Source organism: Cyprinodon tularosa, unplaced genomic scaffold, assembly GCF_016077235.1.
Source record: "Cyprinodon tularosa strain WSP-4 unplaced genomic scaffold, ASM1607723v1 ctg106, whole genome shotgun sequence".
Classification (NCBI taxonomy): Eukaryota; Metazoa; Chordata; class Actinopteri; order Cyprinodontiformes; family Cyprinodontidae; genus Cyprinodon; species Cyprinodon tularosa.
Window position 1 is genome coordinate 673519 of NW_024037849.1, and position 65754 is coordinate 739272.

General features: G+C 36.7%; 2 protein-coding genes and 2 long non-coding RNA genes across 4 annotated transcripts; 1 reads left to right on the forward strand and 3 right to left on the reverse strand.

Annotated features, from left to right (window-relative positions):
- Window positions 1-19015: 19015 nt before the first annotated feature.
- On the forward strand, window positions 19016-44627 carry ptprc (protein tyrosine phosphatase receptor type C). The gene is made up of 31 exons (XM_038286160.1): window positions 19016-19420; window positions 24188-24202; window positions 26319-26501; window positions 26656-26784; window positions 26963-27010; window positions 27153-27242; window positions 27476-27739; window positions 27818-27931; window positions 28145-28276; window positions 28382-28525; window positions 28920-29081; window positions 29970-30169; window positions 30276-30336; window positions 30444-30552; window positions 30859-30896; window positions 31396-31505; window positions 31644-31734; window positions 34328-34404; window positions 34934-34970; window positions 35046-35143; window positions 35348-35473; window positions 35611-35768; window positions 36064-36199; window positions 38354-38503; window positions 38746-38836; window positions 39839-39975; window positions 40121-40246; window positions 40334-40456; window positions 40545-40702; window positions 42716-42851; window positions 43623-44627. Exons 1-31 carry the CDS (start codon window positions 19357-19359, stop codon window positions 43953-43955), a joined length of 3840 nt encoding a protein of 1279 aa, XP_038142088.1. The 5' UTR covers window positions 19016-19356; the 3' UTR covers window positions 43956-44627.
- A 2378-nt stretch (window positions 44628-47005) lies between these two features.
- Window positions 47006-48594, reverse strand: LOC119784147. Its single transcript, XR_005280896.1, has 3 exons — window positions 48440-48594; window positions 47151-47249; window positions 47006-47083 (listed from the first exon to the last, which is right to left on the reverse strand). It is a non-coding gene; the product is annotated as an uncharacterized LOC119784147 (long non-coding RNA).
- Window positions 48595-49830: 1236 nt separating this feature from the next.
- LOC119784154 lies at window positions 49831-51713 on the reverse strand. The gene is made up of 4 exons (XR_005280897.1): window positions 51670-51713; window positions 51428-51506; window positions 51202-51344; window positions 49831-50678 (listed from the first exon to the last, which is right to left on the reverse strand). It is a non-coding gene; the product is annotated as an uncharacterized LOC119784154 (long non-coding RNA).
- Window positions 51714-53294: 1581 nt separating this feature from the next.
- On the reverse strand, window positions 53295-56061 carry LOC119784220 (glutamic acid-rich protein-like). The gene is made up of 3 exons (XM_038286173.1): window positions 55920-56061; window positions 53411-53934; window positions 53295-53318 (listed from the first exon to the last, which is right to left on the reverse strand). Exons 1-3 carry the CDS (start codon window positions 56059-56061, stop codon window positions 53295-53297), a joined length of 690 nt encoding a protein of 229 aa, XP_038142101.1.
- Window positions 56062-65754: the final 9693 nt, after the last annotated feature.

The following is a 65754-nucleotide window of genomic DNA, read 5'->3' on the forward strand; positions in this document are numbered from 1 at the left end:
AATTACGGACGGGGGTGGGGTGGGGGGGGGGGCTGAATCACTTGAGGGAGGCGTTATATAGGTTGATGACCACAGGTAGGAATGATTTCCTGTGGCGCTCTGTGGAGCATCTGGGTAGGAGGAGTCTTCTGCTGAAGGAGCTCGTCTGCTGGACCAGTGTGTTGTGGAGAGGATGTGAGTCATTGTCTAAGATAGACTGAAACCTGGACAGCATCCTCCTCTCTGCCACGGTGGTCAGGGTGTCCAGCTGCTCCCCCACAACATCACCGGCCCTCTTGATCAGTTTGTTCAGTCTGTTGTTTTCAGCGACCCTCAGCCCACTGCCCCAGCATGTGACAGCAAAGAAGAGCGTGCTAGCAACAACAGACTCATAAAACATCCTCAGCATTGTCCCACAGATGTTAAAGGACTTCAGCCTCCTCAGGAAGATATAATGATCCCTGTGCATTTTAAATTCTCCAGGATTACAATCAATATATAGATTTTTGACTATATTATTTCAAGGTCTTAATCTAAATTCAGTACTATATTCTACCTTCACAAATTACTGCAGTTTCAAACGTTCTCATCCTTAGACATACTGGTTATAACCACTCAACAGCAACTCAATCATTATTGACTGAATTATTTGTGCTTGAGACAGAATAATATATATACAGTATATACTGAAGGGGTCACTGGTCTAACACTTAAAACACTACTCACCTAAAAGCACAATAGATTTCATCCCTAATTTCTTTATACAATTAAGAATCTATGGTTTTGTTCATTGTCATGATTAATCCAGAACAGCAACTTCTTAGATCAATACCTCAGATTTTTGTCTGAAGGTCGAAGAATGAATCACATGTTGAAAACACACACCACAGGAAAGCATGGAGATGGCTCAGTGATGCTTTAGGAATGCTCTGCTTCTCCTGACACTAAAAAATTTGGACAATGTGGAGGGCAAGATAAGTCTTTTTAAATATGAGGAACTTTTTGAAGAGAATATCATGCAGTGTTTGAGTAAGCTAATGCAATGGCCATCACTTGACCTTAAAATCAGACACTGAAATTAATCCTGCCCCTTTGGCTACATTCACACTGCAGGCCTTGATGTTAAATTTTTTTTTTGCGAAATCTGATTTTTTTTATGTTGCCGTTCATATTTCAAAACATATGTGAGTTGTATGTGATCTCCTGTGTGTGAACTGCAGTCAACGCAAGTGTCCTGCACGCGCAGTAGAGGACGCAATGATGTCACAGGCCAGCATGCTTTTTTTTTTTTTCCCGGAAGTAAATATGGATGGTAGTGCCGGCGAGCATCTAGCTGCCTTTTCCAACCATAAAAACACAATCTTTTCCAAGATGGTTAAACATATATACTACTCTCCACATCATCATCTACCATGGTTGTTTTTTTTTCTTGCAGCTTCTGCGTAGCAAGACACATAATAGTGACCTTTGTCGGATATTAATGACGTTCAGACACAGGTCGCATTTGAAAAGATCAGATTCGTATCGGATTCAGGACCACATAGCCAAGTGGCCTGGGTCGGATTGGAAAAAATCTGATCTGTGTTGTTCAGATTGTCATGAAAAGATCAGATCCAGGTCGGCAAAAAAATCAGATTTGGGTCACTTCAGGCTGCAGTGTGAACGTAGCCTTTGTTTTGTTTTTGGGCTGAATGGCTGTTTGCCTTTCCCTTCTCTGTTCTGCTGGGCTAATTAGAGTAAACTGATACACCTTGCCACTCTGCCAATCATCCTCATGCATCCCAGCTGTAACTCAACTTATTTTGAGAAACAACTATCTTTCTCTATTCTCCCACTCTGCAGAATTTGTTAATGTTAGCTAATGTTATGCTCTTACTGCTTCTTCTTCGAGTCAACGAGTCGATACAATCAACTGGTTTTCCATAGATAGAAATCTATGAATCAATTTGACTGTATGATCTGGTCTAATTGTCTCTGTAAAGCGCCTTGAGATGACATTTGTTGTGAATCAGCACTATATAAATGAACTGAATTGAATTTATATCTGCCTCTCTCATTTATTTCCTGCTAGTAAGTCACCTCCTCCTTTCCCATATGAGGGCAATTCCAAATTTCAGTTTGTCCCGCCAACCTTTCTGAGTCCCTGTGTTCCCGTGCTCGGCCTGCCCTCACTGGATTCTCATCGGCTTTTTACATTGGTCAATTTCTGTGATTGTTCTGTTTCAGCCTGCTGGCTATCATCCAGTCTGCGAAAACCCTGCTTCTAGCCCGTCAGCCACCATCCACCTGCTAAAAGCATGCTTCCTGCCTGTTATCCACCATCCACCAGCTATAACCCTGCATCTACTTGTTGCCAACTCATTCTACCCTGATCTGCTGCCTTAAAACTACCATTACTCTACCTGTTTGCATTCCTCAGCATTTAACAAGCTTTCAATATATCTATTAACTGCATTCAGTGTCTGTTTGAAAATCAGGTTCTCATGTTTCTCATTAAAAACTGAATTTTAAACCTCATACTTAAGCTTAATTTCATTAATCATAGTTATCAGAAGTGTGGACTTGAGCAAAAGTCACATTCTAGTCATGAATGTAATGACTTACACTTGTCTTGGAAAAAAGTACCAGAGATTTGTGACTTGACAAGGACTTGTACACTAATGACTTTGGACTTGAATTTGAATTGAGCCTGTTTCCTTGAAGAGACCTCGCATTTTAGCCAAAATGGAAAGTTTGAAACACCTTTTATTTAGAAAGTGCGCACCATAAATATTTCACTCATCCCATATAAATAAACTCAGACCATCTCTCTGTTTTTCCACACACTGTATGTACATGATTGAGAGGTACAGCACAGTCTATGGGCTCTCTGACCTCAGTAACCAGCCAGACACACCTGGATTAATCAGTCCATCCAGTTATGAAAGGCTGGATGGTTCGGGAAGTAGAGGAATTGTGCATAGAGCCCATTATATTAACCAGTTTTAATTTTCTTATAATAATAAAAGACAAATATTTATCTAAGACTTGACTCTGGATTTATGGATAGAGAATTTAGGGTTACTATAAACTTGGTTCCCACACCGACTTTAGATCCTTCTTCTTGTAACGTGGGCTAACACTGCCAAGAGGTGAAATTCTGGCATTAATAATGTTATTATGTTATATGTTAATAATTTTAGCTGTGAAAAGATTGATTTTATTATGAACAGTCTGTAGATATAGGAGAACATTCATCACGTAAATCTCTTGCTCCACCACAACAAATTCATTTGGATTTAGATCTGGTGACTGCGGACACCACCGGAGCACAGTTATGTGCCAGGAACCAGTTTGAGATTATCTGGACTTCATAAAATGACCAGCATTAAAATAGAGGCATTTAAACGATGCTCAGTTGATCATTAGCAGCACAAAGTGCGGTTATACAAAAATAGCTAATACCATTGTGCTACCACCATAGCCTCAGCTGTTGAAATGAGACAGTAAGGATTTCTTATATGTTGATTTGAACCCTACCATCTGGTTGTGACAGCTGATATCTAATCTTATGAGTTCAGGAAAGGCTTTTCCAACCTGCTGTTACCTAATTATAGGAGGCCTGTTTGAATTACACTCTGGTGGTTTCCTGTTCTTGGCTAAGCAGGGTTGGACCTGCCCAGTGAGGTCTTCTAATAATATTGTTGTCTATACAAGGTTTGACGTGCTGTGTGTGTTCAGATATGGTATCCCTTTTACATTTACTGTAACCAATGGCTACCGTTAAAACTGTTCCCCGGCTTGTGTCACAAACCTCTCTGTGATTAGAGTCACTCTGTGACTTTAACAAGACATTGCCTCCACACACTGGCTGTTCAATCTTACCTCCTTTGGACCATTCTAAGTAAATCCCAGAGATGGCTGTGAATGAGATCCCTATTAGATTAGTGTTTTCTAAAATGCTCAAAACAACACATTTTAGGGGTATGCATCATTAGATGACTTTTACACCCCCTTCTTTGCCATTCTGATGCTTGGTTTCACTCTTTGCAAGTTATCCCCACTGTCTTTAGACAACTAAATGGATTGATTCATTTGACTTACTCAAGTCTCAAATCTAAGTCAGTTATACTTTCTTAATGTATTAAATCCCTTTATTTGAGCTTCCCCTCACTTAAATGACACAATTAGCCAATGGAATAAGATTTTTTTCTGATTGAAATAAGAAAAAGGAAACCCCATTGACTTATTTCAAGTGTTTAATATGTAATTACCTTATTTTAAGAGCAACAATGTTCATTCCACTGGCGGAGCATCTGATTGACCTGCTCAAACTGAGCACAAACACACTTATTTTAAGAAATGTTGGCTAAAATGTAAGAATAAAATCTTTCCCAAGACTGACTTATTTAACATAGAGTTTATTTATTCTTTTTTTTAGTGTGTCTGAATCCGTCAGCAGATTTTAAAACTCTGCAGCAGTTATGAAACTCACTGGTGCAATATAAAAAATGCATTGCATCAGCAAACGTAATGTAATGGTATAATTATTTGTTTTGACTATCTATTCATCAGGAGAAATCATCGATATACCAGCTTTGGAAGATAACCACTGGCTTTTATTTTACACAAATCTGATAACATGTGCATCATCTTCCAGCAGCATCCCTTATACCCAACAAAGTTATCTGTCAGTGACATTTCAAGAAGTAGGAACAACAGGCAGAGCTAGCTCTGACGTTTGAAAGTCTTAACCCACTTTAAAAGTGTGGGTGCACCTTGCAAGGAGAGGAGGAAAATCTTAAGTGCATCAGTGTGCAGTGCACACACACATGCATTGCATGCAATCTTTTTTTATCTCACCACCGTGTGGTCGCAGCTGTGACTACAGAGAGGAACATACAGAACAAGTTTCAATAGGTAGTCTCTGGGCTTCTTCCTCCAAAGATTTAAGGCTGTTTATTGGACGAAAAAATAAATCTAAGACAGGAAGAGGGGAAAAGAGAGAGGACATTAGAGAATAAGCTTTGAGAGAGAGGAAGTCTGATTTAAAAAAGTCTTTAGTCAACCATGCAAGATGATAAAAACTGGAGTAAAAAAAAAAAAAAATTGGGGAAGCTGTGACACCATTTCTCATCTAAACCACGCCTTCCTTCTCAACCCCTACATAAACATCCAGAGCTTAGAATAGAAAACAGAGGCAACTTTTAATGTTAACACCAACAATCATGTTGATTCCCGCTTTACTGAGCCCAGTAAAACCCTGCTGAGTGTTGCTGGTTTCCATTCTGCATGTGTCCAATTTACTGGCTGATTAAAAGAAATTCAATTTGAGAAATTTAGTCCATTTTAACACACTCAGCACCTGTAATCCCCTAGGACTGAATTTGATCAAGATCAGTGTTTCCCCCTGAAAACTCTTCAAACAAAGTGACTGTTGAGTGGGAGGTACAACAACTTCAAGTTCCTTTTCATTTTGCAGCTGTGCAGGTTTCCCTCTGATGTGCATGAGCATAGAGGCTTATGTTTACTGGGCATATCCAATTATGTTAAACATAAAAAAGACTAAATATGTTAGTAAATCAAAAAGGAAAAATATTTGGGTAATTTATGTTCATTAAAAAAAATGTTGGAGCTCAAGAATTTACATGATGAAAACACATAAGATGGCTACAATATCCACACCCTTTTATGTTCCTGCTTTGGTTAAAAAAATAAAAGTAAATGACAAAAAAGAAAATTGTTCAGTTTTTTTAATATAAGTACTGCATTAATGCAGAGTGAACAAAGACTGAGCATTTTAAATATAGCATCTGGTCAAATTTGTGGTCTGGTTTGCTGGGTTACAGACGAGCTTAAACAGGGATTACATCATAGAGTTTTAAAGCTCTTCTTCGGAAGAACCTTGTTGCTCCACTTGGTTCTCAGGCTTTTCATTGTTGCTTTGCTGTTGGATAAGATTGATCTTGATAACTCTATCAAATTAAAGAAAAAGATAAATGCTTTGATAAAACCAGGTTTTTACAAATCAGAAAACATGTTAAGGAGAAGATGCAGTTCTTAGAAAAGGTTATCAAGGCTTTTATCATGCGTTGTCTAGACTAATGTTAATATCTGTATGTTGTCTAGAAAAAGTTCTGCATCTTTTACATTTGATGTGATCCTAATACTGTAACTCCAGTCATGTCACATAATGATTTGATATTTTAAAGCTTTTAATATTCAGGTTATGTGATTCTTATCTTTCCAACATCCCCACTCTACCTAGGGTACTTACTCAGCGAGCTAATTTCTCTTTATCATTATACAATAAATTCTAAAAATAAAGGTGTTTATTATTCTGTATAACTGCCACAAATCGCATCATACACTTTTGCACCACATATCTTTATTTGGTCTAATTTGTAATATTCCATAAGGTGTTAATGCCCCGAATTTGGAAAACAATTTAAAATGAATGGAAATTAAACTCATAACATAATTTTTGGATTAAATATTTTAAATTTGAAACATATTGAGAAATATTAAATATTTTTCTGATTATTTGATTATATGATTTATGTATCCACAAGACAGAGCAACACTATAAGTTTTAAATATTAGCTTAAATTAATATACAGTAAATTAAATTATACTCACTGAAATCCACTTAAAAATAAAAAAAAAGCCCTAAAATGTTATTAGGCAATCAAACAGATATGACACTAACCCCATCAGACATATTTTTATTCTAGAGGGGTGAATATGGCCTTGTCTTTACAAGTACCTCCATTACATGTCAGCTGTTGGTCCAAAGTAGTCTGCTATCAGATTCCAAAACACTAAGGGAGGCTGTTTCATTTTGCAGCAGTGCAGTGTTGCCAGTGGCCTTCAGGGATGCTAAACATGGAAGTTACATGTCTGTTGCCTTCAGTGGCTAAAAGTTACACAGTGTTGGTTTAAGCACATGGATACCAAGGGATTTGCTTCCTTCCAGAGCTTAATCACATGTTTATTTAAAGCACTGTCAGGATAAAACAATGAAAATGAAAAAAAATATATACATGTATAAAAATATGAATAAGCATTACACCCCACTGAGTTAAGTTTACATGAAAAGCTTGTACATTCGTAAGGTTTAATTTATACCTACATTAATTGTTTAAAATGTCCAGAATATAATATTAGATTTTCTACAGTGGTACTAAAAATCTTTACCCAATACCCAAAGCTTTTTATTCACTTGTTAACTACTATAAGCAGCATAACAGGAAGTGGGAAACCCAGAAAGCAAAGCCAGGGTGTGAACTGATCTTAACTGGGATTCACAATGTGCCACCACTGGGTTAGCAGGTAGATAGGCCTCTTAACTGAGCTTTGCCATGTTGTAACAGCATAATTAAAAGTAGGATCATCATCTTGATGAGCTGACTATATATATGAAGTTATGATGTGTGCTTTATATCAACAACATAAATATAAGAAAATGACAGACATTTAGGGTGCCGTTGAAAAGGAAATTGAACTGAGCACCCCCGCTTAGCAGGCTCCCAGAGAGGCTTGACTCTGCAGCTCTGACACAGAGTTCATAATAAACTGATTACACATGTGAAGTTTTAAGTTGTCAAAGCTTATTTTTGTGTCCGATTGAAGGTATCAAGTTGACATTGTACACTCATGTTTCTCAAATCCTGCTGCTCCTGGTAGAACAAAGAACTGCAGGATATCTTGCAGAATTCACCCCGGCCCCTTCAACAAGCCTTAGACATCTTCAGTTGCCATACCTTGAGTGACCGAAGCCCCAGGAAAGTAAAATCACTCAGGTAAATTTGTATGGAAACTAGGTTTGAAAAAAAAATTGTCTGATTGATCATGATTTATCAATTATTTAAATAATAGTCAAGTAATTTAGTAATCGATTTATCGCTAGCTGGAGTATAGAGACTCTACAGTAAAACATGCCTTTTACTTGTCAGAACAACCTACTTAGAGAAGTAACTATGCCAAAATTGTAATTTGCATTCAACATAAAAACACTTTTTCATCTTTCAATATGCTCTACCAAGAACTCCTCAAGTAGATTAATTTAATTTTGTAAAATTAATAGATTAATAAAAAAAAAAAAGACAGATCAATGATAAGAAAAATACAGAACACTCTGGTAAAAGTTGAAGTATCAACTTCAGCTATTTACTCAAGTAAAAGTGAAAAAGTATGTGCTCCAAAAACTACTGAAAGTATAAAAGTATAAAGTAACCTTTAAAAACAAAAACAGCCAGATGCCACTATATGAATTGAAAGCTCAATTTTTCGATTATTTCGAAAAATTCTTTGAGATAGGGCCAAGGATGAGGGAGGTCTTGTTGGTCTCCGTCTCCTTCTCCTGATACGCCTGTCTCCGACCTTCCATACATTTCAACATCTTTTTCTGAATCCAACATTGTAGCATGACATAGACAATATACGTTTAAAGGTTGAAGAACATCTGCTTGCTTCTGATGATTTCATTTGGCGTCAGCAACAAATTTGACAAATAGCAAACCAATGAGTGTTTGCGTTATACGCAATTACACTAGTTTTCACTAGATGTGGATGGTGCCAATGGTCTGCATTGGAATAGCGCATATGATGTGAAATAAATATTTATAAACATTAAACCAAAGCCTAGTTTAAGTAAGGTTTGTTTTAAAATTGTAAAGAATAGAAAGTACAGATACTTGTGTGAAAATCTAATGAGTCAGTGTATTCTCATTATGAGTTTGTATGAAATCGTACGAAAAGTTATGCACCGTAATTCCGTACGTTTTGGACGTTTTTTTCGTCTTATGCGCATGCGCATCTGACGCACCATTCAAGAATATAGAATTTAAAAAACAGTTAGCCCTAACCCTGACCCTAACCCTAAGATATACAACAGCAAGCAACATAGTTAGAGTCCTGAGTGATTATTGCACTGTTTCTCCCAGTTTTACATCCGTCCGCGGATCTGCTTTTTTTTTTCTGTCTGCCAGCGCATGCGCACTGATCGGGTTTTTTGAGGAAAAACGTCCAAAACGTACGAAATACTGTGCATAACTTTTCGTACGATTTCATGCGAACTGATAATGAGAATATGTTGAATGAGTAGAAGTCAGAAGTAGGAAGAAAAGTAAGTAATGGAGTAAAATATAGATACCTAAAAAGTGTACTTAAGTACAAAGTATTTGTACTTGACACTTCTTGGAAAATTAATGGTTAGTTGCAGCCCTAATGGAAACACTGCCCAGTCTTTGAAAAGTCTCTGGCTTTTGAAGGGCAATGGTAAAAGGTAAATCTTACTCTCTAAATTGGACTTAAGTAACTATAGTTAACATGCCAGAACAGCAAAAACCCGTCCATCCCCCCCACATACACACATCCATCCATCCTTTTATATAGCTATATATAATCTGTTATAAGGGGAGTTTATCTGATAGACCTACACGGATGTTTTGAAGAGCATTACTCAGCATTAAACTGCATATTTTGCCTTCCCACAGGAACTTTCATTCAAGAAAAAAGTGTTTGCGGGGAACATGTGACGCAGATGAGGACTATCGATTAACTGGGTCATTTTTACTATTTCTTAATCCTCTTTTGCATTTTTTTTTTTTTAAGATCGAGAAAAATTAAACTGGAAAACAGGAAAATGGGTCGATGGGTGAATTCATTTGGGGAACTTTTTCATGCTAAGTATGTGTTTGAGATGCTAATGAAGGAAGTCTTGTGTCAGTAACATCTATTTCTGTGATAATAAGAAGCTTACGCGGAAGTATGATGCATCGGTATTGTAGGAGGGAGATGTGGGTGGAAGGACTGGTTCTTATTTATACTTTTTCAGTTTTGTGTATTTAAAACACAAAGAAAGACATTGTTTTCACTAAAAGGTGATAATGTGGAAATGCATACATTTCAGTCCAAACTGCGTCAATAGGTGATGATCGCTTTCTTTTTCTAGTGGCTGTTCTACTGATATCCTGACTAAGAATCTAAACAAGACAATTATGCGACAGAAAGCCGAGCATCGACACTGACATATTTTGCAATTATACAGTTTAGCTTGTATGGAAATTTTTAACAAGGTTAACAACAATGTCTCTAAAATAAAAATGAAAAAGAATGAATAAAAGAAATAAAGGGTATGCAAGGTGAAAATACAAAAAAAGTTTTTTGGTTTCTGTAGAATGTCTTCCAAAAGTGTTTATATGTTGTAAATGTGTCAGTTCTTGGTACCTTACAAAGCCCAGTATATTTTACTGGGGTTTTATATACAGTAATGGACCAACACTATAACATGTGATTGTGAAGTGATTGTGTGCAGGTTTACTAGTGGTTCCTAGAATTTCTAAAAGTAGAATGGGAGGCAGATCTTTTAGTTATCAGGCTCCTCTCCTGTGGAACCAACTACCAGTTTTAGTCCGTGAGGCAGACACCCTGTCTACTTTTAAGGCTAGGCTTAAAACTTTCCTTTTTGATAAAGCTTATAGTTAGGGTGGCTCAGGTTATCCTGAGCTATCTCTATAGTTATGCTGCTATAGGCTTAGACTTTTGGAGGACATAGGGACCCCCATTTCATCATTCTGCTTCATTCTCTCTCTGTTCTCCTATTCTGCAGAATCTGTTAGTTCAATCTCTAACCTTCTGCTCTCTCTGCTTTTCCTCAGAGTAGCTTTGCCTCGTCTGTTCCTGTTTGGCTGTGACGTCATCCTGGAAAGAAACATCAGCTGTGCTGCTTCTATCAACACCCTTGTTTATAGATTTTGGAGATCGGCCTGTTTTCCAGTGTGGTCCTGTTTCTCTGACCGTGACTGAGTGGATGTGCTCTCTTCGTCCTCTGGCATGGGAGCTGCCTTGGAGCTCGTCTGCCTGGCTGTGTGTTTCCTGGACGGGGCCGCCTTTTACAGCTGCTTTTTGTATCTCTGCTTCTGTCTCCTTGAACCCCAGTCGGCCTCGGCAGATGGCCGCTCACACTGAGCCTGGTTCTGCTGGAGGTTTCTTCCTGTTAAAAGGGAGTTTTTCCTCTCCACTGTCGCTACAAGCATGCTTAGTGTGGGGGATTGTATTTGAGTCAATGCAATCAACTGGTTTTCCTTAGATAGAAAACTTTGTATCAATTTGACTGTATGATCTGGTTGAACTGTAAAGTGCCTTGAGATGACATGTGTTGTGAATTTGGCGCTATATAAATAAACTGAATTGAATTGAATTGAATTGAATTGAAGTGGAAAAAGAAAGAAAAGGGAAAAGGTTTGCAACAGTCTTTTCAAGGAAAGATTTGAACGATGAGTTTACTTTTTTCTTCTTTTTTTTCTCCTTAGTGGAATTTAATGAGAGCAGCCATAGCAAAAATTTTATATTTAGGATTAGAATAAACGTTAGTGTTAGAAAGAACCTTACTTACAATAATTTCTAAGTCCTACAAATTGCTTCTAGGTGCTCTCTACCCATGCAGTTAAAAAAGGGTTAATTAGGCCCAAAAAGAAACAGAAAGCATTTCAGCTTCCAGACCAGACATAACTGTGACGAATCAGAGTACTTCTGCAAAGTACTGTAAATGTACAATTTTCTCACTAAATACAGAAGAAACTTTTGCTGCTGTTGTTTAAAGCTTACAGAAACTGGGGAATGGAGAAACTTTTTAATCAGTCTGGCATGTATCAGTTTACAAACTATATATTTTTTTAGATTTGAAGTAGCTTTGTTTCAGAGAAGAAAGGAATGCCTCTAATATTAAAGTAATAAATAAGTGTTGGAGAAAATGTATATACCTTTCCAAAACTAGTCAACGATTTCTTTATGTGAGTGATTAGATTCAAAATAACTAGAAAACTAAATTTCTATCATATAACTGATTTATGTTATTGCACAACAATTTAGAATAGATTGCTTGATGATCTCTTGTTTAGAATAGCAAAATTAGATTTTTAAATGTTAGTTTTTCTTTTGTATTATATCATCACACTAGCAACAGGCTCTGTGAATAAGGTTTGCCGCTGGTAAGCGGTATGATAAACTTAATCGACTTTCATTTCCACTGGTCAGGTTTATTAAGAATGTTAATGTGCCCCATGGATGTTTGAGCTGTATACACAGTTTATAAACGCAGTCTGTTTCATTGTATCATAAAGACTTGTTAGGTCCTTTTTTAAATCTGCAAGATTATGTTTGCAAGAGAAACTGGGAAGCGAATAAAAGTATAAACTGTCATTAAAAGACGTGATGCAAGGAAGAGCATGGGTGAAAAAAATCTAGATACAAAATACTGAGAACAATATAATATAAAACTGGAAACAAGGGAAAAAACAAAACAATGTATTATCTCTGAGCCCACAGCTCCACCTCTGCACCACCAGAAAACCACAAGCAACCCAAAAGCTCAGTGCAAAGGCTGGTGAACGGTTATGCTGCACTCACACTTAGCTCACATTGAGCAACAAAGAAGCGTCTGCTGCTTCATCTTTGATGCTTGTCCACATTAAGGTCAAAGGCATCAGCAAAGTGCGTCGTAAAGGGTCTGATGCATGTTGGGTGGAGCAACCCTCTTTTCTTTACCCGTATATTGTACAATAGTAGTAGAGCAGATTGAAAGAGTGGCTTGGCTTTATTTACTAGATAAAGCTAGAGAACGCTGGCAGACCCTCTCTCGAATTGGTTGTTGTGGTGCGTCAAGCAGCAAAAGTTCAGATTTTACGATAAAGCACTTAAAGTGTTTCATCACTCTGAAGTGTTTCTTAACCAAGAACTAGTGTTATTATTCAAAAACTAAAAGCATGCTGAGGTCACCATCAGACTGAAATAATCCACTGTAATGTGTTTCATCTGACATGGACCATAACAAACAATGAATGTTATCAGTAAAAAGCTAAAACAGTTGTTCTAACACAGCAGAAGAAAGTTAAATACATTACCAGACATGTTGGTTGAAGAGTTTGACTGAATTGATTGAATCTGAAGGTGGTAGATGGAGATGTGAGTGCAAGAAAGAGGGAGCTTCTGAGGTCACAGTAGAAAAAACTGCTGAGGTGCTTGGAGGTTGTGTGGCAGCAGGTTGTGTAGAAGCTGTCCCAGTGAGTGGAGGTGAGGTGGTGGAAAAATATAAACATCACTAGAGATGATTTTATTGGTTAAGGCATCTTTATCTGTATTGCTAAATACAACAATTACAGTTGGATTGAGTTTGTTAGAATGTCGATAATAATGTGTTTCATTGATAGAAAATAGGTTAAAGTCATAATATATATCTTTACCTGACCAAAAACGTTTTTCACTGGTAACAAACCAACCTGTCATCTGTTTCTAACCATCCCAGCCCAAACTAAAGGTTAACCTACACAACCTTATTTCTAAAAACTGAGGCAGGTTTATCTACAATGCATCATTTATACACAAGGCAGCTTAAGTAGCTTATCGGGATGTCAAAGGACACCCAGAGAGAAAATAATAAAGCATTGACACTGATGCTTTGCATCAACAAAGGTTTCATTCTTTTCAAAATTAGTTTATTTGATCAAAACCAACTGTTTATTTAGTCCTGATTTAAATTAAATGACACATCTACACATTTCACGTTTCTACCAATCTCAGGTTTTCTGTTTCTCCTCTTTTAGCTCTGTTCCTGGAGAGAAGAAGTCGGCAGATCTCTGAAGACCTGAGGGGTCTGCATGGTTCATATTAGAAAAGCAATTGAGTGATGTATCTCAGTGAAAAATCATTTAGTTTTCTATGAACAAAAAGTATTCAAATACATTTTTTGACAAACTGGACACCAGAGCAGTGATCAGAACACTTGGACAAGCAGGATTTGTGGATACAATTTAAAGGCACGGCCTAATAACAGTCTCCTATTTGTAAGAAAAATCTGAATCTTTCTCTCTTTTTATATTACCCGTCTCTGTCTTAAAAAAAGGACCCCTACACTGAAGCAAACTGCTTCAATGTGAATGTCCAGCAAGTTAATTGTTCTAGAAGAGGATGCATAACGTGTCCCTAAGAACTTTAGTGCTAACTATACACACATTGAAACAGATTCTGGGCTGAAAGAGATACCATTACCCCAAAAGAAACAAAAAGAGGCACGATTATAGTGTGAACATCAGGACCATTATTACTTGTTTTGGGGGGGAAGGATTGGTACAACTATATGTACTATTTAAAAAGATCTTTAAATTACCTTGTTTTAATGAGAGTATAACACTAAGGCAGTTATACTGATTGGATATTGATTTGGTAAATTATGTAGAGGGTCAGGTGTTTTGTCTTAATAAGATTAACAACGTGTCCAGTAGCGGCATGATACTGAGACCATCCAAAAAATATTTATTTACAGCATTTTAGTTCTTATGGTATAGTAGGTACAACAGTCTCCACAGGCAGTGCTACTCCACCAGAATGACATATCAATATGTGCCTTTATCAGCTGAAATGTTCGGCTCTGGCGTCTCATTTACAGATACTGTATGATCCACTCTGAGCTGATTTGACAGATGTAAAAGAATCACTGCTGGTCTACAGAAGGATGTCATTAGAATAATTCACAGAACTGTAGAGCTACACGTTTCAGGATTAAATCCCCCACCTTTGTTTAGGCCCTCCTAAAGTGACAGTTGATCCTGGGTTGCTATAGGTGCATGATTATTTTTAACCTCATGTGGTAAGAGTATGCAAACAGTTCCTGGAGGATGAAGGAATTGATAAGATTGACTGACCTTCACAGTCTCTTGACCTGAGTCTAATAGAAAATATTTGGAAGATCATGTTTAGGACTAGCTGACGCCACCAGGTGCACCTTCGATTGCCTAAGACCTTAATGGTGCTCTAGTTATTCCATTTTAAGTTACTTCAATGAAATCTAAAGCTATGGTTAGCAATGTTGGAGACGACTACCTCACTGTCACGTCTCATTTAACTTTAAATATACTTTATTATTATTGTGGCTTTCAATATAGCATTACAGGTTTAGCAATAATAACCTAACAATTTTTAGCATGTTATTTTTAGCAATACTTACCTCACCAGTTTTGTGAAGAGGTGTAGTGAATAATTCCGGCAATGGCCAAACCTGATGAGCGTGCATGCAAAGGAGGAGGGACAGTGATGAATGCATCTGATATTTTTTTCCATGGCGGGGATCGGTCAGATTTTGTACAGGCTTGCAACTCTAACAGACATCTGATTTTTTTTTTTTTTTTTCTGGTTACATAAGGTAATAACCACTATCAGGGTGGAAAGACAATTTCCCTCAAAATAACGTAATAATAATGTTTCTGAACAGGATAGCAACTTTAGGTTTGACCTAATTGTGTCACAGTGGAGGAGGAGGTTTGGCAGGACCCATATTCATAGACTGGAGCTGAGGTGGTTTCTTGCAAGATTTTAATTAAACAAAAAGTGTAACAGAAGCAAAAATCCAAAACATAAATCTTCAAAATCCCAAAATACTGAAAACCAGGAGTACTTACCAGGGGGGCAAAGAAATGATGACAAACCAGCAAATAGTGACTGAACTGGAGGAGACTATATAGGAGAGAGAAACAAAGACCAGGCTAATCAGCAGATTGGGAGCAGGTGTGAACAGAGGCAAGAAAGGAGCTAGGGAAAAGGAGACAAGGAAAACAAGAAATATCTAAATACTCAAATACAATCAAACTAGAACACAAAAATGTAAATAAGACCAATGAAAACTCAGAGATAAAACTTGAACAGAACCAAAACCATGACAAATTGGACTAGACGTCCTTATCAGTTTTTAATTTAGAGTTTTTTAGTAACCTGATTAAACCATTTCCTGGTTAATAATTTTCATCTTTATGAAAAGCTGTGGCATCCTCCTGTTTGCAAATAATAATCCAATCTATAATAGTAATGCTCCTCACATGATTGTTTTACAGTCGTAAAACAATGTTTTAAGGTATTTCAAATGTTTTTGTAGTTTTGTTTTTGACATTTTGGGGACATTCATATAGTTGGTGAAAAAAAGCTTTGTCCTTTCTGCAGACTGGTTAGGCGACGCTAGAACCTAGATATGCTTCTCCCAGAGTCACACCTTGGTTATCCTGGCTGTGTGCTGAGGGTCATTGCCATGTTGGAAGACCCAGCCTCAACCCATCCTCAATGGTATAACTGAGGGAAGGAGGTTGTGCCCCTAAAGCTCGCAATACAAGGCCCCGGTCATCCTCTCCTTAATACAGTGCAGTTGCCCTGTCCCATGTGCAGAAAAACACCCCCAAAGCATGATGCTACCACCCCTATGCTTCACAGTAGGGATGGTGTTTTTGAGATGGTATTTATTCTTCTTCCTCAAAACACAGTGGAATTATGACCAAAAAGTTCTATTTTGGTCTCATCTGACCACATGACTTTCTCCCATGACTCCTCTGTATCATCCAAATGGTTATTGGCAAACTTAAGACGGGCCTTGACATGCGCTGGTTTAAACAGGGGAACCTTCCATGCCATGCAGGATTTCAAACCATGATGTCTTTGTGTATTACCAAGAGTAACCTTTGAAACAGCTGTCCCAGCTCTTTTCAGGTCATTGACCAGGTCCTACCATTTTATTCTGGGCTGAACTGTAACCTTTCTTAGGATCATTGAGCAGTGACGGGAGTAACGGCGTTGAAAGTAAAAGCGTTACTAAGGCCATTACCTTTTTTAGTAACGAGTAATCTAGCAAATTACTTTGACTGTAGCTATAACGCAGTTACCATTGCCGACACCCCGTTATTGAAAGTTACTCAGATCGCACAATTAATGTATAGTGAGATGTATAGAGATGTATAATGAGATTCCGTCTGTCGTTGGGTAGGTGCATGTTTCTGATGGCGGGTGTTAATGTACAGCACAAACAGAGAGATGGAGAGTGAAGAGGACTCCAGAAGCAAAACAGTGTTTTCCCGAAGGAAATACCGGTGTTACGTCGAGCTGCGTTTCCACATACGGTTTCCCCTGCAACTCCGCACAGCGCAGGCGGCACGATTCACCGCGCAAGCGATAGGAAACACGCATGCTCGCTAAAGGCGCGTAACAGCCACCCTGTGCTCGCGCCACAGGGGAAATATGGAGAGCGTAAACGATCAAATGTTAGCCTATATGGGAAAGGGAGAAATCTGGATGTAATTTAAGTTGCGTTGCAATAAATGCAAAACTCTGCAGGTACTTGTCTTTGTCATCCACTCTATTCAGCTGACTTTGAAACACACGGCAAGAAGGTGGGGGCCGGGTGGTGAGGGTTATGGGGGCGAGAAACACAAAAGTAACGCAATAGTTACTTCTACTAGTAACTAGTTACTTTAATTGTGGAGTAACTCGGTTAGTAACTCACTTACTTTTTGGGAAAAGTAACTAGTAACTATAACTAATTACTTTTTCAAAGTAATGTGCCCAACACTGTCATTAAGACCCCACAAGGTAACATCTTGCATGCAGCCCCAGTCCGAGGGAGTTTGACAGTCATGTGTAGCTCATTCCATTTTCTTCTTTTTCCACCAAGCTGCTTGACAATTTCCCTGTAGCCCTTTCCAGCTTTGAGGAGGTTTACAATTTATTCTCTACTGTAAGTATGACTGGAGGTGAACTCCATATGATACAGTAAAATAGTATAAATATTTGTGCTAAAGAGCAATAAAGCTAACTGACTATACTGAAAAGTGATTGCATCATATAGTCACATTTCCACATTGAGGTGAAGGTGCAACAATACAGCTGTAGTTGTTACACTTATTGTTAGTTTCAACCATTTAAGATCTAATAGGAACTAAAAACCAGAAGCCTTTTTTGGACTGATGGTCTAATGTTCAGAATAGGGGAGCCAGGAGGACCATAAGATGTTGCTATGAATTGCTGTGAATTTGTTCTGGGAAAACTTATCAAACACCAGCGAGATTCCTGTGAGTTCTCAGAATGAACTTGTTAAACTACAAAGTTGTGAAAACAGCTTCATTTTAGTTGCTTAAACATGATGCTGCTTGCTTAAGAGCCACTTCCTGAATACAAGTGGCTAAAGTCTCAGAGGTGGAAATAGCCAATATCATGTGCTTCATAGCTTGCAGAGGAAATCCATACTTAGATCTTCATACTAAAAATGTGATATTTCTTTTTTTCTGGCAGAAACAAGTTTTCTTTCTGTTCGCTTTGACCTGAAAGTAATTTACACTGAATCGCTGTGAAAGAAACTTTCCTCTCTAATATAAATAAAAAGAATATTAGATGTATGACAGGATATGGTTTTGATTCATGTCATCCTGCCACCATGCAGAGCCTGGTGTAAACCCACCGTGGGATCAAGAAGAACTCTGTCAGCTCAGCTCCAATTATCTAAGCTTTTAAAAGGAGTCCTGTGTATTATTGCATTAAACCGTGTGAAAAGCCTTATTTCATCTGGATGCACGTCAGCTCACCACCCGGTGTGAGAGCCTCACTCCCCAGAGAGTTTTTTACTCCTCTTCTTCCCCTTTTATCCCCCATTTTCCTGTGTATGTAAACAGAAGTAAAGCGTTTTAAGCTCCGGGATGAAGCGTGATGATCAAACAGCTTGCAGAATCAATGACTTTGAAGAGATCTAAAAGCTCACATACATGTAACTTTTTCATGCAAAATGAGCAGCAGAAATAAAGATATTCCCTCCTGCAGCCAGTAGCCATGTGTGTTTTTTTTTTTTCCTTCTTCTGTCTCTTTGGAAAAAGAGCAGGAAATCAAAACATGGGGAAAACAGTGCAAGTGGAAGGACGGCTGCTTGCACTGAGCAGTGTTGGTGCATGAACAAGCACCTACAGTATGGGCCTGCATAGGCTTTTCTGCAAGGAGGAGTCAGTGAGACCCAAGAGCTGCTCTGAGAGGTTTCACTACTTCTCGTCCCTTTATGCAGACGAAGGTCTGACATGAACCTGAAAGCCTTTATGTTTTTGCAGCATTTACATTAAATTCACCGCCTGTCATTTTAAACAACTGCAGCAACTTTAGTCTTGAAAATGTTTCAGGTAGGCATATTGGTAGCTCAACCTCTGTTATTTATTTAGTTGTTTTTGTCACAGTTTTCTTCACACTTGAGCAAAAGCAAGTGAAGATCAGACAAGAGAAGGCTTCCTGTTCTTGGTGGCGTAGCTGAAACTAAACTTCCTGCCACCAAGAGCTAAGGTGAAGGCAGGCTCTCAGTTTGCTATGTGACATCACTCCTACTTGCTTCACTTGAAACCAGAAGCAAGGTTTAGGGTTTGGCGAACAAGTCCAGGAAGCTGCGCCTTCTGATTAGACAGATAATGCGAATGTAGTTAGAAAAAAGGCAGCTATTAGGGGGATTATATTAGAAATAGAGGTTAGGTTTGGTGTCCGATCTATTCGTGGTCCTTTCTTGGACTCGACCTGACTTGAATCGTGTGTTCCCACACACGCCCTTACTCCCCGGACATGGCGGGTCTCTGTGGCCTGAAGATCTTGCTGGTCTGGATCCTGATGGTTGGTCTGGCTCACTGTAAGTACTCAAATATTACAAGTGAGGTTGTCTTTATAGGGAGGGGGGACATTGCAATGTCTTCTTGTGTCTTTTAATGTTTTTTTTCCTTCTTAAACTGGGTTTAATTTTGAGAAAGAAAACATGATGCAATGATGTCTAACTTCCTAAGTTAAATTTCTGAACTTGTAGCAGATTATTGTCTTGCGTGATGGTATTTATGGTAAAAAGATGAACCGTTTTTTGTGTGAGACATGAATCTGTCATCAGCATTTCTTTTTTTTTTTAAAAGGTGGAAAACAGCAAACAAAATGTAATCATTTAAACTGAGGGCAGAGATGACAAGCTACAGTATATCAAACCTTTGAGTTGTTTCTCTGCTTTCGTGCTGCTTTAACTCACTTAAACTTTTCTAAACCCCACGAATGGCAGACAGTAGAGCCGCATGTCTGTGAGATATGAGGAGCTGAAAAGTGACAGGTTTTATCAGCTGCCTTTGGCAAAAGAATAAACACTGATGTTCAATCAAAGGCTTCAGTTAATAAGACGATGCTCTTTAAAACACGCCGCAAAGGGAATTTTTGCAATCGTGTTTCTGTTCTGCTTTGACATTGTGCATGTGTGTGATGGTGTGACTCTGCACAGTAAGTGTGTGTCTGTGTGGTGGGTGGAAGGTGGTACATGTCTATCAAAGATGATACTTTTTTTTTTTATGAGGTGTGTCCCTGCAAGCTCTTCACTTCAACCCTTTTCATTGTTGGAATAAGATAAACATCTACGTGCATGAGTGTGTGTGTGTGCAAAAGGTGTGCAGGCTAACCTCATTGCCTGCAGCATCACTCACAGTTCTGCTACCGTTCAACACATCAAAAGTCTTTTCTCCTATTTTCAGCGGACGTCTTTGCACACGAACTGAAATTAAATGCTTCTTTTTTTATTTCCTTTTTTTCTGTAGGTACATGCTCAGGGTTTGTTGCTTGTTTTTAGAATACTGTACAGCATTTTTTAGATAGTTTTGTTGGTTGGGTCATGATGTAGAACCACATCAACAGACATAATGACTAAATAATCCCTTTTCTGCTCTCTTACCCTCTGTTTTACAGGTTAAAATAGTGTTCTAATTCATAAATGTTAGTTTTGAGATAACATTTTAATAAGTTTTATTCCTCTTTAACCAAATGTTTTCAACTAAGTCGACAAAAAAACGCAGACATATTGGTAACTGACCATTAAAAATGAATTAAGTTCAAAAATATCCTTGTACAGCCTTTATTCCTACTCTCCCCTGATCATTTGTAGTTTCCCCAGCATTTGAATGAAAAGAGCAAAGGCGTTCCATTTGCTTAATGTTAGCCGGCAAATTTGCGCTTTTTGACATGCATTTTGCAGTAGCTGCAGCGGGACAGATCTGTGACCACTTCCTTGTTCCATTCTGGGCTGTCTTGACTTCCTGGCAGGGCCGGGTCGAGCGCTAAAAGCTCAGAGATGCTTTAGCTTTCGTGCCAAAAAAAAAAAGGAAGTATCTGAAAATGAAGAAGTGAGGTCAGAAATGTTAAGAACAAGTAAAGGCTTTCAGCAAGGAGTGAAGATGGTGAAGGAAAAGCATGAAAAATAAAATCAGTTTACAAATAGTGAACTGAGAGGCTGAGACAACAGGAACATTAGAGATACATTTTATCAAAGGTTTTCCTGAATGTCAAGTAAATTTAATCCAGATATTTGGGGATTTAGCTTCTGTGATGTCTAACACTTAACGCGTGGCCTTTGCTTTTTCTTTCTTTCTTTCAATATCTAAATGTCAATTAAACAAAAAGTGTGAAAATCACACCTTCGTTTTGCACTTTGCCACTTGGAAAGTAAAATAGTTATCTAGAAAGACAACAGAAATTTTAAATTATTCTCTTTAAAATACATTTAATGAGAAAGTCTTAAACATAATGGAGTATGAAATATTTAAAGAAAGCAAAATATGGTTTATTTTATGCATTTTTATACTGTGTGTCCCTAATGTGGTTTATATTTGTCATTTGATACGTACCCAAATGGACCTTCATGTAAACAAAAAATAATTGCACAGAAACATTATAATAGTTGAAAAATTATTATATGGCGACAATAGATATACTGTACAATTAACCCAAATTACTCGAAAAACACTGAAAACTTGAACTAAAACAAGGAGAGAAATTAAATCTTGTGTCAAATTTATAGATTAACGAGTAAATGTTCAATAAAAGCTTCGTTATGAACACTTTATTACTATTCACTGTCCTTGTGCCTAAATTAAACGTTTCGATTACAAAGAATGGGTTATGATAACCAATGCTGGGTATTGGTTATTGATGAAAGACAGATTATTACAATTAATCAGATAATGAACAATCTATGAATGCCAATGGCGGTTTTTGTTAATGACCATTTTGCAATCATTTGCTCAGAGAAGTACAATGGCAATTGTAAAAGATTTGCCTAAATAATCATAACAATCAACAATACTGACCTACATCGTTTATTACCGCTGATTTGTTGGAATGTAGGTTTTAATGGATGTTGGTAAGGCATCAAACTTTTATAGAATCTTTAGCTGGTACATTTAAGATTTTGATTAGATTTTCTCCTATTAGCATGGATGTATATCAGTTTAATGGTCAATTACCAATATGTCTGCATTTTTGCCATAAGAATGGCTGTGAAAGTGTTTTTTTGTGAATGCACAACCTTTGGGGTAACAACAGGAATCACTGTAGACAGATTACTAGTCTATTGAAGGTGTTTTTTTCCTAATCTTAAACCTAAATTTAAGCCTATAGAGAAGAAATACTGGATCTTTAATATGATACGATAGCAAAAGAAAAAAACGTATGACTTCATTCCAGTACTTCACCACAACTGATATTTCAAAAAAGTTTTTTTTTAAAGTATATACGCATTTATTTATAGATTTAGATTGAGGTTTTAACTTTACAACATGGAACAAATCCTGCAGACAATGACTCAATGTAATCAGTGGGTTTTCTTAGCTAAGAACATTTTTAAGCCAATCTGACTGGATTGTCTAATCAATTATCTCTATACAGTGCCTTGAGATGAAATGTGTTGTGAATTGATGCTATATTAATAAACTGAATTGAATTTGATCTGACTGAAAGTCACATTAAAAGTGTTTGATCTATTGAGAGAGAAAAAGGTTAGTATGATAACAGGGAGGCATTTTAAACTGAATTGGAGATCGTTATGAACAACCCTCATTAATATCAATCAATAAAAAAACTAACTGAAAATATTCTCTGAACCCGATAAGCATAAATAACTCATGGTTTCACTGCAATTACATAAAAATGGTATGAATTATTTTCTACTTTCCATTTTCAAATTAAAACAGATGTAAAATGCACTTTATTTTAGGTTGCTTGAGTTACTTTTCCTCCAAATTGACACTGTTTCACATTGTTGAGTTAATTTCAAATCCAATTTTGTAAGGGATGTAATCGATTGCTGGCTCATCTTTAGAAAAGGTAAAATCAATAAGTATATACAGAATATGAAATCATTTACTGTGTAAGTGTTTTGGTAGATGGGGCCTTAAAATGGGGCCTTAAAACTTTTTAATTACAAATTTCAGTTTCTTTCCTCCAAACTCATTTATTTAGATCTCTCCATAAAGTGTATTATTTCTAAGCCAAATGGTGCTTAATTTTTTTTTTAAATGTATATTATTTTACATCTTTTTAAGTCAAAATATCAATCGCTTGTTTTTATTTGTTAAAGATAATGATAAGGAAAGTCCAAGACTTCCTAACTCAGTGGTTACTAGCTACTTTTCAGTTGCTGAATATCCATAAATGTTAGACCCCATTCATCGTGCCTTAAATGATCTAATATAGAATATATTAAAAGACAAATAATCCTAGTTATTGATTTGCTTAAAGCTATTCGAAGTTACCTTAATGTTTGCTTTCTGCTAAATAATCAAATTTTTTTCATGACTTGTTCAGTGTTTAAGTCTTTTTATCTGAAACAGTGGTTCAAACCAAACGCATCCCTCACTAACTTAAACTTTTCTCGCCAATGCTCTAATAACTGAAACAATAAGCCTGAACAGGGTGGTGAAATGTCACTGCAGAGAGCATGCATCTCTGCTCAAAACTGTGAAACAACAACGCACCAAACCACATCCTGACTCTCTTTGTTTGACAGTCCCCAATCACATCTTTGTTCATCGCTTGCTTCTTCTATCCGGGGGGGTCTGAAGGACCAAACTGGAGAAAAGAGAAATTTTATGGAAAATGATTAGAATGCTTTTTAAAATATTACTTAAATAATTTCAAAATATTTATAAATATGCATAAAGAATGAATGAATGAACCGATGTAACAACTTTAAGCAGAATCAACATACGATATATTTTGAGTAAATTTTTTTTTATTTTATCCAAAATTTTTTGTGTGTTTCAATGTTTTAACATGAGGGGTGGTTCAGAGAACAGCAAGTACTGGGTGTCTGCATGTTAGTATGAAGCAGGAAGTGGTGGTTTGCTTACTAAAATAGCAAGTGCGTTTCTGTCATGTCGTCAAAGCAACCAGGTTTTTACAGTCCTGCCTCATCCAGATAAGTCGGCCATCTTCCTCTTTCAGACTAATGATGCTTTCATTCTGTTTTTACAAAGAGATCACGATCCCATAAAAATATGAGGCAAAAGTTTCAGTGTCACTTGTTTGTAAATCTCTTTATATTCAGCTGTATGTAATTTGATAACTAAATATTTTTTTTCTTTTCATATATTTCCAGGTGACAACGGTTCAAGTAAGTATTCATTCATATCTACCCAAAATGAAATTAATCATTTAATGTAGTGGTTTTTAATTTCTTAAAGCTACTAACTTTGCTTCATGTTATCCAACACTTGTCATTCATGTCTTCATATAGAAGCACTAGATGCACAGATCTTTTGACCATTATGATACCATTCAGTTGAATCAGCAGGCAGGATGACATCGCTTGTGTTAACTCACAGAAGACATATTTTCTAATTATGTTAATTAACTTCAGCATCTCCAGACACACAGTTATTGCATTATGTGAAAATATTCAATACCGTGTTCATTTCATCATATGTGACTTTTGCAAATGACTTTACAAAATGCTAAATGAGGAAGAAGTTACAAATAAATTTTAACAAACAAAGTCACCTTTTTTTTTTTTTGCTTCATAGTTCATGTTTTTTGTCAGTTTCTCTTCATCAAAAACAGCTGAAACAAAGAATGCCATCCAAGTATGTTAGTGAAACTGTGAGGATTTTAGATATAACAGAAAGTGTTTTGGAGATCATTTATGGAAAACACTTTAGATTACAGTTATTGTTTGTTACATTGAATAGATGTAAAATTCTGAAGGTTAGTGGTCTCTATTGTAAGGGGTCTCTATTTTACAATATAGGTGAGTCAGTAAAATCATGGATAAATCCATAATTTATTTACAAATACAGTTTAGGATTATTATACAAATAGGTTCCTTTAAATTCTATCCATTGATCCTGCTCTATGATCTGGGTCCCACCCCTGTGCTCAAATCATTGCTCTGGTACCCAGATTATGAAAAAAAAGACTTTAATACTCTACTTTTGGTTTCTAAAGCACCTAATTGTCATGACTTAGAACAGAGGTACCCAGTATTCAGGCAAGACAGACAGTGAGAGAGCTCAAAAAGTGTTTTAATTAAAAGATTAGTCTGCGCTGCAGCAGCTGCAGCAGCTAGGGCATCTGAGGCAGGAAACTCTACAAGAGAGAAACACAGTTTAGTGACAACGTAAATCTAACAGAGGAAGATTATAAACGTGAGTCACTAACCTGGTTTACAAGTTCAGTCCATGCCTAGAGAATCCATCCAGTGGACTACCAACGAGTTGCGCCCAGTGTGTCCCAGATGCTGCAGCCCTGGAGAATAAGAATAAGAGAATGGAGTCTGAAGCCAGGTCAGGCAAACAGATCAGAACAGGAACAGGCAGGCTCAGTGGTTGAGAGGCAGAACAAGTCAGGATCAGTAAATCAGTAACACAGAGGAACTCTAAAAACACTCTCACCACTGGCTACAGAGAACAAGAATAATCTGGCCCTGATGACTGGATTCAAACACCTTAAATCGAGGCAGGAGCAGGTGGATCAGATGAGCAGTGATTAGGAACCGGGCAGAGTTGGACAGGAAAATAAAATGAATAATTAATCCAGTCATCAGCGCCAAGATAATGACACTAATGGTCATACCCTGACATATGTTTCTGACTCGCTTGCTTGGTATGAACCATGTTTGGTCTTAAGAGACCTGCTCATCTCTTCTCTCCAGGACCAAAACTAAACAAGGAGAGATAACATTCACTTTCTATTATCAGATCTGGAAATCCTAAAAAACCTAAGATGTGCAGAAGCAGCAGGTTCCTCTGCATCAGAAATGAAAACATTTCCGGTTGACCACAGTCTTTTATAGAATAATTTGACAAACAAAGAAAAAGAAGGAAACATTTATTTTCTGAATTGTTTCATTTTTTTTTTTTTTTTTTTTTGCCTATGCCTTAATAGTTGCATTCTGTGTGTCCTCCCTATGAAGATTTTTCAACAACATTTAGTCTGGGATAATTAGAAGCTTATTTTCTACAACTTGTCCTCAATATGTCAGGTTGGCACATTATTAGTAAAGAACTGTTCATTGAAAATGTATCATGATGACTTTAGGTTTAATACTAGAGCAGCACATTAGTTTGGACAGTATCTAGTATGTGAGTAGTGTAAATCTAGCTTTTTATCTATTTTCTATCATTTTTTCATGCATGCAAGGATGGAGAGGATTGTTTTTTTCCTGCTACATGTAGGATTCTTCTCTGTAGGAACCACTGGCATTGATGTTGAGTTGATGTTTATATTTTTAGCCATCTTACCTACACTCAGTGGCACAGGTTCTACGGAACATGTTGCCATCCAACCTGCAAGCACCTCAGCAGTTTTATCTGCTAGGACCTCAGAAACTCCTTCTTCTGTCACTCCTACACTCACCTCTCCATCCACCACCTTAACTTCAACAATTCAGTCAAACTCTTCAACCAACATGTCTGGTAATGTATTTAACTTTCTTCTGCTGTGTTAGAACAAGTGTTTTAGTTTTTCAATGATAACATTCATTGTTGGTTATGGTCCATGTAAGATGAAACACGTTACAGTGGATTATTTCAGTCTGATGGTGACCTCAGCATGCTCTTAAACCTGCAGCCATTACCTCACCTGCAAGCATCTCAAACCAATCAACCACACCCCATCAAGCAAACAATCAATCATCTCCTCAGACAGCCACCCTACCTCCAAGCACTGAACAAAACACAACCATGGCTGCCACCACAGGTTGGAACTTTAAATCTGCATTTCTGTCTTTAATAAAAGTTTGTTTACAATCAGACTTTAGAAGCAAACTTTAGGTTTGCTGAAAATGAAACTGCAGATACCAGGTAACTGTATATTTTGTTGTAAGAATATATTTAGTTTTGAATGTTTTTAATGTTCATTTCTTGTTTCCCAACAGCTGAAGACAGCAAAGAACTAAAGTGTAAGTATGAGGTTACGAATGTGTAGAACTTAACACGCCATTTTTTTCAATTAATAAAGAGGGTTTATCTGTCAGTGTTGAAAACTTACTTTATCTGTTATAATAATAATTTAACTTTAGAAAGTTGAGCTCTTTTTTTATAAAATGTGAAACTGTTATTGTTCAGGTTCTTACAGGGTTGAAGCGATCCAGTTTGGTTTCCTGATAAATATGACAGATTTTACTGAGGGCCTCTATACCATAGCTGAGAAGGAAGGTCTGTTTGAAAGGAAAGACAATGTTTCTTTCTCCAATAAAAACTCAGCTCATGAGATCAAACCCCTGAAGCCGTGCACTGACTATAAAGTAATAGTCACACTTATTGGTGTCAATGATACAAAAATCATCTGTAACAAAACTGATGATAAAAATACAACAAAAACAACTGGAATGAGTAAGTAAAATATCCTCATATCTTAATTTACATTATTTACTGAAATATGACTTGGATAAAACTGCTTTGTGTTTCAGAACCAACAGACATTAAAAACGTCTCCTGCCCTGCTGGATATCCCAACCACTTCTGTTACCAGAGTGGTTGGAACATCAGCTCTTTATCATCAAAATACGTCAAGGCTTCACCTCCAGAGTTCAACAGTGGATCATATAATTTCAAACCTGCTTATGAAGATATCTGCTCAAATTTTGTTTTAGAGTATCCTACACAAAACTGCAGAAACTACCAATCTACCGCCCCTCAATATGTTCCTGTTGGTATGTACAAAAACCTATTAGAGATAAAATCTATTTCTTTCTCATCAGTTATATCTATTTGATACTTTTGTTCTTCAGATTTCATTGATCCAAAGGACATAAATCAGACTAAACCCACTGAACTTCCTGCAAAGATCGAACCAAAGTTACCTTCAAGCTGTAATAATCTCACTGTTGAGTACAAATGTTCAGGTGAGCAGAAACTACAGCAAAAATAATGTAGAAACAGATGTTTGCATAAATACACATTATAAATTAATTAATTATTTTTAGGGAAAAGTTTTAACATGTTCTCTCTCCAAGTTGGATCTAAATATTTACTTTTACTAAACGGGTCAAAGTTCTACTTGGTGTTAATCTCAGGACAAAAAGCCCAGAAATGATTGAATGTTTGTGTCTCTTTAGGAAACGACAATAAAACAGTTGAACCATCTGATATGAAGCCGTTCACTGATTACGTCTGTACTGGAGACATCAAGAACAACAGTGTCTACATAAATAAGACAACTCTACCTGTACACTTTAACATTACCTGTGGTGGGTTAAAAACTACTGCATCAAAATTATTATATTAACAAAGTGTGGAGCGAAAAATAATAACAGGAACTGGATTTATTAGTGGTTCTTATTTTATTCCAACAGGTTTTACAATAAAAGACTTAAAGACCATTAAAAAATCCAACACTTCCATTAACCTGAGCTGGAACACAACGAGTAATAAATGTCAAGATGTTCTTCACAACCTGGATGAGCTCTCTTACAGCTGTGATTGTCAGAACAGCAAATGTGAGTAAAATTATTAGATTAGCTTTTTTCTAGTATATTAACATCCAATAATGTTCAATATATTTGCAGTAGGATCATCTAAGTTTTAGATATTTAGCTGAAATATGGAAAACTTTTCAATCAGTTTTATCTCTTCTACACAAATTATATTTGAATATTAAATATCAATGTAATAACCAGATATGATCAGTAAAGCTCTGATTCATAACTATCAATGTGTTCAAGCAGCAGTGACCTGTGGACAACTTTAATGGAAATGTTTTATTCACCTCATGTTTAATTTGACAAACAGACCAAATTCTTCTTCAGCATTTATTCAACTTTAATGTATCATTAGAATCATTATAACAATATTTCATAACAAGCTACTGTATTTAAATTAATCACAATATAGATCCTGGAAATAAAATAACAAAGGAAAAACAACCTGATGGAGGAACGTGTGACATTGGAGGACTTGAACCATTCGAGGTTTACATTTGTAAGGTCCGTCCCATTTACAACAAAGCAGGGCCCTTAAATGAAGAAGAAGTTACAATAAAGACTGAGCCTGGAAGTGAGTAACTAATGAATATATTTTGTGAAATATTTTTTCATTTTTTTTAATTCTCACTTTAAAACACACTTTAAAATGATATAGTAAAAGTTTTCAATTCATTTGTTTGGCACATCCATGTTTTCTCCTTGGAAATTCAACTCTTTTTTTTAACAATCTAAATAATACATGTAGTTTTTAGATTCCATGGGATATAATAAATCACTTATAAGGAAGCTATTATTTTTAAACATTTTGAATTTGCTAAGGGTTTAATTATTGTTGTTTTGAAAATCCTAATTCTATCATCAGGTTTTATATTAATGCAAATAGTAAATTATAGTATGTGGATTATTTAAAACAGTAAATGGATTAAAACTAGAAAATTGCTAATAATTATTTATGAATCAGTTTAACAGATGAGGGAGTCTACATTTACAGCAGATTTAGACCAAGGTGCCAGAATCATACGTATTCTGTCAGTCTATGCATCTGTTGAGAAAATAATATTAACAAGTTTATTTTGACCCAGAATTGTATCTTTATTAATTCTGTGAAACCTGCAGTGAGTGTCTTACCCCAGAGACTCACTGCAGGTTTCACATAATTAATAAAGAAATACATTCTAATAAATAACATATGTTTGGTACATAAAAAGAAAAGATAATATTGTGATAGTAAGTCTTCTTAATAATTCCCTGTTTAATGAGGGACCTGCTGATTATACAATAAACACATTAATGGCAACATTTCCAAATGAAAACCTCCTGAAGATAATAAATCTAATCTAATACATTATCAGTTTTTGTTCAAGTGTTTATAAATTACAAATCTGAAAAAGTTTTTCAGGTTTGCTTCCATCATTTTATCTATGTTTCCTCATATGTGTCTTTTCTCTTCCTCCTACAGTACCTGATAAACCTGAAGTACTGAAAATTGAATATCCAGAGAACAATAAGATCTTGGTAAAATTTTCAGCTAAGAAATTTAGAGGACCAGAAACAAAATACATTGCAATACTTGTTGGCAACCCTGACATCAAAAAGACTCAAGGAAACCCTGAATTTGAATTCGAAGATCTGAAATACTTAACATCCTACACAATAAAGGTTTGTATAAACCTAAGCTGATTTCATGGAAAAAAATATGTATTGCTTTCCTGTAACCTTTTCCTGAATGCTGTGGATCCTAATTAGAAACATTTTGTCGTTAAAGGTTCAAACTTCCAATGGAAAGCTTGAGAGCCAGGCTGTGGAAATAAAAGCTAAAACTCTCTGTAGGTGTCTCTTTATTTATAACACTTATTTCTATCTATTTATACCAACCAGATGAATTTCTACACATTGTACTAGAAATGCTACAACTTTCATTGTGCTTTTTCAGATAATGACAAAGCTCTTATTGGATTCCTGGTCTTTCTCATCATCATCACCTCTGTGGCTCTCCTTCTTGTCCTCTATAAGATCTACGTTCTTAAACGCAGAAAGTCCCAGTAAGCACGTTTTCGTTTATTTTTTTTCCAATAGTCAGGGGACTTCTGCAGTTGATTGGTTATGACTGTGGTTTGTATTTTTAAACAGGCTGTTTAAGTAACTTTTCTATATGTTTATACAGCAAACTACTTTTCTTCTTTTGTTGATGAGTTGTTATAATTACTAATTATATAATTAGGAGTTGAAAAATAATACAAATGATTTAATTTGAAAAATTGTGCTAGATATTCCTGTTCATTTTTTTAATCCAATCATAATTTATTATATTTAAAAATGTTTTGAAACATTTAACTTTTTTTTTGCAGTGATCTGACTGAAAGGTTGGAGCTAATTACCAAAGGTAGTAAGTATTGCGTTTGTCATAAGAACTATTATTTGTCTTAATGCAGCATTAAGAATTTAAACTGATTGTTTTCATAAGAAAAAAATGAAAACATGAAGGAAATCAGGTGTACTCTTGTGGCTTATGATAGAAAATCAAATTATAGATTGGTTATGTATTGTAAATGGAGAATGTTAAAATGCAGAGGCATAATGATGAGGCAAGTTACTTTTTACAAAAAAGGTCACTATCTTTGTTTTTCTTACTTACCGGTACTTAATGACCATTTTGCAATGAATGCTCTATGAGAGTCTATGAGTTCAAAAACGTTACATTTGATGAATTTATAAGTTTGTCCACCTCTTTGCTAAAAACTAATAATGTTAAATATGGTTTATTAAAGTTATCTTTAAAGTAGCATTAATGCAAAATGTACAAATGGTATCTACTGTAAGTTCCTGACTTGTGTGTTAACGTTTTGTATGTTAATGCTTATGTCGTCTCATGTTCTCTTTCATAGATGATGAAGAAAGTCTGATGCCTGTGGAGCCGATTGCAGCGGAGCTGTTGCTGGAAACCTATAAAAGGAAACTGGCCGATGAAGGAAGGCTTTTCCTGGGTGAATTTCAGGTGATCTTTCTTTTTCAATGTTATTTCTACGGTTTCTATATTATTTACTGATTTAATGAATAAAGTGTACATTTTAAAGCATTTAGTAGCTTGTTTGTTTGTTTTTTATTTGAAAGTTGTTTGTCTTGCTTTCTTCAGAGTATTCCCAGAATCTTCTCAAGATACACAGTGAAAGAAGCGAAGAAGGCCTGTAATACCCCTAAAAACCGCTACGTAGACATCCTTCCATGTGAGTAAGAGAAATAAGACAACACCAGTACTGTTACTTCACACATGATTCTTCTCAAACTCTTAAAAAAAACATAAAGGGTACTCTTAAAGTTTGGGCGTTCTGTTAAATATTTTTCAGTTAACAATATTCCAAAATTTTGACCTTTATATGAATAGTCAGAGACGCTCTCCTCATCTCCTTTAATGCAGAGAGATTTTCAAGCTGTTAGAGATATTCTCATAACTGCTCATAACTCCAGGCATTGTTGATCAATTTGGTCAGGACGGGATGGGATCTGAGCCTTGACAACAGGCTCAAACTTACATTATATATTAAAAATTCCCCCACTCAGAGGTGGAAAAAGGGAGTGTTGAACACTGATTGTCTTTTTGCCATATCAGGGTCAACAGGTTAAGAAACTCTCCTTTGACCGTAGTATCTGAACTCCACTCTACCAGTCTGTGCAACAGATTTGCTAACTTCTTCACCAATAAACCCATTAAAGTAAAAGAGCAGTCTGTACATATGTCTCAAGTCTTAGTAAAGGTTGTCTCCAACTAAAAGTGATTTTGACAGAGTTCCCTAATTTTAACCCAATTAAACCCAGAAAACTTAGCAGAAAAAACACCAATTAAGATATTCCTCCTGTTGTCTTGATGTTTTACCCGCCTTAATGTTTTATGATGTTTTATCTTCCTTAAGAAAGCTCTGCTTGTGATAACGTACCATTAAATTCCAATAATAAACATGTCCCTTTTGTCAGGTCTTTTCTCCTGTGGTTCCAAAACAACGGTTATAAAATTGCTGTTGATAACTGGGTTCATACCCGGTGACTATGAACCCATTCAAACATTGGGAAAATGTATAGAAGAGATAGACACTTAGAGGTGACAAAATTTTCTTTAGCTGAACAGAACTGGACTAATAATTTTGGGACTAAAGGAAGAGCCTTTATCGGTTAGCACTAAGGTTGAAACAATTAATAAGATGAATCGGATTAATCAGATTAACAGTGATAATCGATTATTGAAATAATCGTCAACTAATTTAGTAATCAGTTAATCGTTAACTACAGTGTAGAGACTTTAAAATATGTCTCCAGCCGACAAAGCAACCCACGTAGACCAGTAAATATAACAAAATTGTAAAAAAAAAAAAATTTATATATAAACATTTTGCATTTAAGATTAGAAAAAAGTTTTCGTCTGTCATATGCTCTGTCCAGAACTCCTCAAGAGGAAAAGTCTTAGTTTTACCTGGTTTAATTTCGTAAAAATTCTTCATTGAGGAACCTTTTGCTATCCAATTAATAATCGATTAATCCAAAAAAATAATCAATAGAATAATGAAATTGCTAAATAATCGTTCGTTGCAGATCTAGTTAGAACACAGCTTTAGTTAATACAGCTAAAAACCACTGATCGTGTTCAAAATCTGCATGTAATGATGGACTCAGACCTGAGCCTTCACAGAAGTATAAAAAAAACTGTTCTAATAAACATTTCTAGAATTAAAGGAATAATGTCTTAGGAGGATCTAGAAAAGAGATTTCATACGTTTTGCTTTAGAAGAATTGATTTCTGCAACAGTGTCTATCTAAAAAGTTGGTCAGAAAGCTACATTTGATCCAGAATACTGCTGCCCTTGTCCTCACCAACACAGAGAAAATAGAGCACATAGGCCCAGTTCTAAAACTCTAACACTGGCTCCCTGTCTCTCTAGTAATAGACTTTAAAATGCTTCAACACTGAATCTGATTTTGTGCAATCCAACAGAATTTATTTTTTTACAGAAAGTTGTGACATTTAGCACTAAAACGAAAGTCAGTGAAAATGAACACACCTGACACGATTTTCTGCAAGCGGCCTTGTGTAGCTCCAACTGAGATAGAACCCAGGTCTATTTTAGTCAGACAGTAATCCAGCGATAATTTCATTTCTGACAGGAAGAGAGTCATGGTTACAAATAAAACATTTTCGCTTTGGGGGAATTACAAAATAAAATGTGTTAATCACAAGAGAAAACAGTCAGGTTTGGAGTCACACTGCACATATATAGCAGGCAGGCAGACTTGGGAATAATCAATTAAAACATTTTAAAAAACAGAATAGCCTACTTTACCCATAATAGGAGATCAGAAGATATTCTTTGAGCCTTGGAAAAAAAAAAAACAAGGTATAGTATGGCAAAGCAAATCTTTTTTACTTATAATAATCTGTCTCAGTTGGTTGTGGAAAAGTGTTTAAATTTTCGGGGCACAGAGACAGAAGTGAAAACAAATCTGCACAGATTGGGATCTGTTACCCTATATGTAGTACAAGTCTCTATATGCACTGCACTCAGTGTGACATGGAAAAAAAAAATCTGAGCTGAGATTTAAAGAGGTATTAGGGAGTTTTTTGTCATTAATTATTGAATAACTTTTATGTCACTGCTTCTAAAATCAGTTTTAAGAATAATTTTTCAAAGCCTTTGTTCTAAATATAAAGCTTGGTATTTTCTGTAAAGATTGCATGTAGAGATATCTGTTAACTATCTTTTCTTAACTTGCAGTTGAATAAAATCTACTGATTTATGCATTTATTTATTCTTTTTTTGTGCTCTCATTTAGATGATTACAACCGCGTCCAACTGGCCACAGGGAATGGAGAAGCAGGATGTGACTATATTAATGCCAGCTTTATTGATGTATGTTTAACCTTTAAACATTGTTCAATCCAAATATATTCTTAAGCCTGATACATTTTGATTCAAGTTCTCCATTTCACTAGCATGTTTCTACTTTAATTAACTAAGTTAGGGTGCTGGTAAGGAGGTCATCCAGCCTCAATTGGACATCAGCTCTCAAAAGTGAACACTCACACTACAAGTGGAATTATGCAAAAAGTTGAGCAGCAATCATAAGGATGCTTTGATTGCTGGAATAATAGTAAAGACTTTTCTGTAGACTAAGGAGAGAGGTGTTTAAATAGTTTTAAATTATTTTTATCTTAATAAAAATTAAAAGCAGTTATTATCAAATTAATCTTTGTTTGATTAACTTTCAAAAAACAGCTTTCTCTCTTTGTGTCAGAAACAAATTTGTTGGCTGAAAATAATTAAGAATATAAACCTGTATGATCAAATTTGGGCTTAGTGATAAAGCCTAACACATATTGAAACAACCTATTATGATATTCAAACAGGTAATATCCTTTTTTTTTTTTTCTTTCTGCAGGGGTTCAAGGAACCCAAAAAATATATTGCAGCTCAAGGTACAGTAACACTTACCTTTTTTCTTAGCCAAAAAATGTCGACACGCAGTAACATGTGTTATATTTGTTTTGCAGGACCGAAAGATGAAACTGTGAGCGATTTCTGGAGGATGGTCTGGGAGCAGCAGTCCTCCATTATTGTCATGGTGACTCGCTGTGAAGAAGGGAGCCGGGTGAGAACCTTAATCTGAATTCACTATTTAACCAAGGTTTCAGCCATTATAACAAATTGTTCTAAATGGATTCTGTAAAGGTGTTCTTGATGTTTTTAAGCAAAATTATGTTCTATTTCTGCAAGATGTTTTTATTTATTTGAATAATCCATCTATTAAATATAATTTTTTTTAGTCTAAATTCTCTAACCTGCCATTTTGCAGATCAAATGTGCCCAGTACTGGCCTTCGCCTGATCGAGAGACTGAGATCTACGAGGAGTTCATTGTGAAGCTATCCTCAGAGGACATCTGCCCAGATTACACCATCCGCCATCTGACCCTGACTAATGTAAGTCTTTGTTTAGACTCCATGAGTATTTGATACAGTAGAAATTCAGTAGAGGCCATGAATGAGATGTGTAAAGGTATTCATACCGCAGTTTATGTTTGAGATTTGAGTCTATGTCTGTGTGTGACGACCTGCAGAAGAGAGAGAAGAACTCTGAGAGAGAAGTGACTCACATTCAATTCATGAGCTGGCCTGACCACGGCGTCCCAGGAGAGCCACACCTCCTGCTGAAACTGAGGCGGCGTGTCAATGCTTTCAAGAATTTCTTCAGCGGCCCCATCGTTGTTCACTGCAGGCATGTTAAAACAGCCAGATAAATGGCAATTTAAGACTTTTCGTTGTTTTAAACAAATCCCATCATTTAAACAATTTTTTTCTCTTTACCACCTGATTCAATTATTGCTCGAGAAGCTAAACTCTGCTGGTCTCACAAGGCCATATAATGGTGCTACTGTTAACAGTAAAAAATGGGTCGGATATCTCATTTCATCTCTCCTTCATTTAAAAATTCTCCAGAGCACCTTTACACAAATCAGGATATCTAAAATGAGGCAAAAATAAGCAGACAAATAACCATCTGTTTTGTGTAGTGCTGGAGTCGGCAGAACCGGAACTTATATCGGCATCGATGCCATGATGGAGGGTCTGGAGGCGGAGGGCAGAGTGGACATTTACGGATATGTTGTCAAGCTCCGAAGACAGAGATGCCTCATGGTTCAAGTGGAGGTAGGATCAGTAAATGGTACAATATAGCTTGGGGCATTAATTTTTTTTAAACGAGAATAGATGGAAGGGCTGGGCTTAATTCATCCATCCATTTCCTGTCAAGCTCATAGCTACTGGTGTCACGAGGGATGCTGGCACCCGTTTACATTTCCAGCTGTCAACGGGCTGTGGGGTACACCCTGGACAGGTCATCAGTCTATCACAGGGCAAAACAGAGACAAACAACCATTTATGTAGACACTCACACCTAAGGGGAATTAAGAGAAGCCAATCAACCTAACATGTTTTTTGATTCTGGGAGGAAGCCGGAGTACCCGGAGAGAACCCACGCATGCATGAGGAGAACATGCACACTCCATGCAGGCTAGGAATTAAACCCAGAACCTTGCTTACAATAAAAGCTCTGTGTTTACACCTTTAAGCTTTCTCTCTTGGGTTTCGTTTCCTGAGAGGTGTTCACTCAGGAAAAACTTAAATAACACTTTATAATGTATATGTATTAAATAACCATGAGACATGATAACAGATTTGGTCAGAAATTGTAACCTTCACTCAGACCAGAGCAGTTGCTAATGGTTACCGATATTTCCTTTACAATGGAAGACTGGTGCAAGGAAAACATTTTGCATAAAATGTCTCATTACTAGACTATTAATTCCATGTATAGTTCCCTGAATAGTATTAGTTCTATGATTGCACATTTAATCACTTTATAACTACACCTTTGACTGTACAAGTCTTTCTTTTGCAAAAAGGAATCAGAAAACTGTGTTATGAGTACTCTCTTGTTTTTGTTTCTGTAGAACAAATCAAGAGCAAAACATTATCTTTAGGAGTTATCTATTTTTGAGTAGTTTATTCTTTTTATACGGACGGGTTGCTCATCATGAGAGCAAAGCTAAAAGTTGGTGCCAAAGTGGCTAAAGCTACTGTAAGACCCAAGTTATACATACTTATGGACGATTAAAACTTAAATATGCTTTTATTTAACAAAGAAGTTGTTTTCTATTTGGAAGTAAAATCTAAAAAAAATCCAACAATTAAAGGAAAAAAAATGAATTTTAAAAATGTTATGTTTGATATAACTGTTTGATGTGGCAACTGTATTAAAAGGCATTTCGATGAGTTGTGAGCAGCTGCAAAGTGCAGCCACATATCCTCATCGAGCTCCTTTGTTTTAGTCTTTCCAGCTTCTTTCCTGTACAGCCCCAAACTAACTGCATACAGCTGCCATTTTTTAATCTGTTAATAAAGCATTTCTCCTTATTTAACTATGCTAATTACATAACTAACAAATCTGAAACACATCTCTACTCTTCGCATTCATCTGCTATAAGATAAGGGCTGAAAAAACATGTTTGTCAAGTTAAGGCCAAACCCAAATTATTACAATCTTTTGAAGAAAAAATAAAAACCGTTAGTGCGTGAAAAAGATTTAACATTGACAGTAGCTTTTTTTTCCTGCAGAGCGACTCCAATCATGTAGCTTGAAGGTCTAGTTTTAAATCTAATTGATTACTCTCTGGCAAGACTTTAAAACAGATCTTTACTAATGTTATTATTTTAATCCAACTGAGTTTGAGCTGTTTTTTTTTCATAGAATGATAAAAATCTGCTTGTCTGGATCTCTGCAGCTGAGCGAGACAGAAGCAAAAAGACTCACAGGCGTAATTAGAGCTTAAAATGTTTTCTAATTGACTTAGCATGGAACACAAATGCATCACTTTATCTCATGAAATCCCATTGAAATATTTATGAAGCGTGCACATATATTCCAACTGGAAGACACCAAGAAACCTTTCCTATGTTCCCTGACTGCCATGTCATCAGGATCTTCTATGAAACACATGATTAAATGCAAAAAAGTTCAACGGATATAAATAACTTTTCAAGACACTGCACCTGCCATCTCCTCCATCATCACCTGACCTAATATGTAAATTTTATGAAGAAATAAAATAATTACTGGTCTTCTAAGTACTGTATGAGTCAGCCATTTTCAGGTTTGATTGAGTGTTTAAAGTGAAACCAACGCACCGCGAAAACCCACTAGTTTACATCTTTATGCATTCAGTCTGATCACAGATAAAAAAAAATAAAAGCTTTTTTTGTAGTTGTCTGGGCGCTTATGTAAATTATTGTACCATCTTGCAGGCCCAGTACATCCTGATCCATCAGGCCCTGCTGGAGCACAACCAGTTCGGAGAGACAGAGATCACTCTGTCAGAGCTGCACAGCACACTGAGCACGCTCAAACAGAAAACCTCCGACAGTGAGCCCACCCTAATGGAAGAAGAGTTTGAGGTGAGTTTGTTTTATAAAACATATGTTAATTTGAAAATAATTAAATAAACTTATTTAACCAATTTCATGCAAGTGAACTTTAGTCAGGATGTGCAACCAGGCAGCATCAGCAAGAAATACTTTAATATAATGATCAAAAAAGGTTAAACATTGTCATTATTAAAAGTGTCAACATTAGTGTCATTTGCTTCTCATTCTGAGATAGTAACTACTATAAATGGAAAACCTTTTTTACATTTCAGCGACTCCCCTCCTTTAAAAACTGGAGGACCTTTAACACAGGGATCACAGAAGAAAACAAGAAGAAGAACCGCACTTCGTCTATTATCCCATGTGAGTAGCTGCTATGATTGCATGACAATATGGAAGTCATTTGATTCAGAATGCAAACCTATATATTACATTGAAACAAAGCACACTGAATGAAAATTTTCTTGTTTTAATTTTGATTAATATGGCTGACAGTTGATGGAAATTAAAAAATGTTTTTCTCTGACATTGTATTATCACATAAAAAAAAGCTTTTTGATATTTTTGGGGGGAGAATGCTGACTTAACAATGGTCGAACAGACATTCAATGTCATCCTCAACAGGAAGTGACAAAAAGCTAATAGCAAAGAAGCAAAGATGTTAATGGAGATCTGAGTAAAGGAAGTACGGGTGGTAAAAGTTATTTACAGAGGAAGCTTAAACAGACATATAAAAAACACAGGTTCATTCCTGAACCAGAGACAGCACTAGAAGAGACGACTTAAGCAAAGGAATAGAATCTTGCCTTGTTGTCCGAAGTCCTGTTTTCCTGGATATTAAAGTTTCTGAGTTTAGGAAAAAAAAGCTGAGAGGCAGAGATCCAAGCTGCATTAGGTTCAGTGAGAAGTGTCCACAGTCAGGGAGGGAGCTTCATTGTCTGATGGTGCTGCTCAGCCATGTTTTATCATGTCCAAAGTCAGCGCAGCGTCTACCAGGACATTTTAGACCACATCATGTTACCTGCTGACAAGCTTTATGTAGAGTCTCAGGTGTTTCATCATGATTTTGCTCCTTCCCACATAGACATTAGTACCAATACCTGCACTAATGACCATGTAAATTCTGTGCTGATTGGTCCAAAAAGTGGCCCCAAAACCCTATGGAGAACCTGTGTGTTAGTAAGGGTATAATAAATCATGCCTCAGCTGAAGGCTGCTTACTCTGTGTCAAACAAATCAATATGTATGAGTTTCACTTCCCGAATAAATTCATATGAAAAAAAAATCTTTTCATGGTAATCAGATTTACTGATACGCTCCAACGCATTTCTTTCTACAAACTGTCTTCTAAAAATCCATTTTTAGATGATTTCAACCGAGTGTTAGTGAAGGTGGAGGAAGACGTCAGTCAGGACAGCGAAGCTGATGATGAAGAGGAGGATGAATCATCAGATGAAGACGATGAAGATTCCACTAAATACATCAATGCCTCCCACATTAATGTATGTTACTCTTTTCACCTTATTGGGTTATTTTATTTATGAATGCATTCCACAACAAATGACTGTTTCCTTTCAACAAACAGCAAATGAATATTATATTTCCTGTAAAATAGCTGTTTTAAATAAAGAGTGCATGTTTCTGTAGGGCTACTGGGGACCACGTTCGCTAATCACAGCTCAGGATCCATTGCCAGACACCTTTGCTGACTTTTGGTCAATGGTTTGCCAGAAGAAATTATCTACTATAGTCATGCTTTCAGAGCACAAAGAGGTGAGAACTATACACCTGCTTCCTTACACAGATACGTAAGGTTTTAGAGTAAGCATTCATTTTTGCTTGATTTCCATTTGATGACAGGACGACGAAGCAATTTACTGGAGTAAAGAAAAGAAGACATTCGGAGACTATGAGGTAGAAGTTTCAAATACAGAAATGACTCCGACTTTCATCACCCGCAACATGCTGGTCCGATATGTCAAGGTAACATCTATCGCCATCTATATCAACATATCTATGACAGTTTGACATTTATGATGGCTTACTCAAAACTAAACGACTCTGTCAACAGCGAAAAGAGAGTCGGCTGGTGAAACACTTCCAGTTCCTAAAATGGGAGGGCACAGATCTGCCAGAGAAACCTCAGGAACTCATAGACATGATTAAGGAGGTTAAACGCAGCTGTGTGGGCAGCAAAAAACAGAGGATGCCGATCGTCGTCCACTGCAAGTATGTAAACTCACAGAACCCGTCATTGTTCAGCAAGTAACACATAGATAATAAAAAACAAGGATAGTAAACTTTCATCTCATACATGCTTTCTAATCTTTACTTAGACCCACTGTACTCTTCTTTTAAAAGGACACACATCATACATTGCTTTCCCTTTTCTACTGTAGCCTAAAAATGTTTTTTATTTCCATGTCTGAAAATATGTAAAAATAGGAAAGTAAAAAAAGCTAGTGCAAGGCTGAAAACTCAAAATGTAGAAATTAATGCATAAAAAATGCCAACCTGATTTTAAATTACTCTGGTAGTTAAATTTGAGGTCATAAGGAAAAGATTTGCTTAATGAGGAGGATAAAGATGGGATAATGATTGTAGAGAGCAGCAGCTTAGAGACCTTAAAGACCAACACTAAGAAGTCATTTGAAAGCTGCCAGAGATCCTCCCGTACTTCACCACCATCAGGATAAATGAGTTGCTCAAGCTCAGCTGAACAACTGATATGTATACACTGATAAATGGTAGCTTTCAGATTACATATTTTAATTTCTGAATCAGTGTTAATTTGTATTCTTTAATAATGCCCACATTACTTTTCACTATGACACCATGCAGTTGTGCAATGTGGTGGTGGGAGTATGTAGGAGGAACGCTAGCAAGAGCAGGGAACACGTGCTACAGAGGAATAAATGACTGTTTTCCGCATGTTAAAAATGTAGAAACCATACAATACCAGATCTCAAAGGCAGTTTAGCGTCATACATGAATATTCAGAATATAATCTGTATCAAGTTTACGACAGATTGGGATTTTTCTTCCCAAATTTGTGTAATGTATTCGTGACTTTAAGGGGGGAGGGTTTGATTGCTTTAATTAGTTACTATTCTAATTAGGCGTAGATTTAGTTTTTACTAGCTATTATACTAATAGTTTTTCATTTTGTTGTCATACTTAGGTTAATCTTATAGGCACATAATTCAAACTCTAACCCCTTTATTGTTTATATATTATATTGTATTTATATATTTGTATATGTCAGTAAATTTTAGCTGGGTTTATATTATCACAGTATGGTTCGAATTTGTTATATCTTTTCACTTTAATGCAGTTTTTATTTACTTCACATCACAGTTTTTTTCATTTGTTTTACAATAGTTTCAGTCCATATATCCTCTGCCACTTGTTAAGTAATCCATTTACACAACCAGATCCAGACCCCTCTGCTGCTCTAACAGTCACTTATAACATTGCAAACTAAAGAAGGGCCCTCATGTGGTGCTAATATTTACTACAACAGCGGTACACATTGTGACTGTCACAACTTGTATCACTTTGAGGATGTTCTGTGCTGTAGTGATGTAATTGTAGTAAATGTAATGTAAATGTTAAAAAAGCAGGATGCACCACATAAACTTGGAAAGTCTATCTGCGTTTATTTTACCCAAGCTGACGTAGTTGGCACTAAGGCTTGACTTCAATTAATGCTACACATGGGATGGATGTAAGGGAAGCTAAAATACTGATGTAAAATTCAACTACATCTGCAGTCAAACACTGACTCACTCACTTGGTCTTCACATTGTTTTCTTTGTAACTAACTTAAAAAAATTCAAATGCATAAAACTGAGAAAAAAGCACCAAAATAAGATATTTTCAAAGACCTTGAGGAGAATATCTGGTGATACTACTTTAAAAGATGAAGAAATATTCTCCTTGAAAGGAAATTATAAGGTAGTTTTAGATGTTTTGTAATGTCTGCAAGGTACTGCATAATTAGGAAGTTCACAGGAGAGTTAAAAGGCAAACTTATTAGACTTATTATTGTATCATGTATATTTCAGAGCCATTAAATGTAAGTCTGAGTTTATCAGAAACATAAACACATGCATTCTGAAATATTTGAAGGCCTAAATAAAAGGGGGACATCACAAGATTTTAAGTAATCTAAAACCAGACGAGTAATAAAACAACAAACCTGATGCTTTATTTTAAGTTCTGTTTGTTTGTGTGCTTCAGTGACGGATCGACCCGTTCAGGAATTTTCTGTGCCCTGTGGAACCTGCTGGACAGTGCAGAGACTGAGAACCTGGTTGATGTTTTCCAAGTGGTCAAAACTCTACGCAAGGAGAGGAAGGGGATGATCCTCAGCTCGGTAATAAAACAACACACACACATTTCAGACAAATTGCATATTAAAATACTCATAAAAATATTTGTAATTCAGGCTTATTAATTATAAAACATCAATCATAATTAAGGTAAAAACAAATATGCACATAGTAATCATGCAACTACTGTTGCTACCACCAACAACTGTCAATAGCATTAGTGATAAGAAAAAATAAATTAATAAAATAAATAAACAAAAATAATATGAAAATAAATAACAGTATGCTCTGATAATACTACTCTAATATTTGTTCATTTAAATGTTTATTAATGCAGTTTTTAGGCAGGAAATGTGACCTCTATGACTACATGTTAGTTTTCTTCATGTTCATGTTAAAAGCCTAAAAGGATTTCACAAAAAACTATAGATTTGAAAACATGAGGAAATTCATGTTTTCATGAAAACCTATTAGTAATTTAACACAGATAACGTCTAGTATTTAGCAACTACCGGTACTCTCTGACTTTTTCCTACTCTGTGATTCTAAAGGTGAGGTTTAGCTTTAAATGCACTGTATTATTACAACAGAACATTCTCATGCATAAAATGTTTTGGTAATATAGACATTTTGGTTGTTTACTACATTAGAAGAAAAATAAAATAATGAACATATACAATATTATCTGCCAATTCGTGACTCTATGCATGAAGCTTTTTGCTATGATTGCACAATACTGAGTGATACGGTTGTTCTCCAATAAAAGCTTCAGCAGTATCAATTTTTCCTGTTTCTTTAATCTATTCCACTCACAGGAGCAGTATCAGTTCCTCTACAAAGCCCTAGAGGGCGCCTTCCCAGTCCAGAACGGAGAAGTGAAAGCAGTAAAGGCTGCAGCCACCGACAGCGTTCAGATTGTCAATGAAACCAAAGAAGCAGCAGCAGAAAAGCAACCAGCTGAGACGGTTGAGGAGCCAGCCAGCACTACCAGCAGCGACCGACAGGCGGAGACAGAGACCACTCCTCTGGTGGCTGACAGCGAGAAACCAAAGGAGGAAGAAGAGCCTGCCATAGAGAGCAGCTCCCCCACAGACACCAAACCACAGGAGGAAACCAGCAACGGCCCCACTGTCACAGTGGATGCCTGAGATGACAGGGCCTTCAACCCTGAGTCCTTAATGCTTCAGTTTATTGATTTATAAAAGTTACATTATGAATGTATAAACATTGTAAAGATTTAACTCAGTATGAGTCTAGGTGGAAACGGAAAAGAATTTAAATAAAACATTAGTGTTATAACTTCATATTTTGGATTTCTGTAATTTATATACATTCTGAATAAAAGATTATTTTCCCTTCTGGCAAATTACTAGAACTGCTGTTGTCAAACTATATAACATAATTATAATTTAATGTAAAATTGAAACCAACAGTTGAAGTTTAAATACACAGTAGATGAGTCTTATTGTTTCATACTCTAAGTTTAAAAAGAGTTAAATTTAGCATGTATTTTTAGTTTCTTGCTATTGCTGTTCTCACACACTCTGCAGTCTATATTCACATATTGTGTATCTGATAATAATTTAGCTGTTAACTTTAACATTCATTATGTACTGCTGTATTTTTTTTCATGAAACAAAATTGAAATATATTGTATTTATACAAACCTGCTTATTGTTAAAGTATAAATTAACTCCCAAAAGATATTTTTCATGAAAATTAAAAAAGAAATGTTTAACTATTTTGGATTTCTATGCTATACTCAAAAACGGTTTAATATGTCCCTGCCAGCAGTAATAAACAGTATTGTATTAAAGTTCTTTCTATTGTGGTGTACAAAAAGTCTTTTGGGGTATAAGGAAATTACACTTCTACACTTTTACATTTAATCTGCCTATTTAATATTAAGCTGGATTGAATTATTAAGACAAAATCTGTTAGTTAAGCACAAATTAAGCATATTTCATTCTAGTAGTGGGGTTGAATGACCTTTTAATTGTACAGTAATGCTATGATTAGATTTATACCAAAGATTTTTGCATTGGATTGTCCTACAAGACAAATGAGTTCATGACATTTTTTAGTTTGTGCAATGACTTTCTATTAAAAATGAAAAGATTGAAGATTCTTTATTCTTTTGTTGTTTGTCACAAGTAATTTATCATGGTGTCAGTAAGAAATAACCTGAATTTATAAAAAAGGTTTTCAAACAGTGTCTTACCCTGAAAACACTTTCTAGCTGTTCTTTCCTAAATTGTTTAGCAGTTTAATTAAATCCTGGTTCAGAGTCAAATAGCAAAACAAAGGGAAGGATGATCCACTCTTAGATCTCCCCTTTAAAAAGTTAATAAATCTATATGCTACATGGCTTATTGATGCTTGTGTATCATTAGTTTTCATCTCAGGTCTGCTCTCAGAGTGACCAGTACTCCCTTGCAACCTCAGAGGGACCGATGGCTGGCAGAGCGACTGCAGGAGAAGAGCAGAGAGTCAAGAAATAGAGGGAGGGAACCATAACAGTCCATACCTGACCTGAACCGACGGACGTCCTCATCTGGAAGTTTTCCCTGGGCTCCAGATTTCTGAGCCAGCCATGCGAGGAAGTGGTGAAAAGCTGCAAAACTGATCATACAGTGATGGGCTGTTAGATTCAAACGGGTGTATTTTCTAAAACCGTGTTTTTGTCTTTATTTTAGTTTTAGTTTTCTCCCTTTACCTGGAGTGGGGCTTGCAGGGTTATTGGAGAACTGTTGGGCAGAGAGCAGAAACATGACCTCCAGAGAGGAAACGGACAGGAGGGCCATCTGGTCGGAGAAATCCAGGAGATCAAAACCTGGGTGACAGAGCACAAGCATGCAGATTCTTAGACATTTAACTTTAATCTACAAAAATAGGAATGAAATGTGGAACTCTCATTGGGATTTAAAAAAAAGAACACTGCCTAAATGTGGAGGTGATTCCTTACCTGACTGTTTTCTACAAATAGCTTTTTTTCATCAGAAACAGTCAAATGATCACCAAATCACCATGATCTTCCAAATGATTATCAAACTAAAACAACCAGATTAATGCCTTTAATACCAAACACAGTTTATGCACCTGCAAACACCATGAGGCCACATTCTTTGATGTTCCTGGTGAAGATTTTTTACAAACCCTTTAGATCAATGTCTTTTATAGCAGCAAACAAAACATGGAAGAACCTTTGAATCAACCTACCCTTTAATTCAAGCACATTCACCATTCACCTTTATTTATTTTACTAACTGAGTATATTTATTTATTTTATTATTTTTTTTGTTCTTTTAAATGAAAAAATGTAATAAAATTGTAAACAGCTCCATCTTGTGTTTTTTTTTTATTAGGGGTAATAAGAGAAGTTGCCATTCGTAGCATTAAACTGCAAAAGTTTAAACAGAAAAATGAAAAAAAGAAAATTAAATCTTTTTTTTCAATTAAGTGTATTTCCCTTTTTTTGGAGTTGGTAAATAGGATTATCCGTCAATGGAATGAATATTTCTGCCCTTAAAATGAGATAATTAGGTATTATGCACTTGAAATGATGAAATGGAGTTTCTTTTTCCTATTTCTATTTTAAATGTAATTCATCTTATTCCATGATTAAATTGTCTACTTGCTACCAAGCAATCAGAGATTTCCCATGAGTGGAGATGCTAATCTCTTTTCATCCTTTAACTTGAGTTGCTTCATAAACTACCTACAAAAAAGAAATATTAAAATATCCTCTCCACAAACTGGGATTGCACATGTTTGTATCTCTGACAAACAGACCCACAGCATTACAGATCCTCCATCATACCTAACAGCAGGACTGAGGAGCGTTTCCACATTTTCATGCGTTTTTATATCAACCAGACATCAATTCTGAATTGAAATGTACCAAAACGATATCACCATGTTATGAGATTTAATTGCTACCAGAAACCTCTATGTGTAACAAGTAACACTGGGACACACACACTAGGTAACATAATCACAGAGAAATCCTAACCTGAAGTTAAATGAGTCACAACAATTATCAGGACAGAGATTCAGAACAGTCATTTGATATTTAAATAATTTGACCGGAAAGAGAGAATTCAACAGATTTATCCTTTAATAAAATACAAAACGGACAAATGGTAAATGTCAATGAGTAAAGATTTCCATCCACCTCACCTGGTACTGTTCTTACAAACTGCAGCAGTCTGTTTAGGTGTGGGGATATAACATCAGGCAGCCCCGCCCCCTCCAGAGCACACTGCCATTCAGAGACCTGCCAGCATGAGAACAACATGAGAACATCATAACAGGTGGTAAACCTAAAGTCTGGATACACCTACCCTGTAACTGCTGCTGTCTTGCTCCCTAAACTGGCGATGAGCCTCAACCATCCTGTCTACAGTGTATTTCTGCTCCCGGGTCAAAATGGCGGGCTGATTCTGGGGCAGATAGAAAAGAACTTAGTTCATGGTTTAAAAAGCACACCTCTATGAAACAATAAGGTGGACAAGGGATTTTTTTTTAAATATTTTTAGTCTCCTCTAAAATAGTGCAGGTGGAGAATTTTAACTTTAACACCATTCATTTATATTCATTAATTCATCTTAGTTGCTAGGACATTTACTAAGGAAGAAAAAAAATAAAGTTTTTTATTAAATAGTGACCCCTCTGGGAGTAGATGACACAAGTTATGCATAATGGAGGGCCGCAAGTCCAGCATCCAAAAGTCTGTACAGGTGGCGTACGACCGCGCCATGATCCACCAGAGCCGAGTCAGCCACTGCTTTGCGACCTCTAACTACCTGTAGAGATCAGAGTCCCAGACTGAACCACTGCTGTCGGACACACAGAACCGTTCTGCTCCGGCTTCTCTGTGTCATTAGAGATAATGGAAAGGAAGAGACTTTTAGCCCCGCATTGCTGCACCTCCACCTGGATCTCATGAATCTGTTTGATCAAAAGTAATTGAGCGTGAGCTTAATGAAACCTGCTGCCAAGAGATCAAATGGACAGAGACGAGATTTGACCTTTAAATGAACTGAAGGAGACTGATGGATGCATCACCGCCTTCTTTTATACAACAGCTTTTCTATGTTTTAAACTTTTTACTAAAGACTCTTGTATATTTTACTGGCAGCGTTTTTTTGTACATATGTCTGCGTCTAATTTAATGTTTTAAATGCGTATTTCAATCAGCTCCTAAAGGGCAAAGCAAAGGCTCTGTGTGACGATGAAATGATAAATGGAGCATACGGTAGGTTAAGAGGCATAACAAGCATTTTTGAACATGCTACGTTACATGCTTAAATACCACGGGGCCCCATATATCTCACACGAGTGCTTGTCCCTTCTAAACACACTTGTTCAATTCAATTCAGCTTATTTATATAGCGCCAATTCACAACATGTCATCTCAAGTCACTTTCCAGTTCACCGGATCATCCAATCAAATTGATTCAAAGTTTTCTGTCTAAGGAAAACCAGCTGATTGCATCGACTCACTGACTTGAATGCAATCCCTCAGACCAAGCATGCTTGTAGCGACAGTGGAGAGGAAAAACGGAGATAGCCTGAAGAGCAAAAACACTGCTCAGTAGTCAAAACAGGAAGTGAATGTGATGCGTCTCACCAACAGCAGCAGTAGCACCCTCTAGTGGCAGAATCATCTCCACATCAAACTTGGTGGTCTGATATCCTCGTGCACAGCCTCCCTTTCTCACGTGTGGATCTGTTTTTTGTGCTCGTGTGAACTATTGTCTCTTTGAAGGCGTGACTCAACGGACAAAGCAACCCGGCTGTGAATGACTACTTCTCAGGAAATCCTGCCTTTTGAGGCTGTACTCTTCTTCCTACTAGCAAAACAACTTCAAGAGTTTGAAGTTGGTAAGCATAGTTGTCATTACATACATGCTGTGTTGGATGAAGTATTCAACTGTAGTACTTGAGTAAAAGTATTGTTACTCAGTCAAATCTTACCCATTCATCTGATCTGTATGCCATTAATACTGGACTAAAGTTCTGCATCTTGCTACAGTATGTAGCAGCAGCAGGAAAAACAACCATGGCGGAAGATAATGGGGAGAGCATTCTTTATTTTCAACCATCTTGAAAAGATTGTGTTGTTAAAGCACTGGCTGAGGCTGGGAAAGAAATGAAAGATTTTAAATGCGCTCCAGCTCTACCTTCCATGTTTACTTTCGTAAACACAGAACACGCTCCCTTAAGACACTTAAGTTGAATGAATTCAGTTCAGAGATTGCATATTTGGAAATCAGATCAACCATGCAAAAGAATCAGATTTCCTAAAAAAAAAATCAGAACTGTGCATTAATGCCTGCAGTGTGAACGTAGCCTTAAACATGATCATCCAGACATGACAATGGCCGAGGTTCCAGATGTTCATTTAAAGCTGCTTTATCTATTCCAAAACCAGTTTAAATGTGAGTTTTAGGATCATTAATCCATTTAAATCCATTTTCCTCTGATAGAATAGGAGCCTGAATCATTAACTAGTTGGTGTCTGCTAAAAGGAGTGAGCAATGCAACCCTGAGGGACCAAGTATGGTAGAGATATAAATGTAGAGTTTAAAGAAGAGAAAATCACCTTAAAACCAAGTTTTATTCTAATTAACCAAAGCTGTTTGCTTTTGGGTTCATTAAACATTTAGTTCCTGCTATCGTCCTAGTTGATTGAATCTTTTACTGTTTTATTTTAACATTAATCTTTAATTATCCTCCCATATTTGTTTGTTGTTCTTTGTATGGCTCAGTGTTGATGTGTCCTGTCTGCTCTGCTGCTAAACTCCCAGATTGTCTATAAGGTCAATAAAATGAGAAGAACTGCAGGAGGAACGTCTCACTGTCCTTTTTTTAGAGCTAATTTGTTTTGACACTGCAAAGTGACAAGAACAATTGTTCTGTTAACATGAGCTGTCAGGTCAGACCCCCCAACAGAGAAACAATAATAACCACCAATCTGCCAAAGCGCTGTACTATAGTAATATTAGGACTCTTGCTCCATTTGACTTCAGTTTGGTTTATTTATAAAGAATCAATTTACAACCACTTATTTCAAGACACTTTACCAGAAAATACAAACAGATCCTGTTCACATTACTGCAATCAAACATTTATTATAGTGAGAAATAACAGGTAAAGATAGAACGACAGGAAGCATACTTCAACAGAACCAGACCCAGTAAGGCAGGGGTGTCAAAGTCATTCCAGAAAGGGCCGTGTGGCTGCTGGTTTTCTTTCCACCCAAGCAGTAGCACACCAGACTCCATTCATCCCATCAAGTCATCAGGTTAAGACTAGACTCACCTTGATGAGATGAATGGAGTCTGGTGTGCTACTGCTTGGGTGGAAAGAAAACCAGCAGCCACACGGCCATTTCTGGAACGACTTTGACACCTGTGCAGTAAGGGGATTTAATATAAATCAGTCTTAAAATAGAATTAAGTCACAGAAAATGTCATCTAAAGGCAATTAACATGACAATTTTAATACAGAAACATGTACTGTAACAGAAGTCAACACAAACACAGAACCAAATCTAAACACAAATATCCAATTAGATCCTATTTACAACATGGTGAAGATAAAGTCAGTTTATCGTGGCATTCAGAGAAATGTCTTCAACCCAAGGAAGCTCAGCCAATCACAGACAGTCGTTAATTTTGCTGCAGTGCCTACTCCTGAGCAATGAGGAGACAGTGGAGAGGAAAACCAGCTTTAAGCAGGAAGGAACCTCCAGCAGACCCCGGTTCCATGTCGGCGCCCATCTACTGCAGCTGAGCGGGTCTTTAACAGGACAGCAGACGTCCGACAGACACAGAGGTGCCGGTCCAAGGAGCAGATGACCTCATCTGGAAAAGAATACAGGAGTTAGTGAACAAACATGCTAGTCTGTGACATTTAAACACATAAACACTGAGAGAAATGTAACTTTAACCAAGAGAAGAGGGAAACACACAGGGTGAACCTAAAGTTAACAGAAGTGATAACTGTAAACAATGGATGCTTGGAGAAAATGCCTGAAAATGCTGCATTTGTTGGAGTCTTCAGTTGGTCGTTTCTCTGCTTTAATAAGTTCTAAAAAAAAAACCTTCAGAGATCAACCAGGGGGAAATTCTCCCATATTGGATCAGAAGCTGCTTCTTAACTGTTTATCTGTGGTTTAATGGAAAAGTCAGAACTTCTGGTTCTGGTAAAGGTTTGGTTACAGAGAGACAAATAGAGGTGAACATCCACTCATGATGGAAAGATAAAGATTAAAGGTTAGACCACCTTGATGGGATGGTTGAAGCTTTTGTATCTGTTTGTTCTGGATCTATTTTTACTATCTTCACCAATACTGATGAACATCTGGAAGCAATAAAGGTTCATTACCTTCTTCTACTGGGTGGAGCAGACTGATGGTTTAGCTGCGGGGTCGTCAACGTTTTTCAGACTCCAGAACGTTGGAGAGACAAATAGAGGAGCCATGTTTCTTCTCCTTAGCGGTCTGTGTGCTCCATCCTCTTCTTCAGCTCCTTTATAAATGAAAGCAAAGCATCCTCACAGTCTTAACCTGTCTGCATGCGATGCTTCTCTAGTCAAACAACAACCAACATACCTCCAAACACATGTGGATGGATTCTTTTCCAATGTGATCCGACTGCTAGAACACTGCTTCCATGTTCAACCTGCTTTCCCTGAAAAAAATAAGACAAATTAATCTACAGACATCAAGTTGAAATCTGGGGCAGGATGTTGTTTTCATTATAATCTTGGTCTTTCTGTGTTTCAATGACTGTTAGCTTTTAATCAGGCCTGGGAAGCTTGAGTTGTGGGTTTGTCATGTTAATAAAGGCTTACTCCGTGTGTTTTCTGTTCCAGTCTTTCTCTGTGCTGTCCTCAGGTAGAGACTGGGAAGCTCCTCATCATCCTGGATGTCCCGGTTCCTCGCAGGACTTCTGCTTTTGGACGTCCACAGTGTCTGAACTTACATGATAAATTAAGTGAGGCCACCTGAAATGTTAACTTTATATTTAAATGATGGATTGTTGTTGCTCCTTACTGAACATGCTCTCACTCTTTGTGAAGGTCAGCAGCTCAGATAATCCTCCTCTGGTTTGGTCGCTGCAGATCTCATCAGCATCTTCTGATTGGCCCAAAGCTTGTAGCGGCTCGGTCCAACATGGGATTCAAAAAACACAGAAGAGATTCACTGCGGTCAGGACAGGCCTAGATGATATGGAGAATATTTCTGCAGAGGGTTCTTTTCCCTCAAACTAGGCCTGAAAACTAACTAACCAGAGGAACATCTAGAACTAGAGCAAGTCACATCGGAAAGCTGTTTCTAACAGTCGGTGCTTCACAACTCAAATCCCTACATTAGTCCTGTCCTCTGCCTCTAACTGGTCTAAATCAATTAGCCCCACCAAGCGTCATCTCTCTACCTTCTTTTTCTCCTTTAGGGTTTAGGTTTGACCTCCACAGTCGTCCTCAGCAGCGATGTCCAGCAGTTTCCTTGGATTTGTTTGCCTCCTTGTGGTTGATCTTTAATTTAATTTCTGTCTTTTTGTGTTTTTTATCTATGTGTTTTTGTTAATTTGCCTCTATTCTGTGATTCTTCTCGTCAAAACTGTTTGGGTTGCTTTCTGTTATCTAGCAGAATGTCCACATTAGATGTAAAGCATGTTAGACTATTTCTGCCTTTACCAGCTTTCATGTTCCACACCTTTTATTAGTTGTTATCATCTCCTCAGATGTCTGTGCTAACGGAAATTCTTAACATCTAAAACTTACATCAAAATCTAGCAGCGGGGTAAAGAAAAGCCACGGTGCAAGACGCTACCTAAGGCATCCCTAGACCTGCCAGACTCCTTAGCATCTAAAAAAATAAATCTAGCAGCGGGGTAAAGAAAGGCCACGGTGCAAGACGCTACCTAAGGCATCCCTAGACCTGCCAGACTCCTTAGCATCTAAAAAAATAAATCTAGCAGCGGGATAAAGAAAAGCCACGGTGCAAAACGCTACCTAAGGCATCCCTAGACCTGCCAGACTCCTTAGCATCTAAAAACAAAAATCTAGCAGCGGGGTAAAGAAAAGCCAGGTTGCAAGACGCTACCTAAGGCATCCCTAGACCTGCCAGATATAAAAACGATCTATAAATGATATCTAGGTGTGACTGTTTCCAGTCCTTCAGCCTTCCCACCTCCAAAAGTCACCAAATCAGCAATAAAATAGATAGTTGAAGGTGTTAAAGGAAGGTTCTTGAAATCCCTCTTTTCAAACATGCCTCTCGCCACAAGGCCTCTTCCCAGGGGGCTCCTCTTCATCATCTTCCTCTCTTCTCCTTCTCCTGGAGGCACGGTCTTCTTGGCAGTCCAGGGAATCCTCCGGCTCCTCCTGGTTCCAAGGGAGTCTGAAGGGGGGGGGGGATCCTCAGGGGGAACCGAAGAAGAGGTGGAAGGTGGTCATTGTCTTGATCATCTTCCTCATCTTCGTCTCTTCTCCTTTTCCTAGAGGCACGGACTTCTTGGCAGTCCGGGGAATCTTCATCGTCTTCTTCCTCAGAATTTGTGGTGTCATATCCAGAGAACGCACTAGATACCTCAAGAACCTCGCTAGAAAAAGACCTATAATCCTCAGCCTCAGCCTCAAACTCATCCTCAGCCTCAAACTCATACTCAGCCTTCTCGTCATCCTCAGCCTCCTCGTCATCCTCATCCTCGTCCTCAGCCTCATCAAGAGACTCACTACAAAAAGACCTATCAGCCTCATCCTCATCCTCGTCCTCAGCCCCACCAAGAGACTCGCTAGATAAATACCTATCATACTCATCCTGGCCCTCAGCCTCATCCTCATCCTCAACCTCGTCCTCAACCTCTACCTCCACAAAACCCTGTATCTCCACCTCCTCATTCTCCTCCACCACTAATGCTTCAGCCTCTTCCTCCTCCTCCTCATCATCAAAAAAACCTTCCTCCACCTCCTCAATGTGTAACAGTTCTCTCAACCTCCTCATCCTCATCCTTCTCCTCAGTTCTCCCATGACGTTATTAAAATTGAAATTAAAATTACCCAGTTCCTGAATCCAGAACGGGAGCTCCGGGTCAGGAAGGGCAGCGACTGGAACTGTGAGGGAAAGACATCATTAGACCAGGAACGTTAATAAAGGAACATTAAATAAAAAATGAAATGCTTTATTTTAGGTTGCTGGATGTGCCTGTGTGAGTTTGTCAGGTTAAAGTAGATTTAATCAATAAGAACATTGATCTGTGAGCTAAAATAACCCAATAAAAAAAAATTAAGAATGTTAGTGGTTTGGTTAGTTTTAAAATAAAAATGGACATCGTTGTAAAAGACACAATACTACAAAAATTAATACACACAGAAATATTTAAAAATATGTATACTGTTATTCATTTGTGGATTTCCACAGACAGACTCCTACCGTCTCTGTCTTGGGGCTTTGATTAGACTGCCCCACAAGTGCATAGAATCTGCCAATCATGTACTATTACTAGGTGAATTGAATAATTTAATGGCCAATCAGCGTCTCAGAATTTTATGGTCTTGGGGCTCTGAAAATACTGCCCTTTAACAGGCTTCTGCACCCAATGCGCAGGTGCAGACAATTAGATGGACAATTCAGATTCAATTTTTTTCTACAAATCTAAGAAAGGGGATCCTATACAGAACTTTTAATTGTTTAGAAGAAACCATCCAGCGTTAAATGTTTTGAAGATCTAGAAAATGATGAAGTCATCTGTAAACAAGCTGTATTATTTCTGGTGACAGATAAGATTCAATTATTTACATTCACCTGAAGATCAAAACAAGGGCTGCAGAAACACTTTTAAATAATATATTGAATCAAACATTTATTCTTTACGCTTTTCTCACAATGACAGCACTTATAATAAACTCAGCCAGGTTCTAAACATTTTACTGCCCAAAAATGTAAAGGATCTGATTTTTAGTCAAGTGCAAACATTAAAGTGTTTAGGAAACAAAACTAAAAAAAAAAAATGATAATGTTTAGGGTTTTATTAATATTACAAGAAATACGTGACCTTTCAAAATAATTTTAAAAGCTAAAGTTGTTTATTGTTGTATTAAGGAGACCATACTTGTTCTTCGAGTCCTTCTCTGACAGAAGGGGCCAGGCGCCAACTTGTTTTGCAAGAATTTGATACCAAACTCACCAAAAACGATCCTCTGAATCCAGAAACTTTTAAAATCACACATTTTTTACACCTTTGACCTTCCATTAAAGTCAAAAATATATGCCACCTTAAAACCCTGTTTAATGCATTCTACTAAGGTATCCATGGAGACCAATATGTTTACCACTGCATGTTTTAAAAAAGAACTTCCTTTTTCAAGTTCAAATATATTTAAAAAAAAAGGTTTTATCCTAAAACTGTTTTGTATGTTTTCAACCATTTCCACAATAAATTCATCAAAGATTATTCTCACAAACCAAAAGGTGTTTTTGTTTTATATCATCACATTTCTGTTATCATTCCTCCCATTTCCAACCAATAAAAATCTATTTAAATAAAAAAAAAAAACTGGTTATAAACCTAACATTTCCTAAACACGTTAACTAAATTAAACAACTTGAGAATCTTTATCTTTTATTTCCCAGTTGTTTATCAGGAGAAATTCAGTCAACTTCCAAAACACTCAAAATGATATATATTTTTATCAAATACAAAAAAATAAACAGTTTAGCTTGATAATATATTATGCTAAATTTCCTTCAACTGTCTTTTTATATTTATTTATTGTAATTTCACCAACATTTTCATATAGAGCAAACTTATTTTCAGTGCATTTTTTAAAAATCATAGACCTAGCACATCTAGTTTACGAACATTTCACCTCAAATTCAACAAAGGTGTTTTTCTTAAACACAAATATATTTTTTAAATCACTAAATCACTGTTAACATTCCTGACAAAAGCACAAAACACTTTTAATCTCTGAGATGTCAAAGATGCTAGAAGCTAAGCTAAGCTAGCTGTCACAACTTCCATGAAAAAACTTAAAACTAATAATTTTTCACATAACATTTTTGTTTTTAATTAACATAGTAAAAGAGTGACACAAACCTTTCAGATGATCCAGGAACCAGTTGTCCAGCGATGCAAAGCCCACCTTTAGCAGATTAGCAAACCACAGAAAGCAGCAACTGCAATCTCCAAGGTTCAGGTTAGAAATGAGCGTTAAACATGGCTGGTGCTCCATTTCCATGGCAGCGGGTGAGCGTGCGCACGCACGCGTGCGTGAGATCAATTAGAAAAGCGTGCTAGCTGCACCAGCTAATTAGCATCAAACAAAGCACGTTTTCCTCCGGTAATATATTTTTATCCTCACCCAAAGGTGAGTTCAGTCAAAGTTTGCATTTAATGAGGCAAAGGGGGGAGTTCTAAAGCTCACTGGCCGCTTTCTAAGGTTTTCTACCATAGTTTGAAATATTGTGCAATAAATCTGAATCTGAATTTGGAAAGAAATTTCAATCCAAAGCTGTTTTTTTCTTAATCTCCACTGTGGTGGATGAAGTACTCAATAGTAGTACTTGATACTATTAAAAACTTAATCAACTACAATTAAAAGTTACTCGTTTAAACATCTACTCAAGTTGAAGTATTGAAGTATTCAATTAAGAAAATATTCCTAAACATTCTCCATCCCAACTCGTCACATTTGGACGCTTGGTCCGGCTCCCTCTGCATCACATAATGACACACCGGGTATCCCTTTCAATATTTGACACGCAGGGTTCTCCACTTGACTGTTATAGCCTATATGGCACCAGGAGGATGGTCCATTATCATATTTTGAAAGGTATAAAAGAATGTATCCCCAAATTAAATCCAATTAAATATGAAAATTCTGTTTTCCTGTTTTCCGAATGTATTTATTGTAACCCTGTTAATTTAACCCCTTAATTACCTCAATGTAATGCATTTCCTGCTGACATTAGGAAATCAAGTGCAACTCCGATTTTCACCACTGGGTGGCAGCATATAGAAACGAGGTAAATCTTCCATAAAAAGCAATTTAAGCATAAAAAGGATTCAGAATATATTTCATAGCTTATTTGCAGATACACCAGGCTGGTGAATGTTGTTGAACTCCGTTGGAAATTGATATGAATCTCAATCGAGTTGTCTTGGTAGGTGTACCATTTTGTGTATTTAGCACATGATGTAGTTATTGAAACACGATATAAAAGGGTGTTAAATGATATCTAAGCCTTAATTTTTTACAAACCAGTCAGGATGACTTTTAAAATTAGCTGTGATAGCTGTTCACGGTGTGTAAAATGTTTTACTCACTGAATTGTGTTTTCTAAAACAGCTGTCCCCAACCTTTTTTGCACCACGGACTGCTATATATCAGACAATATTTTCGCAGACCCGGGATTTATACTCTTTGTAAATATGATCAAGTAAAATGATACGACTGGCATACTGTAACATCAAATACAAACAGCATAAAAATAAAACAAGCCGGTCCCATCGAGGCGTAATCTGAGACAATGACACACGAAGTGTGCTCCTGATGTCCAGTCTGCTCCATAGCTTTGTTTTGGTCGCTGTAACCGCAGAAAATCCCGCTTCACAAAGATAGGATGTTATAGATAGGATGAGTCTTAACCTGTGTCAAGAGGCATAGATGCACCGACTGATGTTATTGGGAAAGAATACCGCAATTTTTTAGATTTTTCAAAATAAAACATCACTCAGACTCTGACCGTCGATAAATTATTCTGTGCGGCCTGGTACCAAATGATCGACAGACCGGTACCGGTCCACGGCCCGGTGGTTGGGGACCGCTGCTCTAAAAGACGTCCATTAGCCACAAATTACTGGCTGTTTGCTTTTCTATGTATAACTGGGTTGTTGGCTTTGTTTTATGCTGTTTATTCCAAATGTGATGGTACCAGAAGCCAATTGCACAATTTTTTTCATTAAAACTGGATTTTGGAGAAAGTTTGTTTCAAATCTATATTCCCAATCTAAGTTAATGTATTCTGCTGCATTTTCTGTATACTATATATTTAAGTTAAAAAGAATGGACTAAAAGGCATTAGTAAAAATTAAACATGGACATTAGTGAATAATATTAATCTTTAATTTCTGTGCATCTTGTGTAGACTGTTTTTTTTATTAAGGTTCCTTTTTAATTCGGATCCCTGGAGGTCGTTTCTTCATCTCATCAGCGCACTTGGTCGCCCGGGTGCCTGGCTCCTTGGTCCACCTCCTCTACTTAGCAGCACCACAGAGGCTCCTTTGAGAATCCTTGGTTTGGACTCTGAGTATTAAGGGGTGGTAGGATAACTTTAATTTTGAGTGCACTCAAGGGTAGTTTTCATTTTGGACATTGGACCAAGTTTATTTAATTTTCCCCTGAGATCTCATAGGTACATTGTATTTTTTTTTATTCCCCTGTCCTTTTTGTGATTTATATTGTTCATAATCAATATTGTAATACAAATTTAAACTTAACTTGTTTGGTGTTTTATTGGGGTGGAAGCTATATTTGCCATGGGATTTGGTTTTGACCAACCTCTTCTACTTAACGCCTTAATAAAATGAATGAACTACAAATATCATCTGCCCAGAGTTTCTCACATTGTTATAATGTCATGCTAATCTTTAGAACAGTGGTGTCCAAATTCATTCCTAAGGGCTGCTATCTGCCATGTTAAAATTGCATTTCAAGAAAGAAAAATAGCAACAGTGGATTACAAAGCTAAGCTGAGCCAAAGGGAACAAGTAACTTGCAGCTTCCTTGAAATGGAGTGGAGTAGACTTTGAAATTTAGTGGAGTGAGTTATATGTCCCCCCCTAAAAAAATACTCAAGTAAATATATTCAAAAACGTACTTAAGTACAGCAAGCAAGTAAATGTACTTTGTTACTTTCCACCACTGGATATAACATGATCTGGATCAATTCAGTAATTCATTAGCATCTCTGCATATGAAGCATTAGAGCTGAAGCTCTGCGTTGTCTGCAGTGATGTAGGCTGGAAGACCCGTTCTTCATGTATGGGGTGCTGCAGCATCATTTATTGATGGTCTTTTCTCTGACTAAGTCACATGTGGACTTGCTCTTGAAGACTGAGTGTCTGGATTCTATTTGAAGTCTAAAGCTTTAGAAATATATTCGTTTTTTTATGTAAAATGTGATCATTTAAATCAGTGTTTTTCATCCCTGGTCCCCAAGGCACACTGCCCTGCATGTTTTAGATGTTTCCCAGCTTTCACACACCTGTTGTTGTTGTTGTTGTTGTTTCTTGTTTAATGGCGGTTGACAAGCAACTTATTGGTGTGCATTACCGCCACCTACTGGTAAGGAGTGTGGATCAGGACGCAACTTAAAAAAAAAAACAAAAAAAAAAAAAAAACTAAATCCTTTCTATCAGTTTAGTTTTCTTAAGAAATCTTAATAAATAACGTAAATATTCAGAAGAGGAGCAATATCCCAACATATCTGATATTTTTAACTGTAACTTATTCTTTAGAAGTTGATATTCTAATTTCCTTCTCTCCTCAGCGTACTTTGGACAAAACAACAAAACATGTTCTACTGTCTCTTCTTGAAAACAAAATTCACAATTTCCTGATGGATGTCTTCCCATTATAAATAATGTACTGTTTAAGCCTGTATGACCAAAACGTAACCTGGATATGATATTATCTTCTTTTCTACTTCTTCCTGTTCTCCTCATTACCCCAACTTTCCTTTGAATGCTATAAAGCCATCTACCAGTTCTTTCCTCCTCCCACTGCTTCTGCCATCTTTCCTTAACCTTTTGTTTTATAATAGATTTTATCTCCTCTTTACTAAATGGAATCAGTATCTCAATGCAACTGTTTTTTGAAGCTTGTTTTGCATATCTGTCTGCCAATTCATTACCTATTACTCCTATATGAGATGGAACCCATAAAAATGACAATTAATCCCATGGTCTGAATTCTATAAAGTATTAACTGATTCTCCAATAGAAGGTCTGGTCTACTATTGGAATGATTATTTTTAATTGAATATAACGATGAGCTTGAATCAGAGCAAATTAAACTTCTTAAAGGACGAACATCTTCAATCCAACTCAAAGCCAAAATAATTCCCATCATTTCCCCTGTAAACACTGATACGTCATCAGAAATCCTCTTACATTTTTTAATATTAAATTCTGGGACGATAAATGACACCCCATTGTTGTTACTTAGGCTTTTAGATGCATCTGTATACACTTGAACATAACCAAAATATTTATTTTATTTTGGATTGAGCAAGATTCTGAAAAATTTCCTTTTTCCCTCTTCTTCAACAATGATAAGTCCACAATGATTTCATTAAATAGAGATGGATGAACCAGTGACAGAGGAACTGTATCACTCATTTTTATGGATGATAATTGAAAATTTTTAACATCACTTTCTATCTCCCAACCAAAGGATTTTAACGTCTTTTTCCCAACTAGGTTTTAAAATTTCTTGAAATGGATGGTTTTTATAATGACCCTTTAAATAACTCCAGTAAGATAATCTTAACTGTAATCTTCTAAGGTAAAGTGGTATTTCCCCCATTTCAACAAAGCTGAGATTGGAGTTGTTCTGATGGCTCCTGTACACAACCTCAAGGCTTGAAACTGAATAATATCTAATTTTTTAAGAAGTGTTTCTGATGCTGATCCAAATGCCAGGCTGCCATAATCTAATACAGATCTTATTAAACCCGTATATATTGATTTTAATGCTTTTCTCTCAGCGCCCCACTCTCTCCCCACCAAACACCTCATAACATTTAAAACTCTCTTACACTTGTCCACTACTTTTTGAATATGACTACTCCAGGTCAGTTTTTCATCCATCCACAAACCCAGAAACTTAAACTCCTTTACTCTTTCTAAATCATGTTTATACAAATACAATTTTAAATCACTAGATACTTTCTTCCTAGTGAAAAATAAAGTCTTTGTCTTATCTATTGAAATTTTAAAACCCCAATTATATGACCCACACACCTGTTAACAATTGATAGCAGATTATCAGGCTTTGCTGAACTGCAATCATCTGAATCAGGTGTGTTGAAGCTCAGAAACATCCAAAACATGCAGAGCAGTGTGCCTTGAGGACCAGGGTTGAAAAACACTAATTTAAATAACGTAACTCAATGCTAGAACTGCTAATGCTGTCACTCGCTGTTCATTCCAAATGTTGTTCCAATGTGACTTTAGATGCTTAAATCAATTTGATGAAACAATTAATATTTGAATATATTTTATTGTTTATTTACATATTCATACTTTATACCCATGTGCAAAAAACACATATTTTATTATCTCTCAGCTTTACAAATAAGTTATTCCTGCTACAAGAAAATCTGTCATATAGATTTAGTTTTGTAAAGTTATCTGCAGCTGACTTTCATGATATATATTTTAGAGAGGTTGCTTCAAAGTTTACATTTCATGACTGATTTGATTAAATATTTCATGAAAAATAGAATATTTTAGGAATGAGTCTTTAATCGAGAAAGCTGCATTGATTACAGCTCAGTGATCAATATGTTGTCTTTTTTATGGTATTATTGATCTATTACATTTTTTTAATGCATCAATTTAGATAATTCCAACGGAAGGAGACGTATATTTCTACTCAAATGCGCAGCAAGTGTGTTGGTAAGAGTTCAGTGCAGCCTAATGGAGAACAAAAAGATCAGCAGGGGAGTCATTGGAGGAGTTCCTCTAAAAATTTCTGAAAAAGAGATTCTGGAAAACATAAGCGGTGCAAAAGTAAAAGAAGTAAAACGGTTAAAAACAACAAGAAACGGAGAAAGATCTGACAGTTTATCGGTGTTAATTAAATTCGAAGAAGAGCAATTACCAAGCAAAGTATTCATCGGTTACATAAGCTATAATGTCAAAATCTACAATCCTCCACCATTGAGATGTTTCAAATGCCAAAAATTCGGTCACATTGCAGCAGTTTGTAAAGGGAAACAGAGGTGTGGAAGGTGTGCAGGAGAACATGAGTACGGAAAATGTGGAAAAGAAGCTAAAATAAAATGCTGTAATTGTGGTGGAGAACATACTGCTGCTTATCGCGGCTGTGAAGCAAGCAAAAGGTCTGAGGAAATTAAAAAAATGAAATTTGAGCTCGGAATAACCTACGCTGAAGCTGCAAAAAGGATCCCATCTCAGTCAGAAAAACCCAAACCTACAGTTCAACACACAGCAAATTCCAAACCTCTAGAGAAATCTCCAAAAATTGATGAAGACTCACTAATTGTTAAAAAGACAAATTTTGTTCTTTTCATGGTAGAAGTGATTAATTGTACTGCACAGACAACAAAAAAAACTGAAAAAATCAAAATAATAGTGAAGGCTACAGAAAAATATCTGGACATTAAAGATTTGAACTGGGAGATGGTTGGAAGCATGATGGGAGGACCGATGGGACCATCAGAAACTGGCAGAATTACGATGACCTAGAGTAAATTAAAATTATATGGGCAAATGCGATTTAGTATTATGTTGGTTTAAGTTACACAGGTTTTTTTTTTTTTTTTTTTTTTTTTTTTTTTGGGGGGGGGGGGGGGGGTGAATCGTTTCCTGTTTTCTTGCTTTACTCCATATCAGTTGGTGGCGGTAATGCACAATTCACAAGTCTGCCAACCGCCATAAAATCTCATAAGAAGAAGAAGAAGAAGAAGTGTGTTGGTAACTCCAAATTGAGGATGTATTAGCGCCCCCACGTCAGCGCATGTCACTGCATGAACTGCAGGTAAATTAACACGCTGCTCTCAACTGAGTTGGATGGGACACTGTGCGGCCGCGACGCATTTTTAGTTCTGGTAACGTTTCTTACCTGTCAATTTTATTATTTTCCCAGTGAAACCACATGATTTATTTATAGGCTAATAACTGAAAATTGCTGCATTGGTTTGTAGATGGATATCAGGAAATTCCTCACAGGAAGCAGAGACAGGGAAGCAGTAAAACAAGATGAGAGAGAGAGGGAGGTAAGGTCCCGTAATGAATTAGTGATTTAAGCTAAGCAGCAGGCACGTGCAGAGGGGGGGGCTAAGGGGGCTTGAGCACCTGCCCCTTTTGCTCCATGATCCCAATGTGCCCTTTTGGCCCCTTTTTTTTTTTTTTTTTTTTTTTTATTTGACACATGTACTGAAATTATTATTATTATCTTTTTTTTTTGGCAAGAAAAACAATACAATAAGCCCTCAGGTCACATTGTTACCTTTGACCTTTTGCCGACGACGCACTTGCCTCTCGCACAGTCAGATAAGGCGGCTAACTGCGGAGCTAAAGGTAGCGAACATTCCACATTACACTGTGGCCGCTGCTCATTTGGCCCTAAGCAAGATCAACCATGATCGGACGGATGGCTATGTCTTCAGTCTGCACCGCCTCTCCAATGTCAACCTGAATAGAGATGTAAGTGAAACCAAATGAGCCCCATGCATGATGCAGTATTGTTTGATCTAAAACACTGTTTACTCTGTGCTTTTAGCCTTTTACATTGAAAATTATGTTTTTTAATTCACAAAAAACTGTTCTGTAATGATTACTAGGGATGGGAATCGAAAACCGGTTCCTGTTAAGAACCGGTTCCGTATTTTCCGATTCCATGGCATCGTTTGGCAGCTCACTGAACGATTCTTTTTTCGATTCCCGCAGCAGCAGAGCCTAGAGCGCCGGCTCTGGGGAGCACGACTTACGTCACGTTTTTTACGTAAGTTACGCAAGTTACGCAAGTTGGAAGAACTATTCGAGGAGGAAGACAACGAGCTGCGGTCACTTTGTGAATCAAAGCCCCGTCTTTCCTTAGCCCAGAGGGTAGATCAGGAAATCCAGCTCTGTAAAAGCTTGCCCTCCATCCCCTGCAGGGATAGCGCCACACTGTGGTGGTGGAACAAGCAAGATGTGCTGCCCTTGCTATCTGGACTGGCTGAAAACTACCTCTGTGTGCAGGCTTCCTCCACCCCATCTGAGAGGGTGTTCTCCACGGCTGGAGACACCATAAGCCCTGAAAGATCCCGTATCCTTCCAGAAAAAGCAGATATGCTCATCTTTCTGCAAAATAACTGTTAATTTTCCCTACTACTGTTTTATAATTAGTATTTTTTGTTATTTAAAATAGGTTATTATCACATCATTTGTTATTAGACATTGTTGGTTATTAAGTTTGTTCTTGTATATTGATTTTTCATTTAAACACAGATGTTACTCCAGTTTCACATTTCCTGTGGACATCTTGATCTTGTTGAGTTTGTAAGATTGTGCAATAGTTAAGTAAACAAATTTGATTCTGATAATCAAACTGTTTGTTCTCCTTTTCCCCCCAAATTGGAATCGAAAAAAGAATCGATAAAGAATCGAATCGTTTCATAGAATCGAAAAGGGAATCGGAATCGTGAAAATCTTTTCAATTCCCAACCCTAATGATTACAGAACAGTTTTTTTGCGAATTAAAAAACATAATTTTTGGTGAAAATACTGGAGTAGGCTTGCTACTTGTCAGACAATGGAAAACTTTGAACGTTGTATAATTTCTCTACTTTAGCAAAGAGTAGCGGTTTGAACGGCGGAAAGTATAGGACGCGGCGCGCCTTTCTTTGAAGAACTACTGAGTGGGAGACAGCCAGGTGAGGAAAAGCTGTTCTTATCTATCGATTCAGTATTTTTATCATACAGACATTAGGCTGTCGTTCTTGTGCTATGAGCTAGCTGCTAGCTAATGACTTTGCTAGCAAAGCAAGATAACTAAAAAGCTTCCCTGTGTCGTTAATGATAGTAGGACATTCTTCAGTATTACTTATGCAGTAGGGGCACATCGCCCGTCAAAAACCTATCATCTCCATTATGGATATATGTCTGATTTTCTAATTTCCTTTGCTGCATGATGTGCATTGCATTTATTCTAGCGTTAGGTAAATGTATCTTGAAGGAGAACTCATCCAGAACTACCATGATAGATATATGATAGATATAATGTATTAAGCTGGTGAAAACAAAACCGTGCAGCTTATGCAAGGAGGATCGGTTGTCAGACCATCTTTTGTTGACAATCGAGAAGGATGTGCCAATCATTCACAGTGAGGTTATTAACATTTTTAAAGACATGGCTAACAGAAAACTGCTGCTGTGAACAAAAGAGAACAAAAATAGCAAAAATGCTTAAAAGTTGGAAATTTGTTTTTAAACAGTTAAATCACCATGACGGGAAATACGTTTTTGGATCATAATCTTGGATTTAGTTTGGGGGAAAAAGAAAGGCAAGAGACTGAAATAAATAAGACATTGACCTTCACTCAACACAGAAAAGATGAGACAATGAGGAAAAAAAGAAAAGAGAAACTGACAAGAAAAAACGAAGAGGAGAGATTGAAGAAAATGTATATAGGTACTTACAAAATACACTAAGACACAAACAGAGTAGGCTTTTCTCATGGTGACATGCATTAATAAAATGTTTGTTTTGTTCTTTTTTTCTGCAGTTCCACGTTAAAGTTTGATGCAGCAGCTCTGCTTTTCTGAATGGACCGTCTCCATCTCCACTGTCAGTACAGCAAACCAGGCAGACATTTTTTTTTATAGATTACAGTACACTAAAAGGTTGCATTGTGCCCTTGTATGCATTTTTAACAGTTTAATTCTGTAAAGACAAAATATGTCTGGTGGTCCAGCTCTGATTTGCATCTTTGGCTAAATTGCAGGTTTGAATATTGTAATACTTTCCTATAAGAAAATAGACCTGCAGAAAGAAATTACTAATAAAATATTTTACATATGCATAGTTCTATGTTCTATGTAGAGATTTCCCTTAGCTTTGATTGTATGTCTCACAATTTTGTAATTTATCATTGTTCATTAAAATTTGAAAGCTATGTGACTTTGTTAATATTCTGTC

Coding starts and splice junctions, on each gene's coding strand:
- ptprc (XM_038286160.1), top strand. CDS start 19,357: ATGGCGGGTCTCTGTGGCCTGAAGATCTTGCTGGTCTGGATCCTGATG. Junction 30,553..30,858: donor CTTAAACGCAGAAAGTCCCA/GTAAGCACGTTT, acceptor TTTTTTTTGCAG/TGATCTGACTGAAAGGTTGG. Junction 35,769..36,063: donor CCCATCGTTGTTCACTGCAG/GCATGTTAAAAC, acceptor TGTTTTGTGTAG/TGCTGGAGTCGGCAGAACCG.
- LOC119784220 (XM_038286173.1), bottom strand. CDS start 56,061: ATGGAAATGGAGCACCAGCCATGTTTAACGCTCATTTCTAACCTGAAC. Junction 53,935..55,919: donor GTTCCTGGATCATCTGAAAG/GTTTGTGTCACT, acceptor TTTCCCTCACAG/TTCCAGTCGCTGCCCTTCCT. Junction 53,319..53,410: donor TTTCTAGCGAGGTTCTTGAG/GTATCTAGTGCG, acceptor CCGTGCCTCTAG/GAAAAGGAGAAGAGACGAAG.